At 44.3% G+C, this 56904-nt stretch overlaps 7 protein-coding genes across 13 annotated transcripts; 3 read left to right on the top strand and 4 right to left on the bottom strand.

The window, feature by feature from the left end:
- The first annotated feature begins 3735 nt into the window (after positions 1–3735).
- On the top strand, positions 3736–9827 carry LOC9266309 (dihydrofolate synthetase). Of its 3 annotated transcripts, none has more exons than XR_001541761.3 (11): positions 3736–4115; positions 4340–4437; positions 4704–4854; positions 5514–5576; positions 6266–6427; positions 6890–7081; positions 7183–7282; positions 7616–7750; positions 7829–7960; positions 8197–8614; positions 9368–9827. XR_001541761.3 is itself a non-coding variant. In XM_015762891.3 (10 exons), the coding sequence occupies exons 1-10, from the start codon at positions 3834–3836 to the stop codon at positions 8562–8564; spliced, it is 1683 nt and encodes a 560-aa protein (XP_015618377.1). In that variant the 5' UTR covers positions 3736–3833; the 3' UTR covers positions 8565–8802. The 3 variants fall into 3 exon arrangements, 1 of the variants encoding a protein (XP_015618377.1); XR_001541760.3 differs by lacking the exon at positions 9368–9827 and adding an exon at positions 8720–8802; XM_015762891.3 differs by lacking the exon at positions 9368–9827 and having other exon boundaries at positions 8197–8802.
- A 2123-nt stretch (positions 9828–11950) lies between these two features.
- Positions 11951–14422, top strand: LOC4352829 (plant cysteine oxidase 2). The gene is made up of 5 exons (XM_015764397.3): positions 11951–12349; positions 12734–12855; positions 12975–13137; positions 13235–13438; positions 13947–14422. The coding sequence occupies exons 1-5, from the start codon at positions 12082–12084 to the stop codon at positions 14084–14086; spliced, it is 897 nt and encodes a 298-aa protein (XP_015619883.1). The 5' UTR covers positions 11951–12081; the 3' UTR covers positions 14087–14422.
- A 3985-nt stretch (positions 14423–18407) lies between these two features.
- On the top strand, positions 18408–23288 carry LOC4352828 (cationic amino acid transporter 2, vacuolar). The gene is made up of 14 exons (XM_015764395.3): positions 18408–18777; positions 19563–19764; positions 19867–19951; positions 20051–20191; positions 20283–20401; positions 20483–20579; positions 20674–20846; positions 20934–21000; positions 21478–21636; positions 21816–22050; positions 22138–22243; positions 22336–22448; positions 22547–22622; positions 22719–23288. Exons 1-14 carry the CDS (start codon positions 18648–18650, stop codon positions 22879–22881), a joined length of 1866 nt encoding a protein of 621 aa, XP_015619881.1. The 5' UTR covers positions 18408–18647; the 3' UTR covers positions 22882–23288.
- A 106-nt stretch (positions 23289–23394) lies between these two features.
- On the bottom strand, positions 23395–26288 carry LOC9266574 (uncharacterized). Its single transcript, XM_015764398.3, has 9 exons — positions 26077–26288; positions 25761–25964; positions 25524–25659; positions 24789–24859; positions 24652–24700; positions 24453–24523; positions 24288–24373; positions 23973–24075; positions 23395–23751 (listed from the first exon to the last, which is right to left on the bottom strand). Exons 1-9 carry the CDS (start codon positions 26186–26188, stop codon positions 23645–23647), a joined length of 939 nt encoding a protein of 312 aa, XP_015619884.1. The 5' UTR covers positions 26189–26288; the 3' UTR covers positions 23395–23644.
- Positions 26289–26866: 578 nt separating this feature from the next.
- LOC107277282 (protein AMEIOTIC 1 homolog) lies at positions 26867–33546 on the bottom strand. The gene is made up of 6 exons (XM_026022068.2): positions 29695–33546; positions 29474–29558; positions 28860–28922; positions 28608–28670; positions 27981–28064; positions 26867–27822 (listed from the first exon to the last, which is right to left on the bottom strand). The coding sequence occupies exons 1-6, from the start codon at positions 30756–30758 to the stop codon at positions 27268–27270; spliced, it is 1914 nt and encodes a 637-aa protein (XP_025877853.1). The 5' UTR covers positions 30759–33546; the 3' UTR covers positions 26867–27267.
- Positions 31106–35247, bottom strand: LOC136354870 (protein AMEIOTIC 1 homolog). 3 transcript variants are annotated; one of them, XM_066306700.1, is made up of 4 exons: positions 33973–35247; positions 33729–33813; positions 31333–31392; positions 31112–31251 (listed from the first exon to the last, which is right to left on the bottom strand). In XM_066306700.1, exons 1-3 carry the CDS (start codon positions 35004–35006, stop codon positions 31348–31350), a joined length of 1164 nt encoding a protein of 387 aa, XP_066162797.1. In that variant the 5' UTR covers positions 35007–35247; the 3' UTR covers positions 31112–31251; positions 31333–31347. The 3 variants fall into 3 exon arrangements, with proteins under 3 accessions (XP_066162796.1, XP_066162797.1, XP_066162795.1); XM_066306699.1 differs by lacking the exon at positions 31333–31392 and having other exon boundaries at positions 31106–31251; XM_066306698.1 differs by lacking the exons at positions 31112–31251; positions 31333–31392 and having other exon boundaries at positions 33579–33813.
- A 4504-nt stretch (positions 35248–39751) lies between these two features.
- On the bottom strand, positions 39752–44807 carry LOC4352827 (uncharacterized). 3 transcript variants are annotated; one of them, XM_015763326.3, is made up of 11 exons: positions 44413–44807; positions 44190–44308; positions 42775–42868; positions 42400–42461; positions 42229–42326; positions 41852–41939; positions 41710–41751; positions 41242–41403; positions 40957–41136; positions 40604–40771; positions 39752–40074 (listed from the first exon to the last, which is right to left on the bottom strand). In XM_015763326.3, the coding sequence occupies exons 1-11, from the start codon at positions 44678–44680 to the stop codon at positions 39856–39858; spliced, it is 1500 nt and encodes a 499-aa protein (XP_015618812.1). In that variant the 5' UTR covers positions 44681–44807; the 3' UTR covers positions 39752–39855. The 3 variants fall into 3 exon arrangements, with proteins under 3 accessions (XP_015618812.1, XP_015618814.1, XP_015618813.1); XM_015763328.3 differs by having other exon boundaries at positions 44408–44773; XM_015763327.3 differs by lacking the exon at positions 40604–40771.
- Between the last annotated feature and the right edge of the window lie 12097 nt (positions 44808–56904).

Raw genomic sequence — 56904 nt, 5'->3', positions numbered from 1 at the left:
CGAATTTTTATAGATTTAGATTTGTGATTACATTAATAAGATTTTGAATAACATTTAGAAACTTGAAAATAATATCGAGTTGTGCCAAACAGGGCATTAGACTATGGTGGGATTTTGATTTTTTTTCCCTTCGATGAAAAACACATTTACACATCAATTTTATGGGATTTTTACAGTTGCCCCTTTTCCCATAGTACTATAACATGCATATTTTAACTAAAGAAGTTTTACCATCTAATGTTTGGTACTTTGAGGTATCACAAATTTTTAGTATCTCGAGGTATTTTCTAGTGTAAAATTTGGTACCTCGAGGTATCTAGTATCCCAAGGTACCAAAATTTTGTGTGCAAAATGTGGTACTTCGAGGTATCAAATGTTGAATGGTAAAATTATCATTTTAACTATTATGATTATCATCTCAATTGCATCATTAGAACTACATTAGAAATTATTATGTAATTATCTCGGTGGCTAAAATATCCATTTGTAGTTTCAAGTATACATGGGTTGTGATTTGGTTTGTTTTCCCAAGAAAATGGAGAAACATTTTTCAGATTATTTGTTGTAAGTTTGATCTGTTTTCACTGCCCATCAACCACCATAATAGCAGTCTTGTCAGGAAACAATAACATATAGATTTTTTTTTCATACTGTTGTTTACAACATATTCTGACCAAACTAAAAAAACACGAATATTAGGGAAGAACTTAATATCAAATACCCAGGTTGTCTAGCCAACCACCTTGTGAAGCTAGCCGGAAGACCCCTGGTCTCGTTTCTCATATAAACAATTGTTTAATGTTAGATAAGGTTTACATATCGCATTATTTTAGAAAAAAAATATTTATATAGCTATGATTATGTACCCAACTCAAGCCAATTGTGTTTCCACCGAAACAAAGTCGCCTTTGGGAAAGCTTGTCTGCCTTTTTCCACGGTTATGCATGATGAGGCACGCCGATTAAATTATGGTTTACCACATCGTATTATCAGCTAATGCTAGCTAGCTATGCATGTATAATGTATTCATGTAACAAATGTGACATAGTTTTTTTTAGAGCCCAAAGGCACATAATTATTGAGAGAAATATAGCATGGTTATTAGCTATAGTGACCAATCAAGCATGGTCTTTTTCTCCATAAAGTAAACAAATGGAACAAGTAAACATGGAGGATCAGAGTAGGTGAGAGGCTGTGGTTGGTGAGATGGTGGCTGGAGGCTACTTGCAAGATTCTCACAGTTTATTAATTTTGTTTGATTTAGTTTGGTTCAGCATACACTTTTCCTTTGGAATGCTATAAAACATCATAAACAAATAAATATACAAAGAATTCAATCCTCTTGAATAATTTGTGAAGGAACTTGGGTGTATCCAACCATTTGCCCAAAGCTCTTTGAAATTTGGATGAATCCTGAGAAGAGCTTGGAGAGGAAAATTTCTTGAGACGAGGTGTGACTTAACCATTAAAGTTTCCTTTCTTTCTTTCTTGTTTGTTCCCTTGTTTTTCCTTTCAGCTAAAGTTTTAAAACTCCCCTTCTCTTAATCCTACAAAAGATACGCAAGGCTTTTACTTATTCTTTTAAAAAAAAGCTGAACCATTAGAGCAGGTACAATAGAAGGTTATAAGACAACTATAAACATATTTTAAAGAGATAGCCAGCTACAGCACGGACTCCAAAACATAATGTGTGTATAATAGGTGGGACCAGATATTAATAGTATAGTAAGCAACTATTGTATGAATTAGCTATTACATTGACTATAGATGATTTAGAGTAGTTGGCTATACTGTTAAACTTGCTCTTAAGCCACAGTTATTTCTTCACCTGGAATTGTGTGCAACTATGTCTGGATTCAATGAACCTTTTACTTTTACCAAATCCCACTTAGTCAGTACTACTATCATTCTTGACATGGAGTGTAACAATAGTTTAGCCAACCAATGCAAAAGGTTAAAGAAGATTTTGTATGCTGTAGTAGTATATAATATTATATGCAATGTTACTGAAATCAGAAATGCACCAACTCCTAATGCCAATGTCTCTGCATCATACAGAACATGGAACTGAGCACTGACTATCTTAGAACTCAATGCAAACCATGTGGAGGCTGGAGCAGTAGGAGTAGTGGAAATTTAAAGTGTTTCATTGGAATCTTGATTTGATCGTGCCAATCAAGTATGAACATGGAATATATTTGCAATTCTTCACTCCAAGCACATCTTAACTGGTGTTCCTCCTACCCTAACAACCATGATGTGGTCACCTTAGCTGCAAACATCTCCTCATTTTGAATCATGGAAAGTCCATTTTCTTGAGTAAGATTTAGCAGGAGTTTATGTGTTCATGTCATGGTAGAGGGGAGTTGATCAATGATGCTTACCCATTTGCTTGCATAATATGTGGGGCCCATGGCAAAAGAGAAAAAGGAAGATGTTAGGTGCTCCTAACTCCCATGAGGTTGGTGGATATCAAATGAAAATGACATTGTGTGTCCATGTATTTCTTCTTCCTCTTTAGAGCTAAATGTTAGGCATGCATTTCATTTTCAAGGTTGCAAATCATGGGAAGTTCACACTTACTTGGAAAACCAGGAGTGCAGGTCACAGAATTCAGAATTTGAAATAGAAGAAATTTGTGGCTGTGATTCACCAAGGATGGGGTAGTTGAGCCAAATCATCTCTGTGCAGGGGTCAAAACTCAAAAACTGGTCCATAATTTCCATAGCAGAACAGATTTCTACTTACACATCGCTTTCTGAGAAGTGAATCTTTGTCAAGACCACACAGGCTGCCAAGAAACATGTCATGATCCAAGAATCCCTGCAAGAAAAGTAACAACTCTTGAAAAAGAGATCCTGGAATATGCTTTGTGAGCTCAAGTCTTAAAAATTTATCTTCTGCAGGCAGGAGAGAAAAAAAGAGAGCATAATATATAAAAACTTGAGCTGTTGCTGAAGCAGTGAAGCTGTAGTCCAGGAGTTGACCAGCTAGCACGTCGTGCTATTCTGATCAACTGATGAGCTTCAGCTTCCAGTCTGGAAGAAACAAGTGGAGCTTTACCTTCCATGGGATAAATCTTGCAGTGTTGCTTTGCTTCAGGTAGCTTCAGATGCAGCATCCAGACAATTTCAGGCTTGCAGCAACAAGAGATCACTGTGTCGATATGCAAATGAAAGCTAGGCATTGCTACAAGCAAAACAAGTACTACCATGACGAGGGTCCAGTGATTTAGGGTCATCAAGCTGAATGGCTGACAGCAAACAATCACTTCCTGACATCCCTGACGAAATGTTGGGTGAAAAATAATTGGCTACACCACCATAAATGGTTATTATTACGTAATTCCTCCGTTTCATAATATAAATAATTCTAACATTTTCCATATTCATATTGATATTAATGAATCTAAACATATATATTCATTAACATCAATATAAATATGAGAAATGCTAGAATGACTTACATTGTGAAACGGAGGGAGTATTATATACTAGTAATGTATAAACGAGTTAAACAATCTTATTGTAAAGTTAAGGGATGACAGATGATCTTATTCTCGAGGCTTTCGGTCTACCTGCGGCCCATCTGTGTTGAGCCGGTAAAGTGTTGTAACTCGCCTGCGGCCCAAGAATGAGATTGAGAAATGGAGAAAACGTAGTGGGCCGTCCACAAGCTACGGCCCACTAAAAAGTAGTGGGCCAACAAAAAGACGGCGAGCGGCTCATCCCCGACAAGGCGACAACCTCTCCGACGACACGGCGGCGCCTCCACTCCTCCCTCCGGCGAACTCCGCCGCCGCCGCCGGCGCGACGGCAGTACGGCCTCACCGCATGCTCCCCCGCTTCCCCGTCTCGCTCCTCCGGTCTCGCAGCCTGCTGCGAGGCAGCGCCCGCCGCGGCCTCGTCACTGCGATGGCCGGAGCCCGCGGCGGCGGCGGCGGCGGCGGGGAGGATGGCCAGCTCGGGGAGTTCTATGAGTACATGGAGCGGCTGCGCAACTACGAGCGCTCCGGGGTGCCGCGCGGCGCCGGGACCGACTCCGACGACGGCTTCGACCTCGGCCGCATGCGCCGCCTCCTCCGCCGCCTCGGCGACCCCCACACCCACTTCCCGGTGAGACCCCCCACCACCCTCTCCTTACTACCACAGCCTCACAGCTTTGCCTTGAAACTTGCAAGAAACTAGTAAAAATATAAGAATGGGATAATGCGTGATTTTGCTGGGGCATTTGCTTGTTTCAAGCATTAGGCATCCACCTTGCATATGAATCATGATTTCACTTTGCATGGAAGCAATGCGATGGATATTTGGGTGAAACTGAACTGATGTGGTTATAGGCTGTTCATATTGCTGGCACCAAGGGGAAAGGTTCAACTGCTGCATTCCTGTCCAATATCATGAGGGAACAAGGCTACAATGTTGGATGCTATACTAGGTACTCCACGACATCACTGTGATTATTTAATCACTTATTTTTTTTCTAGTTGGAAAATGTATCTTGTTAATTGACTGTTCGATATACAATGAGGATGTGAAGGATCTATGATATATTTCTGTGTTGTTTCCTTTCATCTTGAGTTGTTTCAAACATTTACTCACCGTATCTAGATTGTAGAGTTATACTTAAGTGAGCCTTGTTGATTTCCTCGGAGTAGAATTACAATTAAGTGATAATTATAATGCATTAAACTATGGTTGCAGCCCACATCTTCTAACAATTCGTGAACGCATCTCTGTTGGACAAAGTGGAGGTCCTGTTTCAGCTGAATTGTTGAGGGATCTTTTTGGTCATGCTAAAGAAGCCATTGGTCAATCAATAGAATCAGAAGATGGAGCCCTGACTCACTTTGAGGTATTCTCTCTTTTTTCCTCAGAGAATTATTATATGCTGGTGGATTCTTCGATTGAAAAAAAAACAGCAATAATGCATGCAAGATGAAATAAACAAAGTCTATTTTGTAACTGCTTTCTTGAATCTATGGTTTTTCTTTTATTAGTTCAGATCATTTCATGAATCTATGGTGTTGCTGCTGTCCTTTTCTTTCATCTCTTCTGAGTAAGTAGTCTAATTTTCATGTATACAATGGCAAAACTATTTCATACCAAAATATATTTGCCAATATAACATGATTACATGAACTTGCTGGTTTAAGTCCATGTCCAACTGCTAGTATAGGAAAGCATGATGGTGCCTGTAGCAATAAGGAAAAAATGGGCACCACACTTTGTTGTTAATTGCATTTTACTCTGTGATCATTTAGCAAAGCTGTGTTCTGAGTCCTCATACTGCCCTACTGCATCAGTGTTACTTTTGTTTGTTAACATTTGCACTTTTCTTTGGTTGATAATGTATTGAGTTTGTACAGTTGCTATGTTCTCACTCAATTCAAGATTAACCAAAATGCACTCACTGAGCATATTTAGTCATGTTAGAAATATTGACAGGCATTAATTTCTCATATTTCACTTCTGATGACCATGAGCTTAGAAAGTACTGCTATGGTTCTGCAGGTTTTCACAGCTCTCTCATATCTCCTATTCTCACAAGAAAATGTTGACATTGCTATTGTCGAAGTAAGTTATTTAACTTTTTTGGTGGATAGTGATGCTACTATGTTTTATAATTCTTATGGTTTGTTTTCATATATATATATATATTGCTTCAAAATGTTAAAAGTGGAGTAGAAATCAATTTTGCTTTCACAAAAGTTGTCTAGCACCTATGCACTTATATTACAAAATGTGGAAATGAAATAACAGGAATGCACCTGCCCTACTGGGGAAAAAAAAACTTTCGTGGGGGCTGCTGTCTCAAATTCAAAATATCTTTAGGAATGATTCAAGTGTTCTCTCTTTAATATTCTTTTCTATATAATTGCTCCTTGCATCAGTTGTGCAATCTCATCATCTCCGATCTTCCAATGTAACAACAGAATTTGGATACAGCTGATATTGTGGCTAACAATATGATATTAGGTGTCTACTGCAAGGCATTACTCACAATTAAATAATAGGTTTGACATAAGGCAGTTCCCAGAAGAACAAGTTTCTAAGAGTTAGCAATATTTCTAGGCCTCATTTGGAGAGTAGGATGTCTGTATTTCCAAAGTCGGTTCTAACTATTGATTTTGTTCTCTTTTATTGAGATCTAGCACTAATCAAAAGTAGGCCTCTAGGGTTTAAAACTGATTATTGAATTCAACTTTATAGCATTTGCACCTACTGTGACAAATTATTGGCTCTTCTTTCTATTGGTTGCCTAGGCAGGCCTCGGTGGAGCTAGAGATGCCACAAACGTCATACAAAGTACTGAATTAGCTGCATCTGTCATAACAACAGTAGGGAAAGAACATTTGGCTGCTTTGGGTGGTTCTTTACAAAGTATAGCAGTGGCAAAGTCTGGAATCATCAAGCAGGAGCGACCAGTTATGTTGTTCTCTCATCTTTGGCCCTTTCCATGTTCATCATGATTAATTTGCTCTTGCTTGTAATTCCAGCTTATATTCTGATTGAGTGATTAATTTTGTATTGCTTTTCTCTTATCATATTTTGATTACTGTCTTCTATGTTAATTTTGTACTTGTTATCAAACTATTTTACCAGACAAATCCTGTTTTTCTTCTAAGTGTAAGTTCTATATGTGAAGCTTCATTCCTCCAGAGGCATGAGCATGACCAGCATGGCTAAAATATTCTCATTGCAAGCACTTCTCACATGTGCCACTTCTAGCAAGAGTTTATGTGATTAAATTTGTTGAGTTGTTTGCAATGTTATTTACATATCAAGTGATGCTGCTGCATTGTGTTCAGACCAATGTCACCACAGTTCCAGGTTACCTGTATGGTTCCTGACATGGAGTTTGCTGTCTGCATACCAAATATTTTCAGGTTATAATTGGTGGCCCATTTTCCCCAGATATCGAGCAAATTCTCCGGGATAGAGCATTCTTAACACAATCTCCCGTAATATCTGCATGCGATCCCGGCATCAGGAGCATCACAAGATGCATTGGTTGGGATTGTGGAAAACCTTATCAAAGCTGTGACATTGTCATCGAGATTTCAAATGATATTCCATTGGTATAGTTCCATTGCCAACCTTATCTATTTCTCCAGAAATAAGTAGGGGATTACTGATTTCTCTCTCTTTACTTATCAAGTCCAAACGATTATATTTGCAGTTTATTGAATTGCAAGATTTAAAACTCCAGTTGCTGGGAGATCATCAGCGCCAGAATGCTGTAACAGCTTGCTGCACAGCTTTATGTCTCCGTGAGCTAGGTAGTAAAACCATAAGAATGCCATCATGCCTATCAAAATTCTTCATGGATGATCTGGTCACTTCCATTGAAGTGTACTTATTGCAGTGTGTGGGTTTTCTTTTCTGAGATGGGTGTTCACTGTTCACTTGTTCTTTTACTGTGCGGTTGCTTTCATAGATTACCGTATTAGAAGATTGAATGCTTACTAGTGTGCTCTCTCTCTCTCTCTCTCTCTCTCTCTTGAAGATTTTTTCTTTGTGATTCTTCATTTGCATCTCCACCTTACAGTCGTTGAGTTATTGGCATAATTCTAATCTGTTTTCATCCTATCAAATGGCTTTGGGAAGTTAAGGATGGAATATTTCTGATACATCAATCCAAGCTGGTTTAGAGAAGACACAACTGCCCGGGAGAAGCCAATTTCTTACAAAAGAGGAGACTTCAGTACTTGGGCTTGATGGAACATCCAGTGTACTTGTCGATGGAGGTCTTTTACAATGAGCTATTCTTAAGTTTTTTTCCTCCTTAATGTCCCTTCATTCATCTAATGTTTTAAACTTTTCAGCCCATACCGAGGCATCAGCAAAGGCTTTATCAGATGTGATAAAAACTGTCCAACCAAGAGGGCCTTTGGCTCTTGTTGTTGGAATGGCCAATGACAAAGAACACTTGGCCTTTGCTGAACAGCTTCTGTCAGGCAAGATTTTTCCCACTCTAAACATTTCAAATCCACACGCATCGGATCAATTGGCTTATTATTTGATTTTAAGCACAAATTCATGAATGCCGTCTCATGAAGACCTTAGGGATACTATCATCCCATCAATCCATGTCATTCTTCGCCATACAAAAAACCATTTCCCTTCATTTGGGGCGAGAATTGCAATCAAATCTTTTTGTTTGCTTATAAGGCACGTTTTTTTTTTGTTACAGGCCCAAGACCAGATGTTGTATTGCTGACAGAGGCGAGCATTGCTGGAGGACGCTCCCGGTCTATGCCAGCTTCATCACTGAAGGAGATATGGATGGCTGCTGCACAAAGCCAGGGCATCAGCTGCTACTCGGACATAGGGACGATCACCGGCGTTGAAGCTCCGATCATCGCCAGCCGTCCCACGACATCCCGGTCCTTGAGCGGTGACAAACCCATGCTGATTGGATGTTGCACGCCATTTTCGTCCGACCTGATCAGGGTTGCCTCTCGGCTGCTTCAGACCCAAGAAGATGGCGACACTGGGCTGATCTGCGTGACCGGCTCCTTGCACATGGTTTCGTCAGTTCTTGGACAGCTTAGGCAGTAGCTGCCTCTGTTGATGAACATGACTGGAGGTAGCTAGCTTGCAACAGGCTGGTACACAATTACTCCCTCAGTTTCTAATCACTAATAAATACATTGTCATTTCACAAATGTCAATACATTTTCCCTAAACTTTCCTCATCTTACTTGTCTAACCAGGTTTGCCTACCATGTTTCCTGTGATTGAGATATTAATGAGGGTATTTTGATCTATATATTAAAACCAGCTATCTTACTATGTACTCCCTCTGTTATAAGGTGTTATATTTTTTTCTCAAGTCAAGCAAGTTTGTTGAATAATATAATAGTATTTCCAACAAAACAAATATACTATGAAATATATTTAATAGTGGATTTAATGAAACTAATTTGGTATTGCAAATGTTATTTTATTTTCTATAAATTTGGTTAAACTTAAAGAGTTTGAACATAATACAAACCCGAAAAGATCTTAATAGCATAATTATAATATAATATAGAATACATAACTCGGTCAAAACTGTGTCAATCATTGTAAAATATAGGGACATGGTCAACTCTCCCACAATGGTTGAGAGGGTGGTTTTCTTTTCTCTACTTTACTTTACTATCTTACTATCATCCAACTGTTGGAGCCGGGTCATTCATTCCTACTGTCGTAGTGTCATTAGCATTTGCATGTGATGGGTGCAAGAATTATAGCGTGAGTGAAACGCCGTGTTTGTATATGGCACGTTGTGTGGTTTGGAGAAATACTGCTCCTGATGCCCATTGTTTTGTGGTACAGCTGATGCTTTGTTGGTGCTGGAATCTTGTTTGCTTTGACAGGTTGCTGTCGGTGCCTTGCCCTGGAAAAAATCTCTCTTCCTTCTCTTCGTTTGGACCTGAAGCTGAGGACAGAACAGCAGCGTGTGAAATGTGTGAGGCTGGAGTTTTTTTTTATTTTTTTTTTGAATTTTTAATTTTAAAAATAAACTCATTCAAAACTTGATCTGAATCTTTTGGCTACGCCTCGTGGTAAAACAACACTGTTACGTCGGTCTGGCTAGTATGACACCGTTATTTGGTCAGGTCTTTTTTGCTGGTGTTAGTGTTGTTTCCAAAAGGTTCAAAATAAATTTTAAAATGGTTTATTTTTTAAATGAAAAAAAATCGACGCTGAATGGATAGAGAAGAGGTTGGTTGGCCTGTACAGGTAAGGTACTGTACCTTGTAGGAGTAGCTACTCCTAGTGGCGACTGCATTCATTCATCCGTTTATCCATTGATTGATGATCCATCCATTCGTACGTTCCTAGGTGGTTTTGTGGGCCCACCTTTGAGGAGCAGGGACACGTGGCAGTGCCACCTGTCGATCTGTGGTGGTTCACTCACGAGCAGTACTACTGCCACTTTGTCCTCACTGTCCTGTCTGTGTCCTCCTGCTAACCAAACTCGTACAGTAATTAATTGGTACTTTAATTGTCTGTTACTCTTCCGTCTCAAATTAGTTGTAGTTTTGATTTTTTTTTTCTTTGCAACCTTTATCATTCTTCTTATTTAAAAAATTAATGTAAATATAAAGTCATACTTAAATTACTTTTGATAATAAAGCAAATCACAAACAAAATAAATAATAATTTCATAATTTTTCGGATAAGACGAACGATCAAATATTATAAACAAAAACTCAAAGCGATAAGTATTTTAGGAGTGAGGTGGTAGTAAATGGTACTCCTACTACAACAATTAAACTTATCATTGGAATTACCTCCAAATTTATCACAAAAGCTTATATCAGTGACAGGTTTTGGAGTTGGTTTTGCATTTGTTAGAACAAACACGTTGATAATTCACTGTCCATTGTTTCGCTTATACTTATACTCATAAGTCAAAAATCTAAATTTGAAAAATAAGTTTTAAATTTGATTTTGTGGTTTTTCTATTGTAGTTTATTTTACAGTATATAAAGTTTTATCCATAAGTTATGTTTTTTTTCTAGTAAGTCGTAGGGATAAGTATAAGGATAAACATAAATGAAACGATGGTGCCGTCAGACAGTGCCCATATATGAGATAATTCAGTGTCCACTTTCATCTTCTGTTTATGAAAGTGGCAACAAAGCTAAAGAAAGCCCATGAACCAAAGAACTGGTAAAAGAATTCCTTATATGCCACATGCAAGAACTTTACTGAGATCACATTTACTCTTCCAAGCAAAAAAGGCACATAACCAACTGATCTAATTTAGGGAAAAAAAAACAGAAACGGGACATTATCATGAGATGCGTTGCAATTTGCAATTTCATCAGCTGCAAGATTCACTTTACTAACTTTTGCAAGAAAATTAAGCAATGCAATTGAACTGCAACTCCAGATGAGATCCACCTGGTCTGTCAGTATCTCTCACTAGTCTCACCCCACTGGTCGTCGGCGATGGCGACTCTTCCATTGCTGAAGAGTCATCCGTGTCCAGCTTATTACTATAGCTTGATTAGATATTTGGATTTGGATTAGCAAATTGGGCAGCCCCATTCTTTTCTCATTACTATACTACTCCCTCCATCACAGTTTAAATGCAGCGTTGGTTTTCAGCGTCCAACTTTTTTAACCGTCTGTCCGTCTTATTTAAAATCTTTTTAAAAAAACTTAAAACATAAGTCACAAGTAAAGTACTATTTATATTTTATCATCTCATAACAATAAAAATACTAATTATTAAAAAAATTTTAAATAAGAGGAGGATCAAAGTTGGACAAGGAAACTCATGGTCCCATTTAAAATGGGACGGAAGGAGTAAAATCCTTATATTTAGGAAGGGTGGAGTACTGTTTATTGTTTATTACGTTCCATGCGAAAACTTTCTATACAGAAATTACTTTCAAAAATCAAATATATATATTCGTCAAGTTTGTAATAATTAAAACTTAATTACTCATACACTAATAAATCTCTCATTTTAGTGCGCCTACTCAACCTTCAGTTTCAACTTAATTTGATACTCCCTCCGTCTCATAATATAAAAAATTTTGGATAGATATGACACATCTTATTACGATAAATCTGAACATATATTCGCCTAAAATCAATTATATAATGGGACGAAGAGAGTACTACAGTAGTACTAAGCAGGATGAAATGCTCCCCAGATTTGATACGGAGAATAGAGAAGAAAATCTGTGTTCCGTGGAATACCGGATTTGGGTAGGAAGACGGCGGTTTTGCTTTCCGCCTTCCACAAATGGCGGGCGCGCCAAAACCACCGCCACGTTTCTCTCTCTCTCTCGCGCCAAAAAAAAAAAAGAAGAAATAAATAAAATCCGGTTTCTCTCTCCCGTCGCGGAGGGTTTGCATCCCCAACCCAACCCAACCCAGCGGCGGTATTCACGTCGCTGTCCATGGATTTGATGCTGCCCCTAGTTTCTCCCCTCCCTGTTTCTAGCGCCAGTATATCTCTCCCTCCCTCGCTGCTTCTTGCACCTCTCCTCCTCCACGCATTGCTTCTTGATTCTTGATTCTTGCTGCTTCTTGCTTCTTGTTGCTGTTGTTCTTGGTTGGATCTTTGATGAAGGTGGGGAGGGGATCGAGGGGGGGAGGTGGCCGCGATGGCGGCGGCGTGGTGGAGGAGGAGAGGAGTGGCGGGGTGGAGGCGGCGCCGCCGGTGAAGAGGAGGCGGGTGGCGGTGGCGCCGTCGGCTGGGGCCGGGGGGAGCAGGCGGGTGCAGGCGGAGGCGTCGCCGCTGCAGCGGCTGTTCCGGGCTTGCCGCGCCGTCTTCAGGGGCACCGGCACCGTCCCGGCCCCCGGCGAGGTCGACCTGCTCTGCTCCATGCTCGGTGAGTCCCCTCTCTCTTTCTTTCATGCAGTTCATGTTCCAGTTTATCATGCAGATTTAGCTGGATTTTTTTTATTTGTTCGTGCATGCAACAATCTAGTAGTAAGATTACTGGTTTCGACATGTTTTGTTGAATTGTAGTTGATGATGTGTACAGTTTTTTTTTTTGGTTGGGTATGGATTTGCCTGCAGAAATTGTTCAGATGAAATGTTCTGAACTTTCTTCCTTTAGCACATGTTAATTATCACCTGGTAGCAACGGATAGCCTTTTGTCCTAACAAAATAAATATTATGGCCCATGCCTATACAGTATATGTGGGTAGTTTGTGTCTGTTTGATGAGCTGAATTAACTGAATTTGAATCGCTTGTGATGCTATTTGCAGATAAAATGAAACCCGAAGATGTTGGCCTTAGGGCAGACCAAGAATTCTTCACGGCTAGAGATGATGACGAAGGAATCCCGCTCATTAAAAACACTACATTATATGAATGCGACAACTTTACGGTAAGTAGCAGGCAGTGCACGAAACTAACTGAATTCAAGATTTACCACGATATGTTTTTCTGGTATCAAAATGGCTCATGTCTAAAACAAATTTTCTAACATTCTTCTTACCGTGCCAGATGATTATCTTCTTCTTACCACGAAATGCGATCATCCCACTGCATGATCACCCTGGAATGACGGTGTTCAGTAAACTACTTATCGGATCGCTGCACATAAGGTCGTATGATTGGGTTGATCCTGAGCCTGCCTTAAGTTGTAGTTCATCGTCGGGTGATCAATGTAAGCTTTTGAACAATTCGACACTTTTTAACGGTCGTCTGTCTTCACCATCATGCATCCTCCGCCATACTGATATTGGTAGAGTTCATTGTTGCAGTGAGGTTGGCAAAGAGAGTGGTGAATGGCGTTTTTACAGCACCATGTGATACATCAGTCCTGTATCCTACAACAGGAGGGAACATGCACCGGTTTCGAGCTATTGCGCCGTGTGCAATTCTCGACATTCTTGGCCCCCCTTATTCCACGGAAGATGGCCGAGACTGCACATATTACCGCGCTATTCCCTACTCACGTCATTCGGGTAAGTAGCAAATTCTGCAGTATTTATTTTGCAGAACATTGGTACATACTATTTTTATAGTTTGGAAATTTGAGTAATAGTTATTTTGACTTGTTGCTGCTTTAACATGATCTAAGAGGCTAAATGTACGGTTTAGGCATTGATTACTTGCAAGTGTGCAATGTATGCCTAATTGTTAGCCTATCAAATCAGTAGTTTGGCATAGGAGACGCCCACTGAATAAGGAAAGAGGTTTTGTTTGTTAAATTAACAACCAACAGATAGCTTTTTGTGTATATGAATATATGATATTGCCGTACTCCACTTGCAACATGTCCTCTTGATTGGTGTTGCGAGCACACGGTTTTGAGCTTACCTGCATGATAGGTTCCTTGACCTGTTGACCATTGGTCCATAATTGCACCAAAATTTCCTAAATCCACTTACCCTCATCATTTTCACATCTATTACCTGCATATGTTACTGCACTCGAGACTTACCGAAGCTGAATTTGCTTTTGTGTCGACAGTGAAAAATGGCGCGGCCGATCAGCTCACCGGAGTCGACGAAGAAGGCCATCGCCTCTCATGGCTAACGGAGACCATTCCGCGGATGCTGAGGATGCGCCAGATCCGGTACGGCGGCCCGCCGATCTCCGATGACGAATGACCGCCGGCTTGTCCTGATCTGAAAGAGTGATATTCCGACATGGACGGCCAGCCCAGCTGTGAATCCGTCGACGTCTAACCATGTAGTAGACAGCAGATAGCCATAGATGCAAATGCGAATCAATCATGCAGAGTTGAGCTTTCAGTTCTTGCATGCCTGATGCTGTCTTTCAGTCTCAGTGATGCCCTTTTCTTAATCTTTGGTCAGTAGTTCGTTCAGTACTTCAGTACATGTATGCGTAGACTCCAATATTTCAGTTATGTTGGATGCCCTTTTTGTATTGAAAAGTAAGAATCGATCTATTGGGGTTAAAATGTAAGGGAGTAAATTTAGACATTCTCTCTCTTCTTTTAATTTTTCAGAATTGTAAAGTATATGGTTGGGATACGACTGATAAACCGTATAACTTTTCTAAGAAGGCAACTACTCCCTCATTTCCAAATTGATCATGTATCAAGACCAAGAAAAATTTAAATCACATCAATTAAGATATCATGTACATATTCTCTCACAATGCATGCATCGATTAAAACCTCATACCAATTACACTCTAGCATTCACGCATTCGTATTCCGATGAAATTCATGTTCATGCAGTTATATGATGATGAGAAATTTTCTAGCATGCACGCATTCTCCTGTACTGCATTAATTGTATTCCGATGAAATTTATGTCTATGCAGTTATATAATGATGAGAAATTTTAGATTCTATTACATGATGATTAATTTAGGAATGAGGGAGTATTATTTTATAGGATATATTTCTACTATTATAAAAATTAAAAATGTTTTTGTCGGTATTTTGGTACGTCATCCATGTATGAGTCGGTTTTTAAGTTCATTTGTTTTTAGAAATACATATCCGTATTTGAGTTGTTTTTTAAGAGCGTTCACATTTGGTAATACAGAAGAAATCATATAATAAATTTGTTTTAAAAAACTAGCATGCTTTCTTGAGACGATCAGACTCCTAACTGCAGCTCATGATTTTCTAAAAATATATATATCCAAGCGAACTCTCACAGTAAATTTCATCTTAACTAAACCATATAACAATCGATTTTGCTATATATTTGTCGATAAATTTTTCCCCCAAAATTTGACAGATGTAATTACAGTACAATCGTAGTGTAATTACACTGTAACTTGCATGTAATTACACTGTAACTATAGTGTAACTTGTATGTAACTTTCAAAAATCTCTCCGTTACATGTTATTTCGGTAAAATGGAGGTCGTGGGAACAAATTCTTTCACATATGTGTGTGCTATGATTTGTTTTCTTCCTCACCAAAACAAATCTTGTAATAGATCCAACGATTCAAAATTATGTGAAACTTACATATAAGTTACACTGTAGTTACATGCAAGTTGCAGTGTAATTACATATAAGTTACAGTGTAATTACACTACGATTGTACTATAATTACATCTGTCAAATTTTTAGGGAAAAATTTATCGACAAATGTATAGGTAGTCCCTATAACAATAATAAGATTATAATAGATTTCACCCGTTGCAATGCATGGGTATTTTTTCTAGTGACTAGAAAAATAGGAAATGATGAAAAAACACTTAGGCTAATTTAAAATTTGGCTGCTAATTGAATGATTATTTGGATCCATGACAATACTTTCAGCATCTATCAATCTAAATTGTTGCAAATTCCTATCAGGCCCAAGCCACACCTGCTCGTTTGCATCTCGGCCCAAATTAATCTCACCGTACGTGGGCTAAGCATGCATCATCAAAGAGGCCCGCAACCATCTGCAGAGAAATTAATAGCAGTGAAAATATCTTATTGTTGAAGTTTTCTCTTCTGAACTCGGGTCGCTACCTTCATGTCGTCCACATCTAACTGTTTTTTTCCTTCTCTTTATTGGCTACACCTGATGTTCTTTTCTTTGACCATGTCCTTTTCACTACAAGACTGCAAAAAGAAAAAAAATCTTTTATTCCTTTCTTGCATAATTGCACTTCCTTTTGCTTCTGGAATGGAGATAATTGAGGCCAATTTTGACAAGGCTCTCATCCTGAAGAACATAGTATGATACTCCTATATAGTAGTACTAGTATAAAATGTTGCTTCTCATGCAGACAAACCTTTTCAGAAGTAACCAATGACTAGTAGTTTACAATAGAAGAATCTTACAGGTTCTTAGACCAGATAATTAGTTTTGCAGAGCTCTGATCTTCTGTTTTTAATCTAATATGATCTTCTGTTCTGTGATCTCTGTACTTGGATAGAACAAGTGCAGACAAGCAGTAGATGAAAAATAACCACCCAGTGGCAGTAGTATTGCCCTGCCAATTAAACCCCCAATGATTAGCTAGCAAGTGTTGAGTAAATAAAAGTTTAATTAATAATTAATTAAGTACTAAAGGCAGTAAAGTGTCCTTAGTGGCAAGACATGCTTGCATGTGATTTTACTGTGTATATAGAGAGCTGCATATATATACTCGCATGACGCGTTAAGATCAAGTTGGCGTACGTGTTGGCATCCTGGCCACTTAATTAGTTATTCATATTGTCAAAGTTCATATTAGCCCGAGCTTTGGCTAATCACCAACTGCCTGATTAATTTAGACCACAAGCTAGCAAAACGCAAGCCTATTGGATAAGAACGAAACAGCTTGGACACGTGGAATTGGTCGGCGACATACTCTCCCGAATATATATAATATTTATTTATAATTTACATTACTAATTACAACCACCCTATATTTACTGAGTCTGTCGCCAGCGGTGATGGGAGCAAAATTCAATCGATAAAAAGATCAATAATTGATTTCAAAAAATCTGCTTTGTTAGTTTGAGGAAGACATGTAATTAATACATGCAATACTCTTATAAGTTCTAAAATAAACAATATTTTTATAACCTATTAGGAGAAACAACGGTTATACATACTCCGATCAATCATAGACGAACATATCTCTTCTTACATTGGTGTCAAGGTAGTTTTCACTTTTCTTTTCAAGCTATAATTTTATAACTCAAACAGTCATTTGTCCTGGAACCTTTCTAACAACTGGTTGTAATTTTTTAAGTAAAGTCCACAATAAGTTCCATTATTAAAAAAGTAACCAGCCTATATTTGCTGAGTCAGCATCTTGCAGCTGTTATTGTCAAAGAAAAACCTGTAGCTTCATGCTAGTAGGCCAATTGTAAGACAGTGACATCTCAATTATATGATGTAGATCTCAAGAGCATCGCATTTCTTCCATGCATTTCTCTCGTGGTGATGCATACATCAAGATAAGTACTATATTATATATTCATAAAATCCAGCAAGATACAGTATTAAATTATTAGCCGTGTTCCGAAATCTAAATAAAAGAGAAATTGTCTTGTCTTGCCGTATTTGGGAACAGGTAGATTGGAACTTTATATAAAAAACCTAGATGATGCCAACAAGGGATTGCTAATTAGCCCATTTGGACACGTAAAGAGAAAATGAAATCAAACTTAATTTTGGGGGACAGCGACCTCTGGCTCTAGAAATAATAGCCTTTTGCTTTTCAATCTCTACATCATATGTCCTGTTCATCACAACAACACCAACAAAAATTAATAATCATAGCCAAACCAACATTTGCCGAGTCAACAAAATTTGCAAACTAATGGCGAGGCAACATTATTGCGTGTTGGTAATTAAGTCTAGCTTATAAGTAGCCCCAAAGGTTGCACATGGATTATGAATTTCTTAAGCTCAACTACTATTCTTAGCACACGTTTTGGTCCTGCGTTAAGCCCGCCAAATTCCTGGTAGATTCTTCTCAGACACAATGTCACTGAGATGTGGGGTCTCCAAGCTCAACTTTGAGTTGGACCCACCTGTCAGTCAGAGTTAGCCGGTTGTTTCGGTGCACTGTTCCAGTGAGGAAAGCAAAATCGATTGGCATAATTAAGTCCTTTGATAACAAAGAACTTAATTGGGTCAGACTGTCTAGCCAAAACAGTATTTAATTTCACCTACTACTACTACTATTCTTCTTATTAAAAATGTGTCAAAATACTGTCTATGTCCCATAATAATTATATTTATAGAATTTTAGAATACTGATGATTTCATTGATCATTTTTTATTCGAATTTCTTCTTATTTTACACACAAATACACATCCTCTCAAACCTTAATATATATTACTAAACAATCTAGAATTATAATTATTTTAGGACAGATGTAGTAAGTATCAAAACAACTAATTGGGCACAAATTATTAATTTCACTACTAATAAGTACTATATTACATTTTTTAAAATAAAAATGCTGCCTTGAAATGAAATAAAGAGGAGAGAGAGGAGGCTTCTACTCCTTCCTCTCCTCTTCCTCCCAAGAATCCCCATAGCTCAAGCAAAGGGAGAGAGCAGCAGCAGCAAGAGGAGCACGCGGGGAGCTAGCTAGCTCCGCCGCCGCCGACGAGCTCCGGCGGCTCGCCGTTATCCGCTCGCTGATCGAGCCGTGTGCGGGTGAGAAAGAAAAAGAAAAAAAAAAGATCGCGCCTTTTTGGCGGCTTCTTGGGGTGTGAATCCACGGTTTCCCCGGGGTAGGATCTTGATGGGGCTCGAGGAAGGCGGCGCGATGAGGGCGCTGATGCGGCGGAAGCAGGTGGACTCCGACCGGGTCCGCGCCGCCGGCGGCCACCAGCTCGCCAAGGAGCTCTCCGTTACGCAGCTCGTCGCGATTGGTCCGAACCTTTTCTCCTGCTTCCTTTGCTTTCTCTCTCTCTTCCTTTCCTGTGTGCTGATTGGTTAAATTTGAGGGATTATTGCTTGGGAAAGGTGTGATCTCTATGCTTGAATTATTGTGGTGTTTGTTTTTTGTTTTTTTTGGTGCAGGATTCTCGGTAGAGTCTGTTTGGATTTTCGTTAATTGGTTGTCATGTTTGCTGAGTATTACAAGTTATATAAAGTTGTATTGTTTTGATTTGGTTTGTAAAGTTTGTGAGTCTTTGATTGGCCGGGTGTCACATATATTAGTCCTTATTAAACGGCTCAACTTGTGGATTATGAACTTTTTAGATAGAGTTTTCTGGTAGTCTGCGTTTCAGACAGACAGTTTTGATTCAAACACGGAATTCAGATGCCCGGCATGATCTGTTACGATCCGAAAATGTACCTGTCCAGGTTCATAGCTAGAAATAGCTTCCATTTTGGGACAGAGGTAGTACTTGGTAAATCTCCTTAATTATGGGAATGATGGTTTTATCTCGATATGGATTCTTGCAATGTTTTGGAGAATTATTGCTTTGCTTCTACCTTAATCTTGTTGGGTAAGTGCTGGGTAGGTGGGCCGTGGGTAGATGCCTAAATATTACTTTACTACCTTATTGAAGCAAATAACATGCTTGATGTCTGCTAAATTTGAAGTAAAGTAGTTGAAAACGAATTACCACAAGTCTAATTATGTCTTTCCACATTTTATACAGCTTCTATGAATTTATTGTTCATGAAACCTTTCATGATCTATCAGGTGTTGGTTCAACAATTGGAGCTGGAGTATATGTTCTTGTGGGAACAGTTGCTCGGGAGCATGCTGGGCCGGCATTGACACTTTCATTTCTGATAGCTGGAGTGGCAGCTGCACTCTCAGCTTTCTGTTATGCAGAGCTTGCTAGTCGCTGCCCTTCTGCAGGAAGTGCCTACCATTATTCGTACATCTGCGTTGGCGAAGGGTAATTTACCTACACAATAGAGTAAACATTGTTCATGAATAGCCCTCTCTTGCTCCATTGATTGGGCGTTCTTAACATTGTCCAATGTTATATTTTTTTTAGAGTTGCATGGCTGATTGGTTGGGCATTGATACTGGAATACACCATCGGCGGATCAGCTGTTGCCCGTGGCATTTCTCCCAATCTGGTAAGTAGGATTTCCCTTGTACCACTCTTGTTCCTGCAGCATGTTGATTAATGGTTGAATATTTGCGTCCCACCTAACAGTATATATTTGTCTTTTCAGGCTTTATTTTTTGGAGGACAGGATAGTCTACCATGGTTTTTAGCACGCCATGAGCTTCCATGGTTTGATGTTGTTGTCGATCCTTGTGCGGCTTTCCTGGTTCTCGTTGTCACCGCCTTGCTATGCAAGGGGATAAAAGAGGTCTCACTTGCTTCTCTAATTCAGAAGTATATTTCTCTCTTTTTCAAGAAGTACCACATGTGATATTTACTCTCTTTAATTTTTGTCGCAGAGCTCATTTGTACAAGGAGTTGTGACAGTCCTAAATTGCTTCGTGATGCTATTTGTTATTATAGCCGGCAGTTACATTGGCTTCCAAACAGGATGGGTCGGCTATAAGGTGGCTGGCGGGTAATGCGAAACGTTCTTGGTGCTTTGGATTTTCTCTAGCTGGTGAGTGGTGCACTTAACCTTTTTTTTTTTTTGCCTCAGGTTTTTCCCTTATGGGGCGAACGGAATGCTTGCTGGGTCAGCAACTGTTTTCTTTGCCTACATAGGCTTTGATTCAGTTGCTAGCACTGCCGAGGAGGTATGGACTGATCATATTTCCCCAATTAATATCCATCTGTTTGCTAGATCAGTGCCAGTATTGATAAATGGGAATTCTTTCATCCTAACAACAGGTGAAAAATCCCCAACGAGATCTGCCACTGGGAATAGGAACAGCATTGTCAGTTTGCTGTTCCTTATACATGTTGGTTTCAGTTGTTATCGTTGGTCTGGTACCATATTTCGCTATGGACCCAGATACCCCTATATCATCAGCCTTTGCAAGACATGGGATGCACTGGGCCATGTATGGACTTTTTTTGTCTCTTTTTTTTCTACTATAATTGATCTACTGTGCTTCCAACTGAGGCAGTTAAGGGGCTATCTTGTTTAGGTACCTTGTTACAACTGGTGCTGTTCTTGCTCTTTGCTCAACCTTGATGGGATCGATTCTGCCACAGGTATACAACAATCTCCATTAATATGTGATGGAACTTATATGATTGCAAATTTGCAATTCATAAATGATCATAGTCAATACCCCCTATAAATGCAACCATTTCCCCATATGTAACTGATATAGGCTGATGTTTTCTGTTTAGTAAATTTCATCACAGTAGAATTTTTTTTATATGAGCAAGTATTAATTTTGTGATGTAGTATAACTGTGTGCTCATCAGTTAAGTTGAACCAATGTTCAACAGCCCCACAGATTTCGTTGTTTCTTAGTGCTACATGACTGTTAGTCGTTAAATCTGGAATCTTGATAACATTGTCTGCTCTCATAAGTATCTTTCTACAGATAACATGTCATGATTAGAGGATCGGAAATTGATATGTGTATTCTCTCATCCAACATGTACATAGTATAACCATAATCTTAGGCTGAGACAGATATTTGAATTTAGAGAATTTATGGTTTGCTACTTATCTCACAGCCAAGAATATTGATGGCCATGGCACGCGATGGGCTTTTGCCATCCTTCTTCTCTGATGTCAACCAGCGGACACAAGTTCCTGTCAAGAGCACAATTGTTACTGGCATATGTGCAGCTTGTCTGGCCTTCTTCATGGATGTGTCACAACTGGCAGGAATGGTGAGGATCTAGAAACTACTGCAAAGTAGTTTTCGTTTGAGAATTTTGATGTACTTTGGTACATGTGATTGATGACCAGACCTCCCTTCAGAGAATATTTTAGCATACTCTGCAATTTTATGTATCTAAACAATACCAGAAATTTTAGCCTGAGCAAAAAGAGTTAATTTTGGTTGCAGGTCAGTGTGGGCACACTCCTTGCATTCACTATAGTTGCTGTGTCCATCTTGATCCTCAGATATGCTCCTCCAGATGAGGTACCCCTGCCATCTTCTCTGGAAGCGTCATTCCGTTTGAGCCAAGAATATGATGAGGAAAAGGTTAGGGGTCCTCCTGTAGATGCGAATCATGAACAGTTGTCATCTGTGGTAGAATCAATAAATGACACCCTTATCGAGAAGAAGCAAGACACAAGTATGTACATTTCTTAGTCTATTTGACATTCCTAAGTAGATGTACATTTCTTGAGTTTAGTAATCAGGTTTTCTGTAAATCCTTCAGGTGTGGAGGAGTCAAAGCGTCGGAAAGCAGCTGTTTGCAGCATATCATCTGTATGTGTAGGGGTTGTGGTCCTCACAACTTCAGCTTCTTTCACATTCTTGCCATTGTAAGTACAAATTGTACACATTTCATCCCCCTACCATGTGCAACCAAGATACTCATCACTCTGATATATGCATCACTTCCATGCCATGTCAGCCTTTTGCGATGCTTCTTCTGTGTTTTTGGTGGCCTACTCCTCCTAGCCGGTCTCGGTGTCCTCTGCTATATCGACCAAGATGACGGGAGGCACTCATTTGGTCACTCTGGAGGTACTTACATAACAACACATCTCTGCACCTTGTCTACACTAGATTCTATTGACGAAATTACCTAATATCACGACATCTTGGTGCTGCTCCTGCTGCAGGATTCATCTGCCCCTTCGTTCCGTTGTTGCCGGTGATGTGCATCCTCGTGAACACATACTTGTTAGTAAACTTGGGGTAAGTCATGGTCCATTGCTCACATGTACTTATCTTCAGAACTGTCATATGCTTCAAGCTTGTACTCAATTCTGAATCTTGTTACCTTGCCTCCAGTGGAGGGACATGGATGAGAGTTGGGGTATGGCTGGTAATGGGAGTATTCGTGTACATTTTCTATGGCCGGACCCACAGCTCATTGACCGACGTGGTGTATGTTCCGGTGGCGCAAGCGGAAGAGATATACGGTTCATCATCTTCATCAGGATTTGTGGCCTAGGTAAGGAGCAGAGTACCAAAGCCTTGAGTGATGAAATGCTCCAAAATCAATTTTACCACACTTTGAACAAACCTGGCTGAAAGGGACTCCTGCTGCTGCGTTCTGTATTGCATGCCAGGCATATGGGTTTGAAGAATTCAATTCATATATTGATTTTTAAATTGTATAAATTATAGTGTAAGGTCATATTTCGTATAAGCACCTAGTTGAATGAATGTGAATATTAAATAGATATATAATGAAGATAAGGTCTGTAATATGTGTAAATTCACTAGAGTATATCCCAGCTTCTGCTGGGAAAATTCATATTTCCATGTACCTTTTGCACTCGAGGTCTTCTTGAGTGGGAAATGCTGAAGACCTTGGTCAGATCCTGCAACATGAATAAAGTCAACACATTCCCATTCTTTTGCTTGGCATGCATGATATATTGATATGATATTGAAGATGTGCATACATCAAGATTGAGAACTTGGCACACAACAAAAAAAACACAAACAATGACACAAAAAATGGACAAACCAAAATAATATACATCATGAGTTCTCACAATAACACAATAACACAAACCAGGGTCCCAAAAACGTTCTCACAGGAGCAGGGCGAAGCTAAAAAAACACTTCCCAGCTCTGAATTGAAGTATCCTTCCAGCAATCCGAGTTTTCAACATATTACATTGTAGGGCATGTTCTTTTCTTAAAAAATGGAAAACAAACTTCACACAGTCATTCCAGGTCCCAGCGGTCGGGACCCCCTTGCCTAGCTAGGAGTCGCTCTTGCGTATATTGTAGAAGATCGAGCCATCAATATTCTCCATAGCCAACTGATTCATCCGCAGAAGGATCAACAAGTAGGATCTTCCTTTGCGCCCTAGAAAGAACAACAGAGTAAAACATTTAGTTGTGTCATTGAAGACAAGATCATAACAGGTAATTATACGGGATATCAAGTTTCATAGTTATAGACTTCTGAAGCAGTGAAACAATAATGTATGACCATGCATCAATCGAACAAAAAATAGTAACCCAATGAGAAGCTCTTTATGGGAGCTCGACATTCTTGACATTTAAACCTTAAGGGAACTCACATACCCAATCCAATCTCTCCAACATCATCTTGATTCAATGCAACATTGCCCTGAGTTTTGTCACTGCTGAAGTATGAGTTTAATTTCGATATTGCCTCCTGCAATTCCTGATGCAATAAGGTAGCAGAAAGGTAAGCAATATGGTAAATTTCTCTGAGGTAGTCTCACTAAGACAAAACAGGAAACTCTTGACATTGCAGAATATTCTCCTTTTAGTATTTTCATTTTAAGTAATCTGTACCATGATCTTTTACCATCACCAATAGCTAATATGCAAAAAATAATATGAGAATTCCCACTTAATTGAGGAAAAACAGACCTCCCATGTTGCAAGAGTCTTCATGTACGGAGGTAATTTCTCATACTCCTCCTTGGATGCCTTTATGGCTCCTTGTGCATCATTACCTTAACAAATTCAACAGTGAAAAAAATCAGAATGATCAAAAACCATCTCTTTAGTCAGGAAGACATCGCTGCTGCCCACCTTGACCATTTGTTTCTTTCGGGGGAATCATGGATTCGGCATCATTTACTTTGTTTTCAACATCAGCAACACTGAGAAGCATCACAAGTCATTTTTAGAAACAAAGAAGTAATGAACCTGATAGGTACAAAAGAACACTGAGGAAAAGCAATTGTAGGCTAGTAGCAATACAAAAATAATCTACAATTCCTTTAGATACCTTTCAGGTTTCCTGTAAAGTATCTCTGTGCTTCCAGATAAACCACTGTCTGCAAAATTTAAGCAAATTATCGATGCCAACAAAGAGGTGTACCATGCAAACAGTTGTAACGACGATATTGTTCTAGTGTGACATACCTTGAGAGGACAAGGTAGCTAGACAAGCATCTGAGAAGCCAAGATTCTTTAGTGACATGGAGTTCTCAAATCTTACTGGCGGTCAAGAAAGAACTCAACGCTTCTCATTTTCGTCATATAAAACCACCGAACAAATATATGCAAGCACAAATTTTTAATGCTGAACGGTTGTGGTGAAGAACAGCAGATTGCGGACAAAGACAGCTTACACTATATAAACTACTAGAATTATAGTTATTGCACCCTTTTGCCAAGAATAAATAAAAGCCCCTCAGACATCAGAATTGTTGGTAATACGGTACTATATTTTTCATATAATCGCGAACAGTGAGCCCCTGGCTCCCTGACCAATCTAATTTATGATGTACTGCGTGTCTCAAATAATGTATGGAAAAATGAAAAAAAGAAGGAAGATTTAATAGAACAGGAGGAACAAATCAACAAATACTCATAGAGTCATAGGCTCATAGCTAATAATGGTGTTGTACACCTGCTACATGAATAAACAGGGGCTAAATGACCAAACCTCCAAATTCAGAATTAGAATTGCAGGTGCACGAACCTACTAAAACTAGCCACAGAATATAAGCTGAATGAACAAGTCCCTATACATTTCGACGTCCTGTATCTAACCATTCCATCAGATCAAGCATACGCAGAAGCGAAAGCAACCAAATCAGAGACTATCCTGAACAGAAAAAGGAAGAAAAACAATCAAACCAAACATAAGGATACAATGCATCGTCATCATCCACCATCTCTCTACTGGACCTCAGCACTGAACTCGTTCCACCAAAGCACCCATTCCCAGCGACCCCGGGAAGCTTCTCGACATCCCAATCTTCCTCCACATCCTCGCTCGCCTCCTCGTCTACAAGAAGCACAGCAAACTTGCAATTCTCAACCAAGAGCTTAAAAAAATTGACACGATCGGGTTCAGAATCTCCCATGGGGGGAGTGAGTTGGTGCTACCGGGTGGCACGTAGCCGAAGGCGACGAGGCGGGACTCGATGGCGTCGGCGTGGCGGGAGAACATGGCGAGCGCCTCGCCGCAGTGGCCGAGGAGCTCCTCGAAGGAGACGGTGCCGAACGCCATCGACTCGAGCCGCGACAGGTCGGCGCCCGCCGCCTCCGACCGCCGTTCCAGCCCCTGCAGGAACCCCCTCGCCGCCGACTCTGCATCACAGGCAGGCGCAGTATCCGATACCCCCACCGCGTGAGCATAGGATCCCCAAACCCTAACGGCGTCGAGAGAAACGCCGGGACGAGAGGTGGTGGTGGTACCAACCGAGATGGATGGGGCGGCGGGAGAGCGCGTCGGAGAGCGCGCGGGAGGAGTCGTCGGCGTGGTTGAGCACGGACGAGAGGGCGGTGCACAGCGACGAGATCTTCGCCTCCATCTCGCGGCGGCGGCGGCGGCGGTGGAGGGCTCGCCGGAGACGGTGGAGAGGGTTTCGGAATGAATCGGTGGGGGATCTTTTTCTTTTTTCAATTTTTTTCGGCTTCGTTCGAATTTCGAGGCGGGCAGTTTCGTGGTTTCCGGCAGGTGGGCCCCGGTCAAAAGTGGGCCGCCTACAGAGAACGCTATAGGCCTCCAGTATTCTTTTGGGCCGAACGTTCTAGCCCAATAAGAAACATTGTGAAAATGAATAAGTCATTTTACATCCCTCATGTCCCCCTCTCGTTTTCCGCGTGCACACTTTTCAAACTGCTAAACGGTGCGTTGCGTTTTTTACAAAAAGTTTCTATACGAAAGTTGTTTAAAAAAAATCATATTGATCACTTTTGAAAAAAAAATTAACTAATACTTAATCAATCACATCCTCCCCGGCGAACACAGCATGTTAATTTGGGGCATATGTGGTAGCCCAGACTGCCCAGTTATCAACAACCTTTTTTTTAAAAAAAAAATTTGCAAAAAGGGCAAAACAACCTTTTTCATTCCATGATTCCATCACTTTTTCACATGAAACAGACGAATTCGAAGAGAAATTCCAGATGAAATTTGCGAGGAACTGAAAATTTGAACCACAACATGCACAGTTCACCATCTGAACATTACAAATAGCCCAATCACGAATCACAGAAGCGGTCAATGCATTTCATCACAAACATCAGACAAAGTTTCATACTGCGAGAGTGTTTAGCTGTGAAATTAGGATTAGAGAGATCGCTGGAAATGAATGTCTCCCAGAAATCCAAAAAACGCAGACGCAAAGCTGCAAAATCGACCTAAGATCATCAAGCCTGAATTAACCTAACGAAAGAGATCGAACCAAGAAAGCTGTCTAAATTGTAGTTTTAACCCAAGAAAGTATCATCAGTAGTAAATCTAATCTTCTTCTTCTTCTTCTTCTTCTTCTTCTTCTTCTTCTTGCTATCTTCATCTTCTTGCTAAGATCAGTGACTGGTTGGTATAATGGTGAGCCAAAACTTGAGCTGCCGATCGATGAGAGAGAGATCGCCAGCGATGGGGGTGTCAGTAGGCGGGAGTGGCCAGTGCCAGCTCGGTGCCCACGTCGCCGGCGGCGTCCGCCGTCTTCACCGGCGGCGTCGTGGCGCAGGCCGTGGCGGCGGGCAGCGAGGGGAGCTTCCCGGCGTTGCTGGTGGTGGACGGTGGCGTGGGGAGGCCGCCGGCCATCATGTACTCGTAGAGCTCGTCCATGGTGGCGAAGTTGGCGGCGCCGGCGACGACGGGCGCCGTCGGGGTCAGCGGCGGCGACGGCGGCGCGGCGAGCTCCGGCGAGAACGGCAGGCTCGGCGTCGGCCACTGGAACGCGCCCTGCGGCTTGGAGATGCGCACGCTGCACTTCCTCGATGTTCTCTTCCCGCTGCCACCATTGCTGCTGGTGGTGGTGGTGGTGGTGGTGCCATCGCCGTCGACGTCCGGCTGGTCGTTGGCTGCACTGACGCCGGCGACATCGTCGTCCTTCGCCTCTTTCCCGGCATCGTGTTCTTGCTTTTCATCGTCGTCTTCCCATGGTTCCTTGACATACAGATCAGCTTCTTCTTTTTCCAGCCAGAGCAGTTCCTCCTATGTAAATGATGATATTTTCATGAGTTAATCATCACTGGTTTAATACCACTGCTAATAGGTAATCAAGAAAAATTGTCCAGGGTAAACCATGGAAACTACTGAACCATTCATGGCCTGGTGAATTTACAGAGATAAAATAGTAGTAATTATTGTACCTTTAGAGACAGGAAAGAAGTGGATAAAGCAGTCAGCTGGTGCTCCAGTCTGGTGTTGTTCTCGACCACACTCACAAACTTCTCCTGCAAAACAGACTCAGTATCTATCAAAGCTTCATTGTAAATGCAGATACATAAATACATTCAGTCCCAAAATGTAGGTTGTATTTCCTTGCAAAAAAATGTAGGTTGTATTTTAGTTCTGAATGTCTCAAATAAATGCTTCATATTACAACACATGACTGTGACTATGACTTTGTATGAATGCTTTGCAAAACAGACACATAATCTTGTATGAAAGCTTCATTGTAAATGCAGATACAAAATGCTTTCTATGTCCCAAAATATAGGTTGTATTTTGCTTTTGAAGGTCCCAAATCAATGCTTCATATTACATTACAGGACTTTGACAATAATTTTGTATCAGGACATGAATCAAAACAATGAAACTATATAATTCATGAAAGTGTTTTGCAAGACAAATCCCATTAATACTGTTTGCATATATTCAAGCCATATGCTTTACATGCATAAGTGATCACATTATCAATATATCATCGATTATGTTGATGATTTGAGATGTAAGTAAACATGGTTAGTACAGGTTGAGAAGATTGTTTCAAATACCTTGAGAAACAACAACTCCTCCTTCAGCTCGCCATTTGCGTGTGTTGCATTCTCATACTTCTCCTGAAAATAAACCACAACATTGTTTCAACATGATCAAGTTAATGTAGAGATTGAATATGATTAGAAAAAACTTGGACCAAATCAGATTCAACTTGATAAGCATGACAGCTGTAGTTTAGTATGTTGAAATAGAGCAAAGAGCTACTGAAACTGAAAGCTGATAAATAGTTGTGATTAGTTTCGGTGTACCTCCAAGGACAGAAGCTGCTTTTCCAGATTGCCATTGGCTTTCTCCATACAGGCATACTTCTCCTGCAAATAAGATCATCACATTCATTTATTACCACCCTACTAAAATACTCGTGTAACAAAAGAAGATGCAGTTAGTAAAAAAAAACAAAAGAAGATGCAAACTAGTCATGGAAAGACAAATGCATGAAGAGCAATACTATCACTGTGCTAGTGTTCTTCCAGAGTGCAAATTTAAACTGAAGATAAACAGTGAAAGTAATTTCCTTTTCTCCAGTGTATCAGAAGATTATAACTTGAAATAGAACTAGATTCTCTACCTAAACTGAAAGATGTAACAATGTGACAAGTAAACTCTAAAAGATTGCTGAACTGCAAGTGTGCATTGACATAGGTGACAGACCCACAAATGGGCCATTGCATAGCAAAACCTTGTTATGCAGTTTCCCATCACAACACAAAGATCAAAATTTGGCTTCAGAGTAACTCAAAACACACAAACCAGGGCTAGACATGTGCACACAAATGACTAGTTTAATGAGCGTACTGCATATAAAACCATTTAGTGTGAATCGAGAAAACAAAATGCACATCAAAGTGTGTAGTATGATCACCTGGCATGTATTGTAGGATTTCTCAGCCTCAGATTTGATTTCCTTGCCCACTTGACTCACATTGGAAGAGAGGTGATCCATGTGCCTTTCATGCGAAATTCATAGCAACACGAGTCAATTTTACCACAAAAATTAAACAAAGTAGCATATGAATGAATCAGCAATGCAAGAATCAGAAGCAGCAATAGAAGAGAAGGGAAAAAGAGATCAAAAGAGGAGACCTTCTGACGCCGGCGAGCTCCACGGCGAGCTTCTCCACCTGCTTCCTCACCTCCAGCAAGTAGCCCTCCGGCGAGACGGGGTCCCCTGGCTTCCATCCGGGAGGAGGCACCCAGTACGGGTCGGCCACGCCGGCGTTCCGCCGCACGGCGGCGAGCTCGGCGGGCTCGAGCCAGTACTCCAGCCCGCCGCCGGCGTTGTGCCGCCGCCGGAACCGCTCGGCGCCGCCGGGCGCCACCTTGTCGGCGATGTGCCTGAGGAGGTGGTCGAGGAGGCCCGTGTCGCCAATGTGGGCGCGCGCCTCCTCCCGCAGCGCCCCGCGCGGGACGGGCTTCCCGGCGCGCGCGCCGCGGGCGCGCATGATGGCGAGCAGCGACGCCTCCGCGGTGGCGTACCGGGTCGCCTTCCACCGGTCGATCATGCCGCTCGGCGCCGCCACCGCGGCGCCCTCCTCCTCCTCGAGCTGCTCGGCCTTGGGAGCCGAGAGCTTCGTCTCCTCCTCCTCCTCCTCCTTCTTGGGACGCTTGGCGACGCCATGGCCACCGACACGGCCACGGCCACGCTTCCTCCTCCTCCTCCTCTTCTTCTCCTCCGACGTGGTGGGCACCGCCACCTTGTGTTCGACGTTGTCGTCGTCTTCTTCTGCCGCCGCTGCCTCCTCCTTCGGGCTCTCGTTCTTGGCCTTGGCGGAGCTCGCCTCGTCGTCGTCCCGCGCGGCGTCCACGGCGCGCTCGGGAGCGTGGTGGCGCGCGAGGTGGTGGTGCCTCCCGACGTACCGGACCCGCTTCCTGACACCCCACCCGACGCCGCTGCACTGCAGCGTGAGGAGGCACGGCGCCACCGACTCCGCCGCGGGGGACGGCGGCGACGCCGGGACGGGCGCGGGCGACGGCGGCGCGGGCGCGGGCGCGGGCAAGAACGGCTTCTGCTCCTGCTGGGAGAAGTCGTAGAGGCGGGGGGCGCCACCGGCCCAGAAGTCGCCGTCGCCATCGCCGCCGTCGCCCAGGTCCTCGCCTGCGGCGCGGCGGCGCATGACGCGCGAGGCGTTGACGGCGGCGGCGGTCATGGCTCACAGGCGACGGCGGCGAGAGAGAGAAACAGAGAGAGCTGAGAGGAGGAGGAGAGGTGGGTTGGTGATGGCAGCTTTGCTGCTGCAGTGCAGGAGACAGCAATGCAAAGGGAAGAAGAAGAAGAAGAGGAGCAGAGATGAGACAAAAGAGAGCTGCAAAAAAGAAGGATTTTGATTTTGAAGAATCAGGAAAAGAAGAATCTTTTGTGTGTGTGAGAGAGTTGTTGTTTTGTAGGAGGAGTACTCCACTATCTTCTTTGACTGCAAGGAATTAATAGCTTGGTTAATACTATGATCTCAAGCTAATCCTTGAACTGTTAAACAAAGACCATTTGCATGCAGATGCTTTCTACTACTCCAGTGGTTGATCACCATCAGGGATTGATGATATGTTTATCCAGAGGTTGATCACCATCAGGGGCTCTGTGACACAGGTAATGCCAATAAAGCAGTCTTCTGACCACATCATTTTACAAGTTTCCTTCAGCACCTGCAATAGTCCAAGAATATTAATGATGGTCTAATTGGAGTACGCCAACACCTGTGTGAGAATGGGATATGCAATGTTTACTTGACGAGGAAGATTTCATGAAAAGCAAATCTGTCTCCCAACCTCCCTCTGGTCTCCAGTCTGCACAAACGACAGACAAACAGGAGCAGCACCTTGACCTACTGCATCTTAAATTTTTATTATTTTCTAAATTTAAAAAATAAATCATCTCAATACTTTCTATGATGACCAAATGACTTGGGCCCTGTTTAGTTCCAAAGTTTTTTTTTCCAAAATTTTAAATTTCCATCACATCAAACCTTTCATACACAACTTTTCAAACACATCGTACCAATTTCAACCAAACTTCTAAACTTCAGCGTGAACTTAAACACCGATAGCCTGGCCCATGGCACAGGGTTTCGACCTAACTGGTGTCCAGCCCGTGCCAGCCCCGCCTGACCATTGGGCCGTGCCTATGTCCCTGCCTCAGTACGGTAGGCTAGCCGACACGTCACGACGACACAATCTAGTGATAAAAGAAATTTAGGGAGGCAAAATAGATGAACCATCTGAAAATAAACCATCTCAATACTTGTTCTTAAATCTGAAACGTTTTAGCCATGCCACCCCACATTACATTGTCATGCTAGTAGTAGCTAGTACGATAATTTTATCTTACCACGTCAATACGGTTAGCGTGGCAAAATAGTTTATTCTGACACATTGTTGGTTTTTTCTAAAGAAAATAATTTACCAAAAAAAAATCTTTCAAATATCCGTGGAGGCGGGTTCTACACGACTAGTTGGCGACGTCTAGCGATGTGGTACATTAGTTCATTTATTTTTGCGGAACTATATGGAGGTGTAAGGGGTTTGCTAGCTCCAAGTGACTATAAGTTGTTGTATTGAAATGCACCCACATACTACTCACAGAGTAATTACTCTTTTGCTACTTACTTTGTGACACTTCCAACAAATATCTTACATGTTTCTTTAAAACTATTTAACTAGATACTCCATCCATCCCGTTAGGACTAAATGTGCCACATTCTAGTACAATAAATCTGGACATAGATATATCTAGATTCGTAGTACTAGGATGTGTTACATCCAATACTATATTAGTTTTATGGGGCGGAGAGAGTATGTCTGTCGGAGATATGGGCCTAGGGGTATGCGGAGTGAGGGGAATTTACCTTCCCATCCTGCCGCGTGGCCCTACAGCCTGGCCCTACCCCCGCACCTCGCGAATCGCAGAAGCGGCCAGGGGGCCTCGAGGTGCCACGTCATGCCCCTCGGGCCCTCGCGCCGCTTTGCCCCGACGCCCCTGCCCAACTGCCACGTGGCGGGGGGAGCGAGCGGGAGGGGACCCAGGCTGTATCGCTATCAATGCGCGCAGCGCCCCAACTGCCCCTCGCCGCATTAAATGCGGTAGGGGCAGACGTGCGGTGCCGCCCAACTGACGCACGTCAGTCAGGAATGACCGGTCTGTGACCGGCCTGTCGCCGGTCACGTCTGACTGGACGGGCGGCTGTGCCCCCACGTCGCCTCTGTCCCCGGCGGAGTGGAGGTAGGTATGACCCGTCCTATCGGAGCATGATTCGGAGCTCCCTCCACAAGAAAGATGGTCACCACAAGTCTTCACCTATTTATGAGGGAATGACAGGGCTGTCCCCCGTGTCAGGCGGGGGACGGCGCTGGGTCCCGCTCAAGGACGAGCTGCGGCTTAGCTTCCGGGCGAAGGCACGGATCGAGATCCGGTCAAGGTAGGGTGGGTCCCCACCCTACAGAATAGTAGGTAGAGACGGTGCATGTGGTATCCCCTTGAGCTATAAAAGGAGGACCTTACCCACCGAGAAAGGGGACGACTCTCAGCAGACCTGAGCTCTAGGAGAAGAGAAGCAGGAACGCTCTCCGGAGTTTAGGAACCCTTGTAACTCTCAACCTTAATCCCACACACAGGAGTAGGGTATTACGCTCCATAGCGGCCCGAACCTGTATAATCCTCTCGCCCACACGCGATTAGCAACACTCAGGGCGGATACGCGATCTCTAGAGGCGAGCCCTTTCCCCCGGCCGAACTCACAAAAGGGGGGATCTCACGATCTCCCGCTAGAGAGGATCACTCCTCGACAATGTCCATCGTAAGACTTGTAAGCTTGGCTGAGTTCTAACCTTCCACTCCAAACCACAACTTTCTTATTTTCCGTTAGCACACTTTTCAAACTGTTAAACATTATGTTTTGTGCAAAAACTTTCTAGGTAGAAGTTTCTTTTCAAAAATCAAAAACCTTGTTATGCAGTTTCCCATCACAACACAAAGATCAAAATTTGGCTTCAGAGTAACTCAAAACACACAAACCAGGGCTAGACATGTGCACACAAATGACTAGTTTAATGAGCGTACTGCATATAAAACCATTTAGTGTGAATCGAGAAAACAAAATGCACATCAGAGTGTGTAGTATGATCACCTGACATGTATTGTAGGACTTCTCAGCCTCAGATTTGATTTCCTTGCCCACTTGACTCACATTGGAAGTGAGGTGATCCATGTGCCTTTCATGCAAAATTTATAGCAACACAAGCCAATTTTACCACAAAAATTAAGCAAAGTAGCATATGAATCAGCAATGCAGAATTCACTACCAGCTAGAGCAATGCAAGAATCAGAAGCAGCAATAGAAGAGAAGGGAAAAAGAGATCAAAAGAGGAGACCTTCTGACGCCGGCGAGCTCAACGGCGAGCTGCTCCACCTGCTTCCTCACCTCCAGCAAGTAGCCCTCCGGCGACACGGGGTCCCCTGGCTTCCATCCGGGAGGAGGCACCCAGTACGGGTCGGCCACGCCGGCCTTCCGCCGCACGGCGGCGAGCTCGGCGGGCTCCAGCCAGTACTCCAGCCCGCCGCCGGCGTTGTGCCGCCGCCGGAACCGCTCGGCGCCGCCGGGCGCCACCTTGTCGGCGATGTGCCTGAGGAGGTGGTCGAGGAGGCCCGTGTCGCCGATGTGGGCGCGCGCCTCCTCCCGCAGCGCCGCGCGCGGGACGGGCTTCCCGGCGCGCGCGCCGTGGGCGCGCATGATGGCGAGCAGCGACGCCTCCGCGGTGGCGTACCGGGTCGCCTTCCACCGGTCGATCATGCCGCTCGGCGCCGCCACCGCGGCGCCCTCCTCCTCCTCCTCGAGCTGCTCGGCCTTGGGAGCCGAGAGCTTCGTCCCCTCCTCATCCTCCTTCTTGGGACGCTTGGCGACGCCATGGCCACGGACACGGCCACGGCCGCGCTTCCTCCTCCTCTTCTTCTTCTTCTCCTCCGACGTGGTGCGCACCGCCACCTTGTGTTCGACGTCGTCGTCTTCTTCTGCCGCCGCCGCCTCCTCCTTCGGGCTCTCGTTCTTGGCCTTGGCGGAGCTCGCCTCGTCGTCGTCCCGCGCGGCGTCCACGGCGCGTTCGGGAGCGTGGTGGCGCGCGAGGTGGTGGTGCCTCCCGACGTACCTGACCCGCTTCCTGACCCCCCACCCGACGCCGCTGCACTGCAGCGTGAGGAGGCACGGCGCCACCGACTCCGCCGCGGGGGACGGCGGCGACGCCGGGACGGGCGCGGGCGACGGCGGCGCCGGCAAGAACGGCTTCTGCTCCTGCTGGGAGAAGTCGTAGAGGCGCGGGGCGCCACCGGCCCAGAAGTCGCCGTCGCCCAGGTCCTCGCCGGCGGCGCGGCGGCGCATGACGCGCGAGGCGTTGACGGCGGCGGCGGTCATGGCTCACAGGCGACGGCGAGAGAGAGAGAGAGAGAGAGAGAGAGCTGAGAGGAGGAGGAGAGGTGGTTGGTGGTGGCAGCTTTGCTGCTGCTGCAGTGCAGGAGACAGCAATGCAAAGGGAAGAAGAAGAGGAAGAAGAAGACGAGAGATGAGACAAAACAGAGCTGGATTTTTTTATTTTGAATCAAGAAAAAGAAGAATCTTTGGTGAGAGAGTGAGTTGTTGTTTTGTAGTACTACTGGAGGAGTACTCCACTAGTATCTTCTTTGACTGCAAGGAATGGCTTGGTTAATTAGGATCAAGCTAATCCTTAACTGTTAAACAAAGACCATTTTGCATGCAGATGCTTTCTGTACTTTGGGCTCTGGCATTGATAATCTGTTTATCCAGAAGGTTGATCACCATCATTACTTCTGACCACAATCAACTTCATTAGTACCCCTCCGTCCCAAAATAAGTGCAGCCATGATTTTCCGCGTCCAACTTTGATCATTCGTCTTATTTGAAAAAAAAATAAAAACATAAGTCACAAGTAAAGTACTATTCATATTTTATCATCTTATAACAACAAAAATGCTAATTATAAAAAAATTTCAAATAAGACGGACGATTAAAGTTGGGTGCAGAAACTCATGGCTGCACTTATTTTGGGACGGAGGTAATACTACTTCCGTCTTATTTTAAGCGCAGTTGTAGATTTCTGTATCCAATGTTTGACCATCCGTCTTATTTAAAAAAATTATGAAAAAAATTAGTCATATTTTATTATCCGATAACAATAAAAATACTAGTAATAAAATATTTTTAAATAAAACGGACGGTTGATATAAATAGATTGATATAAATAGAGGACGGAGGTAGTACAAGTTTCTTCATCACCTGCAATTGTCCAAGAAAATTAATTATGGACTAATTACACCAACACCTGTGAGGGAAATGGGAATGGGATGCAATGTTTTCAAGTCCCAACCTCCCTCGTCTCTCCAGTCCGCAAAAAGGACAGACAAACAGGAGCAGCACCCTGACCTACCGTATCTTGATTATCGTTTTACGTTTTTAGTAAATTTTAAAAACAGATCATCTCAATACCTATTTCTAAATCTGAGCTTTTTTAGCCATGCCACCCCTATATGGCGTGGAGAAAAAAAGTTACTCCGTATCTCGCTACCAGTGGTTAGCTTGTGCTACAGTTATGTCTAACCGCTCCAGTGTAATTGGAGTGGCGACAACACTCCCACGGTAGTTAAAGTGGTGTGTGGTACGCTAGCCTTTGTGACATACCCAGAAGATTTAGATTTAAAAATAAATTTAGAAGGGTTTATTTTAAAATTAAAAATTATTTTTTTAAAAAATAATTTCTTCATCTTCCAAACACCATGAGCAGACAAGAGACCCAACCAAAACAAAACCCTTTGTGCCACAAGAGATGAACTGATTTCATAGACCATTCATTAATACTAACTAGAAAAATATGCCCATATGTTGCAACAGTGAAGGCTATTTGATCATACATACATATCCTGTATAGGGCTATCAACGAGCCGAGCTCGAGCGAGCTCGCCTGCCTAGGCTCGAGCTCGATACAAGCTCGAGCCGAGTCTATAAAATGTTCAAGCTTTCAAACAAGGCTCGGTCGGAGCTCGATCAAGCTCGAGCTCGACTACCGAGCTCGATTTTTAATTAAAACAATGTATACTTCAAAGGATAATTTTTAAAAAAATAATTAATTTATGGTTAATCATATTAGTAGAAGAGGAAAAAGTATAAAATAAATATATGATGCCAATACAAGACATGCAAATAACATATTTTGATCTACCAATTTATTAAATAGCAATAAAAAATCATATATTACTAGGCTCGTTAGAAGCTCGAGCTCGGCTCGACAAAGCTCGCGAGCTTTGGGAGACAGGCTCGGGCTCGGCTCGTTTGGAGCTCGAGCCGAGTTCGAATCGAGCCTGGGACGAGTCGAGCTCGAGCAGCTTGTGAGCTTCGAGCTTTTTTGACAGCCCTAATCCTGTACATGCATGAAGTTATTGTTTTACTGTTTAGGGTCAAATTCACTGTATTTAATTGGTTTTTTTTAGAAAATGATAAGCTGTAAAATTTGGAAACACAGTGGGATGCAATTTGTTTGCTAAATTGCTTTTGTGTGGAAATCATGATTTAAATCGGACACAACCCTGTTATTGTCTCGTTGAGATACATATGTTACTTCGGTTTTCGTCAGCACGTTTTTAAACTACTAAACGGTGTATTATGTGCAAAAACTTTCTATATATCAGATAAATCTATTTTTTAAGTTCGAAATAATCAAAAGTCAATTAATCATACATTAATGACTTTCTTGTTAAGCCATACTCCCTCTGTCAAAAAAAATGGAATCTAGTATTAAATGTGACATATTCTAGTACTACGAATCTGAATATACTAAAATATATCACATCTAGTACTATATTCGTTTTTATGTATGGGAAGTACTGATTTTAATGTATGACGTCGTTGACTATTTGACCAACGTTTGACCATTCATCTTATTCCAAATTTTTGTGTAAATATAAAAAATATTTATATCATGTTTAAAGAACATTTGATAATAAATCAAGTCACAATAAAATAAATGATAATTACATAACATTTTTAAATAAGACGAATTGCCAAATGTTGAAAAGAGGAATGGTCATATTTTGGAATGGAGGGAGTAAGGGCATCAATAATCAGAGATACTATATGAGTACCCTCACTACCTGAGGGTACTATTTGGAGAACTCCCCTTACAATGGAGGGGACACCTAGTGGGCTTTTCAAAATCTCAAGTAACCCATAGAGATACTCAGCCCACAATGGGTGTCCAAACCCACACATATGTATTCTTTTTCTACCCCTACCCACCGAGTCGGCTTCTCTCCCCTTCTCATTTTCTTCGTCGCGTTGTCTCTCTCCCACGAGCGTCGTTCTCTCCCGCGAGCGCCGCCGCCGCCACCTCCCTCCTCGCCCTCCCCAACCGCCGCCGCCGCTTTCTCCTATCTCTCTCTCTCTCTCTTTCTCTCGCCGCCGCTGCTTGCCTCACTCTCCTGCTGCCGCTCGCCTATTTCTCACCGCCGCCCGCCTCTTTCTCGCCACCGCCGCCGCCCGTCGCCGGCTAGAGGGGGCAGATCCGGCACCGGCGTGTGCGGATCTGGTCCCCCCGCGGCCAGATCGGGGAGGAGATGGTGGCGGCGCCGGCGGTGGCTGGCGCGGTGGCGGCGGGCACGGTGCCGGCGGAGAAGGCTAGGGAGGACGGTGGCGGCGCGACGCTGTTGTCCCACGGTCGGCCTCTTTTCTCTCTCTCTCTTGTCTCCGCTTCTCTCTTCCTCCGGCGGCCGTCGAGGGTAGAAAGGGAAAAACAGGAGGACGGAGTGGTGTCTTGGGCTACTCCCCTAGCCACGCCCCGCCCAGCACGCCTCCTTGCTCGCTCCCTCAGCCGAGGCGCTCGTAGAGCCGCGTCCCTCTACTGGGGACGGCAAAGCGACGGAGCGGCGACGGCCGTGAGCAGGGACACGCTCCGAGGTACGTATTGGTGATGGCCTAAGGCTGTGTTCATGTATAGAGGTTAGGAACACATGCCCTGTACACGGAAAACAGAGCAGTCCATTAGCGTGTGATTAATTAAGTATTAGCTATTTTTTTAAAAAAAAATGGATCAATATGATTTTTTTAAGCAACTTTCGTATAGAAACTTTTTTGCAAAAAACACACTGTTTAGCAGTTTGAAAAGGAGAAAATTGACATTGTGCCATCCTCAAAAGTGGGTTTCGCTCAAATGCCACGCTGGGAGTGGGCTTCGTTAAAATGCCACTTTCAATCGAAGACTACACGCTATAATGCCCGAACGGATAAAAATACCCCTGTTACTACCTTCTTCCACCTCTGACAAGGGATGCCTCGCCGGCTCGCCTCTGCCGCGCCCACCTCATCCGCCTCCACCTCCGCTCCCCTTCCTCCCCGCCTCGACCGTCCCCAACTGACGACCCCGTGGTCACGCTCCACGCCATCCGCGCCGCCGACGCCGACGTTGGCGGTCTCCATCTTTCGTGCCAACCCGTCGTCCCAGCCACTCCCGTTCTTCCAAGCGGCGGAGGCGCGCCCGCACGGCGGAGTCGTTGGTGGGCATGGCCATGGCGAAGGCACGGCGCGGTGGTCATCAGAGGTGGAGGCGACGACGGCGGCGGCCGGGACGGGTGCGGGGGCTCGCGGAGGGCGGGGCTGGGATGGGGGCGATGGGAGGGGACACGGGGAGGGGAGCCATGGGAGGGGTCCCCGCAGGGGCCTGTGGCCTGTGGTTCTCCATGGAGGAGAGCTCGCGCGAAGGCGGATGGTGGCCGCCGGCGAGAGCTGATGATGGAGGGAGGAAGAAGATGAGAGGAGGGTAATTTGGTCCAAGATAGTATTTTAGCATGTAATCATGTGTTGAAAGTGGCATTTTAACGAAGCCCACTCCCAGCATGGCATTTGGGCGAAACCCACTTTTGAGGATGGCACAATGTCAATTTTCTCTGAACCGATGATTAACACACCCTAAGAATACTTGTTTACTGGTCCCTTGCTGGCCGAACAAATCAAAACACCATCGATCTCCGTAACGCCCACGCGTCCGACCTTCTTGTCTTTTCAATGGTATAATAGGCTAATCTTTTTTCTAGAATTATTATTTTTCTTCACACGGATACTTTGAGATTTATTTAAGAAATTACTGTGCCACGTGATAGGATGAACTGGCGGTTGTTTACTGGTCACTTTAGATCACAAAAGTTGTTTGTCACCGTACATACGGATCCTAATTTAGTCTCATTGGTCCTATTACCCAGTTCTAATTTGCTCGCTTCATCGCAATGCACAATCCTGCCATAACCCCGAAGCCCACCGCAACAGCAGCAGCGCAAACCCAAGGATGCCCAAGCCCTGTACCCCTATCCTCTGCCTCCATACGCTTAAGACGAGATATCGTGTTACACTTCTTCTTAGGAACCGCCAAAAGAAATTCAGCATTGCTCAATGCCTCTCGTCTGCCTGGTGTAGATGCCACTTCCTACATAAAACAAAGAAAATAAATTGTTGAGTAAATTTCACAAAACTACAGGTATTTTGACCAAATTATCACAAAACTACAGATTTAAGGAGTTGTATCACAAAACTACACATTTAGCATCAAATTTATCACAAAACTACAGATTTTAGGTTAAGTATCACAAAAATGCATATTTAATATTGAACTTATCACAAAACTATAACTTTTAGAGTTTAAATCCCTAGCACTATTGTTATGGTGGAGCTATAAACATTATTACTTTGTGATTAAATTGGTTCTAAACCTGTAGTTTTATTATAATTTAGTTACTAAACATGTAGTTTCATGACACTTCATCTTAAATATGTAGTTTTGTGATAAATTTGGTGCTAAATGTATAGTTTTGTGATACAACTCCTTAAATCTGTAGTTTTGTGATAGTTTGGTCATAGTATCTGTAGTTTTGTGAAATTTACTCTAAATTGTTTATCAGTAGCCACTAGCCACCACTTAATTATTAGTACTATTTGCTTTTAGCAAATTTACTGACCTCCATGGAATGGAGACGGTGTGCAACTCCTCTTACAAACTCTCCCTCAGACATCTCAAGTCCACAAAAGAAACGATCAAATTTCTGGTGTAAATCTCCGGAAATGCAATTTGAAGTACGTTCCAGATAATTTAAGTAACCAAAACTGGTTATAAACTCTCTGTTAATCTAAAATGAGAAGGATAAAATAATAAGGCAACACAACAATAGTAAGCAATATAATAGCAAGGGATTAAACAAAAGGGTAAGGTAACACAACAGACAGTACAGTAGAAAATATTTTAAGGGATTAAACAATAAAAGGATAAGGTCAGCAGACAATAATAACAATTTTAGCAAAGGAGAAAACATACCAATTGTGGTGAGATACTAAATCCATATGCTTTTAACTGCTCATGCAGTTGCTTGCTCAGTGGAAAATGGCGTTCATTTGATAGGTTGCCCTTCTCTCGAGGCACAAATTCATCCAGGGCATAATTTAGTCCCCAAATCAACTCAGGAACAATACGCCCATTAAACCAACAGCTAATGTTCTGGAAAAAGAAATATATAACAGGGAAACATTAATAATTCCACACTAATACAACAAATTAAATAAATATCAACATTAAAATACATTAGGGTAGATGTAAACTTACAAGGTTTTTCTCAATAATAAATTTAAGCTGTGCATCTGGAACAACCAATGATTTAATTGGAAATTTTAGGATAAAGTGCTCTATATCCTCGCCAGGACCAATATCATTATCCCATACAACAGATTTGTCACCAACCTCAATAAAACCAATGGTACGAACGACCTACAAATAGAATGGTACGGAACACATTTAAAGGCTTATGATCTTAATAAAACCAAGGGTACAAATACAAATAGAATTGTATAAAACACATTTAAAGGCTTAGGATTTACATGTACAGTTAAGATGCAAAAAAATAATAAACTAAAATAATTAGTTGGCTTTGGATGTACTTTTACAGTAAAGATGAAAAAAAAGAACAGTAATGCGTATGATGTGCATAGACAATAAAGGTGCAAAAAACAATAAAGCGATAAATAGACATAAACAAACAAAAAGCATGAAAGGAAATTTAGGAGTTAAATATACCTGGTGTGCAGTATGTGGATCAGTAAAACTCGACCATATGTCCTACAAAAGGAAAGGAAAATCAGATAAGATGTAGGGCCTAAATGTAATAGAAGAAAATGAATTATGCATCACATTAGGGTGAATGAAAAGCTATATATACCTCCGGATATCTAAATAAAACATCCGAAACACGGAACATTGCAAATCCCGAAGGGGTTTCAAACAACATCGTCCTAAATGCATTTTTTCTGCAGGTATAAGACCAAAGTAATTTAATAATTTAGCCTGTTTTGCGATTATATATATTAGAATCAAGGCATATGTGACAAAAAGGAAAAAAAATCTGTAATTACATAGCTTAAAGAGGCTGTAGCCAACACAAAGTAGTTGCCAGCAACAGATTTTGTTCAAAACACTGCTTAACCTACCAAACAGCCTTACAGTATTAAACTTGTTTTGTTTGTGAAGTTTTATATCCCACATTTAATTGTAAAGTGAAGTCATATCTCATAGGAAGGAAAGAAAATTTGTACTTACTTTTCTCCAAGAGGTGGTGCAAGAACATCGAAGACTACGCATGGACTTGGATAGAGAAAATCAGCATGGTCTAAAGATATCCTCTCTGCTCCTACAATCTTCAATAAAACATGCTTGTAGCGTTTTTAACTAGTATTTATAACTAAACAAACACATGGGGAGAATACAAACCTCAACTGTATAGTTTCCTTGGACAAAGCTGACCGGGGGACTCCCATCGGAATTGCACAACACTTGAAATTGTAGAAGCAAAAGAAAGTTAATCTTCAGCTCGCTAAATAACTATCATTTGCTGCTCTAAACAATAAAGTTAATCAACATGCAATTCAATGAGATATTGAGTGCTAGACTTGGTAGTTTACACACAAGGAAAGAATCACAAAAGTCACGCGAATTTGATACATACGCAAAATCAAACCTTGACAGTCAATGCAGCACATATAAACCCCTCAAGTAACATAACAGATTCAGGTTGTAACCAAGGATCAAGAGAAATCAATACATTCTTTTTTGCAGGGAGATTGCAATACATTCAATGATTCTTACCTCTTTCATAAATAGTCACAGGAATATCCTTATGGGAAAAGTTGATTGCAGGATTTAATAGAAGATAAAAGGCTGTTCCATTAGCATCCATCAACTGCATAAAATAGTACAAGGGAAAGGTTATGCAGGGAGTAAAATTAGATCAAACAAACATCCATTTTGACAAGTATTCTCTCAATCATATATTCTCAGCCAAAATCAATTTTCCACCATTCCATCCATCCATAAAAACAAGCTAGAGCTCTACATAAAGTTTAAGAACAGTGTACATCCCAGCATAACTACTATTCTTGACTATTTCATCAGCTGTAATCATTTCGCATACTAGTTAAACTCAGACTCTCCAAGAACTTAAAATAATGCTAAAACTATATCCCAATGTCATGTTACCTCATCAAAAATTTCAGTTTTCATTCTCAGGAGTGAACATTGTATCCTCAAATGTTAAACTTTGAATACAACCTTATTAGAAGCAAAATGTGTTTACAATGATTAGGTTATGGCAAGAGGTTAACGACCATCAATACTATAATGAGGGAGTCCCCAACCTTCCGCAAGCACTAAAAGCTACTTTATCAACTTATGTTGTAAGTATAAACATGCGAAAATAATTACATGAATAAAAATATGGCACGTGGATGTGAGTGTTTGCATGAGCGAGGAACTCTTATCATTTTCCTCTTGTTGCAAGCTAAGTCCATGATACACCTTTTTTGGTTTGCATTCAAACCAGTAGCCACTGGGATTTTTTTAATACACAGATTCACTGCTTGGCTTGCATGGAAAATAATTTATTTTGCTTTTGCTTAGGGTTCTGAAAAGAGTAGAAGCAGATTTCCAACAAAGTTAAAAATGTACTTTATATGGAGAAGGAAATTTTCTGTTAGGAGACTTTCAACAGTGAAACATTCTATTAGGAGACTTCCAACGGTAAAACTTTCTACTAGGAGACATTCAACGGTGAAACTTTCCATTAGGTGATTTCCAGCAGGATGAAAAGAAACTTTCAGCATGTAGCCAGTTAGCTTTGGGTGATGCATGCCTTAAAGGACTTCCAATATGAATTGTGTTCAGCAATCAAAACAATCATATCAAGAACTTTTACACAATGACTTTCTATATCAGACTACATATTCATAAGGTAGAAAAAAAATGCATGAAAACTCATCTTCACCTTCATGCATACAAAGCTGTGCTAAAGCTATGCATGGTCATGCTAGACAACAGAATAGCTGCTTTCTCTACGGGTGTAGATATAAGCACGTGTCTAACAAAGGGTGTTCTCGCAACAGGGATTTCCAGCAGACATTCCAATCATTAATTGTTGTCCACACTGAACATCCCAACTAGTACCATGCCAAGCACTAAAAGCACTCGAACAAATAGAGTTGATTTAAATGGTTATAAATACTGACGGTCTGGTGGATTTGCATGTCGGTGTAGTCCCCATGGTGGATTCCCGTGTCGGTGGCGTGCACATTGGTCCCAATGGAGTACCACCCGAGAACGGACAAGTCAGGGAAGGCCTTCTTGTCTGCACAAAAACAACCGCAAGAAACAAATTAAAATCGATCGATGGATAGATGGATAATCAAACCTTAGCTAAAAATGACGGGGAGAGGACTTGGGGTACGTTACAGATCTCCTGATCCTTCTCCAGTAAGGCGCGGTCGAAGGTTCCGGGGTCGGGGTCGTGCAAGATGTCGAAGGTATCGGAGATATCCACCGTCCCACCACGCCGAACCCCAATAACGCACCCAGACATCCTCGCTTGCTGGTATTGGTCATCGTGGAGATGGACGAACTCGCGGATGCGGTGGGATAATTTCAAGACAGCGAGGGGGTGGAGCCTGAAGGTGAGCACGTCAACGGCGCCGGCATCGAGGGCGTCCTCATGCGGCGGCATCACCGCACCGGAGGCCACGCGCCGAGGGATCCCTAAAATGGCGGCGGAGCGGATGGGGGAGAGAGGAGAAGAGGAATCGCGTGACCTAGACCCAAGGGGATGTGGGGTTGAGCTTCTTTTTTACCACGAATCTAGCGATAGTTCCCCAACGGGACCAGTCAAGAGTACTACTCCAGTGTACTACTACTGCTACTACAAGGGAAGGCCGGTCCAGCTGCGCTCAAGGATGCAGGATGCACGTACACGTTCTGTCATCCAAGTTGTAGAAAACCACACACACTTTAACACTGGGCGCTTAAGAACATATATTTTCGTAATGTAGTTTCACAAAACCACATTATCAATGAATGGATTCACCCGTGATATGACGTGGTTGTTCCACTTAGGATAAGGATGTGACATTATTATCAGCCATCGCACGAAATTAATAGGATGCCACGTTCTTATTCTAGGTGAAACAACCACGTCATCTCACAGTTGAATCCATTCATTGATACCATGGTTTTCTGAAACTACACTACCAAAAAATATGTACTTAAGCGCCAGTGTCAAAAGTTTGTGTGGTTTTCTGCAACTTGGATCACAAAACGTGTAGTTTTGTGAAATTTACTCTTTATTTTATTTGTCTCAGAATATAAGAAAATTTTGTCCTTACTAATTATGAAGGATTTTGATACACTACTCCTCCCATCCCAAAATAAATACAGTTTTGTATTGTTCATATCTAATGTTTAACCGTTTATCTTATTTAAAAAAAATATGATTAGCATTGTCGAGGAGTGGTCCTCTCTAGCAGGTGATCGAGAGATCCCCTTTTGTGAGTTCGGCCGGGGGAAAGGGTACATTGATCGAGATCGTGTATCCGCCTCGAGTTCTTCGAGATCGTGCACAGGTGCCAAGATTATACAGGTTCGGGCCGCTATGTAGCGTAATACCCTACTCCTGTGCATGGGATTTATGGTTGAGTGTCACAAAGGTTCCTAAACACTAGGGAGCACTCTCGCTCTTCTTCCCCTGAGGTTTAGGCTAACTGAGAGCCGTCCTTTTCCTCGGTGGGCAAGGTTCTTCTTTTATAGTTCAAGGGGATACCACATGCACCACCTCTACCTACTCCTTCACGGGAAGGGGACCCACTCCGCTTAGACCGGACCACAATTCGTGCCTTCGCCCGAAAGCTAAGCAGCCGTCCGTCCTCGAGTGGGGCCCAGCGCCGCCCCCCGCCTGACACGGGGGACACCCTTGTCATTCCCTCTTAAATGAATGGAGACTTGTGGCGGTCCATCTCGCGTGGAGGGGGCTCTAGATGATGCTTCGATGGGACGGGGCATACCTGCCCCCACTCCGCCGGGTACAGGGTGGAGCGTGGGGGCACTGCCGCCCGTCCGATCGGACGTGACCGGCGACAGGCCGGTCACAGTCTGGTCACGCCCGATTGACGTGGGTCAATCGGGCAGCGCCGCACGTCCGCCCTTACCGCATTAAATGCGGTGAGGGACGGTTGGGGCGCCGTGCATTGATGGCGATTCGGCCTGAGTCTCCGCCCCACTCGCTCCTCTCGCCACGTGGCGGTTGGGCGAGGGCCTCGGGACGAGGCAGCGCGAGGGCCCGAGAGGCGTGACGTGGCACCCCGAGGTCCCCTGGCTGCCTCCGCGTCGTTCGAGGTGTGGGGGGAAGGCCAGGCTGTAGGGCCGCGTAGCTGGATGGGGAGGTGACTCCCCCATACTTCGCATACCCCGGACCTGTATCACCGACAAGCATATTTTATTATTAGATGATAAAACATAAATAATATTTCTTTATGTATGACTATTATTTTATTTTTTTTCATATTTTTTTTTAAAATAGACAAACGGTCAAACGTTGGATATCCATTTTGGTACGGAGGTAGTAGTACTTATCATATCCATCAACTTCAGTTTAAATTTATACCTATTTTAATTTAGCCCTCAACTACCCACTCACTTACAACCAAATCTCATTTAATAGGGGTATTCTAGCTAGTTTTTCCTTACTATCCTTAATTTTACTCTTTTTTTTAAAAAAAAAGTGGATAAACTCTTTTGGTACGGGAAGCAGGGGTGTTTGGGTGAGAGCTCTCACCAAAATATGAGGGACTTTTTATATTTTAGTGAGATTCCCTCTCACTCAAACACCCCCTTAATTGCTTGCGTAGTTGCAGGGGCGGATTCACAATGGGGGCGGAGGGGTCTCGAGACCCACTACCGCCCCCGGGACAGTGGAGACCCCCCTAAGCCCCCACTAAATTTTTTTCCATAGATCCATAGGATGTGGGGACTGGAGGTTCGATTTATGCTGATGTAGTTTATTCAGCCCCCACTACTATTTTTTTTCTAGATCCGCCACTGCGTAGTTGCATTGTTTCAGCTGTTTTGATTGGCGCGTACGTGCGAATGCGGCCGGTCTCCAGGTATACGTAGCATGCAAGCGGTGGTGGATCTAGAATTAATTTTTCTTGAGAGCCTGGTCAAAGCCTAAGCGAATGGGCTAGATAAATATTATCTTTATCAAGAATAGATAATGGGTGTTGGAGAGCTGTGTGTAGCTTTGGCCTTATGCTCATGACAGCAAAAACGTTGGTGTGAAAGAAACAGATTAAGCAGCGGTATTAAGTGGTAATTCACTGACTAGCTAATATGGCGATGGCGGAGCCCAGGCACCTGCCCTAGCTCCGCCACTGAATGCATGTGTTGTCCTCTGGTGGTCCATCAGTCCATGTGGGTCCATCCAAGCTACAACTACTTTGTAAAGTGAAAATATAAAATGCAAATCACGTATATAATGGAAACTTGAAAACTACCGTTGGATCGAGAAATGGACGTCCGAGATTCGTCTACGTCACCATGAGTTAAAATTTAACTCGCAAATTCACTCATGAGTTAAAATTTTACTGGGAGTTAAATTTTAACTCACGGTGACATGGACAAATCCCGGATATCCATTTCTCGATCCAACGGTAGTTTCCAAGTTTCCACTACATATATAGTTTGCACTACATATTTTCCCACGTTGTAAATGCTCAATGGGAGCTTCATTGTAAATGCTCTAACTATACTCATTATCTACATATTCCGTATGTTTGATAATGCATGTCTAGGAATTTTAGTTACCAGATTAGGACGACCTTAACTCAACATTTTTCTGTTTAAAACGGAAATCTCAGAGAGGTAATTAATTAAGTGTAAAATATCAATCGAGCATTAAAATCCATTCGATTAGTTTGCTTTGTTTAATTTTACAGCACATTCAACTACAGTTCATATATGGTCGGGCCCTAGCTCCGCCACTGCCTGCAAGTGTTGTCCTCCGTTCCATATATGTGGGTCCATCCAAGCTACAATTACAGTACATTCTAAATGCTCAATGGAAGCTCTAGAGTCTGGTTAGGGAAGCTTAAGATTATAAGAAGCGGCTGGTTAGTAACCAGCTTGACGGAGCGTGGGGCTCCTCACCGGGAGACCGCGCAGGCCCCCCTTTGCCGGTTCGGCCGGGGACTCAGGGTGAGATTCTAAGCTCTCTGTATGTGGAAGGCTCGCGAGACAGGAAACACACAAGACACGGGTGATGTATACAGGTTCGGGCCGCTGAGAAGCGTAATACCCTACTCCTGTGTTTTGGGAGATCTGTGTATGAAGGAGCTACAAAGTATGAGCCAGCCTCTCCCTTGTTCTGGGTTCCCCATCTGGAAAAGTCCAGTCCCCCCTCTCAGTGGGCAAGGTCCTCCTTTTATATCTTAAGGGGATACCACATGCACCCTTTCTCTCTTTTTTGTGGGGACTTACCCCACCTTTTCATAAATGGACGGAGATTTGTATAGTTGCCGTCCGAGTCACCTTCTGATGAGACGGCCCACAACTACCTCCACTTTCGCCGGGAGCAGATGCGACGTGGAATCGTGGCTGTCTGCTGACGACATGACCGGTGTCAGGCCAGTCACGTCGGTCATTCTTGTCCACCACATGTCAGCTTAGCAATCTACATGTTCGCCCTTCTTCACACAACATCTTGCCTGTAATGGTTAGGATGAAGCCTGGCATATATCTGACTAGGACTAACGTGCCATCTCTGGGAGATAACACGCTAGCTCCAGCTGGGGACGAGCGCCTAGAAGCCCTCGTCCTGACGGGATGGGGCGAGGCGTGCGTCAGATCGCCTGTCGCCACCTAACCCGCGATCTGACCGGTCTGTGACTGGTCACAGACCGGATAAACGAGTGCACTGCACTGCGTTACATGCGGCGTGACACGCTCAGCCAAACCGCAATAAATGTGGTTAGGTGAGCCCCACTGTGCTCACCTAACCCATACACGCGGAGCAAAAACCCACAAGGGGTCGGGGCGCCTCGGCCCTCGGGGCGAGGAGGGCGAACACATCACCCTCGGGCCCGACGCCCCCCGAGGGTGCCAGGCCACGTGGACGATTGTGTCTGCCTCAAGCCTCTAGTCATGATACTCCCGGTCCCATGTCACCGACAGTAGCCCCCGGCGTTATGCCAGGGCGATCGCCCTCCCCGAGGGAAGCGGTCGGGCGTGACGCCACTTCTAAGGCCTGGTGACAGGTGGGGCCGGTTCCTACAGGTGACGTCGAACTACATCACCCAGAGGGCGGTGTGAGGCAGCTGCGATGGGCTCGAGCTGGTCTCGGGGGCGGAGACGAGCTCGGGAGCTGGGGTCCACTCCACCACAAAGTCGGCGAGGGCCTGGCTCTTGATCGCGTGGCTTGGTTCAAAGCGCAAATCGAATTCAGAGAGTTCGATTGCCCATTTCACCACCCGTCCAGTACCCTCTCGGTTATACAAGATTTGGCCGAGGGGATAAGACGTAACCACCGTGACCCGATGCGCCTGGAAATAATGGCGCAACTTCCTCGAAGTTATCAGGATAGCGTAAAGCATCTTCTGGGCCTGAAGGTATCGGGTCTCAGCGTCCCGGAGGGCCTCGCTAACGAAGTAGACGGGCCGCTGCACCTTTCGGCGGGGCCGATCTTCTTCGTTAGGGGCCACATCTCCAGGGCGCTCTCCATCCGAGAGGCCACGCGGGGCGCACTCGGCTTTTGTGCCGACGACCTCGGGGTCAGAGGGCGACAGGCGCGGCCTTCCCGCAGTGGCCTCGGGGCCATCCTGGGGGTCGGGGGCGCCTGGCACCGTCGGACAAGCGGGCGGAGGGCCAGCTCCGGCCGTCGGGGGCCTTGGGCCGCCGTTCGGCTCGGGGGCCTCTCCTCCCTGCTCTCTCTCTCTTCGGGCAGAATCCCGGCGGTCGCAAATCGCGCGCATCAGCAAGGGAAAACCGACCGACAATTATGAGCGGCCCCTCGGCTCACGTTTGCCTTCAACTCCGACGAGGAGTGCGGTGACGACGGTGCGGACGACAGCGACGGCGAGGCCGGCTACCCGGGCGCGTCAGAGTGAGCCCCCAGGCCTCCGCCAATCTTAATAGCTTTTCCTTCTTCTTCCGAGGCCTTCGGGCCCCCTTCTTGTTATAGGCTGATTTAATCTGCAATCAAATAAAGAGGAAATTTTTGTGTCAATTTCATTTGTTCTGTGTATGAGACGAGGATGGTCTGTGCCACGATCCTTCTGTGTCTTGGCTTGAACAAGGGCTCGTGCCCAGGTCCCAGCTTCAAACGGCGCGGGTCAAGGCTAGTGCCTGGGGAGATCCACATGTCGAGACTGGCCAGGCCGGGAGCGTGGTGACCGAGGGTTATGGGTGACCCGATTGTGGGTTTTTGCCGATTCCCCCCCCCCCCGGAGTTCACCACGCCCCGGGGCACGGCTCGGTTCTGGGCCCCGTTTGGCGATTTTAGCCGACCCGAGCCCCCGAGGGCAGGATTGAACACGAGTGACCTATTTCAAGTCAAGATCCTTCAAAAGGAAACAACGGCACAGATACAGCCTTTAGGAAATCGAAAATGCTTTTATTGAAATACGGAAGAGAAAAAAGATAAGCCCCCGGCCAACCCTGCACGCCCGGGGGGGTGCGGGGTTGGCCCGAGCCCAAGACCTGACACCCGACCCCCACTAGGGGTAGAAGCGACGAAGGTGTTCGATGTTCCACGGGTTAGGCAGCTCTGTGCCGTCGCCCGTGGCCAGCCGAACGGAGCCCGGCCAGGGGACGCCGATCACTCGATACGGACCCTCCCACATTGGTGAGAGTTTGCTCAGTCCAGCACGCGTTTGGACACGGCGTAGGACGAGGTCGTCGACGCAGAGTGATCGGGCCCGGACGTGGCGCTGATGGTAGCGCCGCAGGCTCTGCTGGTAGCGCGCGGCTCGAAGGGCCGCGCGCCACCTTCGCTCTTCCAAGTAGCCGAGGTCAGGGAGCGTCGGCTTCCTTCTTTTTGTCGCTCGCAGGCCTCCCCTTTCGGGTGGCCAGCGAAACGCCTTCGACGGCGAGGACATGACCCTCGTCGTCGGAATGGGCCGACCTCTTCTTCCTCCTCCTGTCCCGCCGCCCTGACTGAGCGGCGGACCCGGGGGCGGCCGAAGCTGCCACACCGGAACCGGAGGGGTTCCAAGTCCAGGCCTCCTCCTTGCGAGCCACTCGGTCCGCGAGCTGAAAAAGCTCCGCGGTAGTCTGGGGCTCTTTGGAGGCGATCTTTTCGAGCATGCGGTTGTGCCGCACACCCCCCCTGAACGCGTAGATCACCGCGTGTGCAGGGATGCATGGTATGTTGTTGCGGACTTGACAGAACCGCTGAATGTACGAGCGAAGTGACTCATCATCCCTTCGCTGTACTGCGTGCAGGTCCGCTTCTTCACCTGGGCGCGCCAATGTGCCTTGAAAGTTCATGGTGAACTGTTGGCACAAATCCTCCCAAGAGTGGACGGACGCGGGTGGCAAGTTCATTAGCCAACCCCGTGCCTGTCCCTTCAGGGCCATGGGAAAGAAATTCGCCATGACCCTGTCGTCACCCCCGGCGGCCTCGATCCCGGTCGTGTAGACCTGGAGAAACTCGGCGGGGTTGACGCTCCCGTCATATTTTTCGGCGATGGTGGGCCGGAACCTTGGGGGCCAACGGACATTCCGAAGGCTCGCCACAAAGGCTCTACAGCCGACACCACCAACCGGGGGCACGGAGGGCTGATCCCCGCGTCCGTGGTGAGGTGACACTCCGGACGAGGAGGCGCCCTCCGTTGCGTGGGGAGCACGTCGGCCATTACGCCGGCGCTCGATACTGATGCGGGCATCCGGTTCCCCACGCAGATCTTCCCGGGTCGGAGGCGTTGACGAAGGAGTGGCGGCCGAATGGCGAACAGCGGCTGCCGCTCGCCGCGCCCTCCGTCTTGACGACGCGGAGCCGGTGGTAGCAGCACCAGAGGCCTTGGTGGCGGAGGACCGCCCACCAGCATCTAGGCGCTGCCGTGCAGTCATGACCAATTTGGCCACATCGTCCAGCCAACGTTGGGCTGGAGACTCCGGGTCATGGGCGATGGGCGGGTGACGTAGGAGCGCGCCCGCAGCTTGGAGCGCGCCCTGGGGCGTGCTGCCGTCGCCGTAGACGAGGAGGCGACGCTCCCCATCTCGCCGCCCTTCTCCACCTCCTGTGGGTGTCGAAGTCGCGGATCCTTCGGCCCTCTCGAGCGCCTTCTCCCGCCTAGGACTTTGGCGTGGAGGGGGCGGTGGAGTACGAGCTCGACGGCGTGGGTTTGGCTCCCCGTCGTCACCGCTCATACTCGGGGAGAGGTCGTGCGCCTTTGCTGGCTCGGCCATTGGGCTGAACTGGAAAAGCTTGGCGCACACGAAAGAGTGCGAGAGCTCAGAAAATCCCTCGCAGAGTCCCCTACCTGGCGCGCCAGATGACGGAGCATGGGGCTCCTCACCGGGAGACCGCGCAAGCCTCCCTTTGCCGGTTCGGCCGGGGACTCAGGGTGAGATTCTAAGCTCTCTGTATGTGGAAGGCTCGCGAGACAGGAAACACACAAGACACGGGCGATGTATACAGGTTCGGGCCGCTGAGAAGCGTAATACCCTACTCCTGTGTTTTGGGAGATCTGTGTATGAAGGAGCTACAAAGTATGAGCCAGCCTCTCCCTTGTTCTGGGTTCCCCATCTGGAAAAGTCCAGTCCCCCCTCTCAGTGGGCAAGGTCCTCCTTTTATATCTTAAGGGGATAACACATGCACCCTTTCTCTCTTTTTTGTGGGGACTTACCCCACCTTTTCATAAATGGACGGAGATTTGTATAGTTGCCGTCCGAGTCACCTTCTGATGAGACGGCCCACAACTACCTCCACTTTCGCCGGGAGCAGATGCGACGTGGAATCGTGGCTGTCTGCTGACGACATGACCGGTGTCAGACCAGTCACGTCGGTCATTCTTGTCCACCACATGTCAGCTTAGCAATCTACATGTTCGCCCTTCTTCACACAACATCTTGCCTGTAATGGTTAGGATGAAGCCTGGCATATATCTGACCAGGACTAACGTGCCATCTCTGGGAGGTAACACGCTAGCTCCAGCTGGGGACGAGCGCCTAGAAGCCCTCGTCCTGACGGGATGGGGCGAGGCGTGCGTCAGATCGCCTGTCGCCACCTAACCCGCGATCTGACCGGTCTGTGACTGGTCACAGACCGGATAAACGAGTGCACTGCACTGCGTTACATGCGGTGTGACACGCTCAGCCAAACCGCAATAAATGTGGTTAGGTGAGCCCCACTGTGCTCACCTAACCCATACACGCGGAGCAAAAACCCACAAGGGGTCGGGGCGCCTCGGCCCTCTGGGCCGAGGCGGGAGCGGTCCGACCCCCTCGGGGAGACAAAGAGGAGGGCGAACACATCACCCTCGGGCCCGACGCCCCCCGAGGGTGCCAGGCCACGTGGGCGATTGTGTCTGCCTCAAGCCTCTAGTCATGATACTCCCGGTCCCATGTCACCGACACAGCTTCTAATCTCTAATTCACTTTTTGGATTCTACAAATAAATATAGCTTCTCAGAATCTAGACTAAAAGGTAAACTGTTTGGGGGAGTTTCTAATTATGGGAGAAGCTGCAACAGCAAGAAACTTCCCCCAAACAAACCCTTATTCTACGTGGCATATTTTTTGAACGACTCGCACCAGACAACGCGAAGTTCATATTAATAGAGTAGAGAAAAAAATTGAGAAAATCTATGAAATGCCATTGACAAGCAACCTAATCTCAGAAATGACATCGACAAAGACAACTTCCCAAAAATACCATTGTACAAGCCTCTTTCTCTCAGAAATGCAATCACACCATAAGTGCTGTTAACTCCTCTTCATTAAGTTGTATGAAAAGACAATCTTACCCCTAGACATCTATTTGCTCACACATCATCATTCTGTATTGTTTGCTCACACAATATTATTTTGCATTCATGCATACTAGCCAATTAAGTCGCCCGTTTGTGCGACCATGAGTAATTCACCTATATCACATTTTCCCTATCTCATATTGTAATATTATTACCTTTTTTGTACAACAAACCGTAGCCCTTTGATTATAACACTGAATCTAGCTTGCCCAAAATTGTACTCTCTGGCTTCCAAGTTACCGAAAATGGAACTGAAAATTATACTCTCCGGCTTCCAAATGGATATAAGTGAAAACGACTGAAAATTTGTTCGCATACAGAGCTGACTTTAAATTCATATCATAAGAGGAATTGGAATAATAGGCAATGGAAAAGTATTTTGGTGCCAAACAGATTAAATTCTGTGTTTTGGACTTGTAATTAGTAAAGGAAGGCAACAGCCATGATTAGAAGGGAATTGTGGAAATAGTATTTACAGGCCAAATACTCCTCTATCTAAATGCAACTCAATCTGGAATTAGAAAAAAAATATGTTGGCAAGCTAGGCTCATATTAGAACTTTCATGAGCTGACGTGCTTGTCCAGGAAAGTGTTTTCAAGATTACTAGGGCACTTTGATTCGCAGGATTGAGAAAACGTAGGAATAGGAAAAACGTAGGATTTTGATAGGAATGTAAGTGTAAAACAGAGGATTGCGAAACGCAGGAAAAACACAGGAATGACCGTTTGATTGAACCACAGGAAAAACACAGGAATTGGGTGAGAGAGATAGACTCAAAGGAAAGTTAGCAAGAGGTTGAAGCTCTTGCTAAATTTCCTCCAAAATCTCTATAGAATTGTCCATTCCATAGGAATTTCAAATGATTGGATAGGATTCAATTATTTGTTTCAAAGGGCTTCATAGGAAATTTTCCATTAGGATTGAAATCCTCTAAAAATTCCTATGTTTTTCCTCCAAATCAAAGGGGCCCTAAAGCTGGTATTAGCATATCCAACCGCAGCATACTGTTTTACTGCCCTAAGTACATCTTGTTTCAGTGTCTTTCTTTGTTGAAGGTTTCCAGAAATCATACAAAGCCACATGTGCATATAGTTCTGCATATAGTTCTCCTGTCGTGTACTAATTGAAAATGAGTTACTTTCATAGGAAAAAAAACTGGGGAATCGATAATAAAGAACTAAAACTCCTTTCAGCAAATATATGCAAAATTGAATTCCACCAAACCAAGTATTAACTGAAGCATTTGCTGGATCTGCATATATGCAAACAAAACATTAAGGCTTAAATAGGAACTTTGTTTGCTGGAAACAGAAAGAGATGCTTCCTATCTAAGCCCCCATGGACTCAACCTTAATTTATAAACTTGTATAATTCAGTCATAGTTTTGCAGTAAATTCAGTCATCTTGCTGTACTTCTTTCCAATTCATCCCTATAGGTCAACATCTCAATTGACAGTTGCATATTCATTCCAAATTGTTCAGTCACAGTGAGTCACCATATCCCTATAGGTCAACATCTTACTTGGACAGTTGCATGTTCATTCCAAATTGTTCAGTCACCGTGAGTCACTTGAGCAACTTTTTACTGTAACACATTGAAGGAGGCAGCACTAACCTTGCAATGAAGTCATGTGCTTATGACCTCTTATCTCTTTTTGCTATTTGCTCATTTCAATCTAAACTGGAAAGAAGCACTTTTTTTTTATTGGCATCCACGATTCCAGGGGTGTCTCCCTGCCGCTGCCGCCTTCTCCACTCCCATACCTGATGCGTGGGAGCAGGCAAAAGTGCAGGGATAGGGAGGAAGAAGTGGAAGATGGCGGCGTCGCATCATCCCACTCTGTTGCTCCCAGAGGAAAATTGTTGAGCTGCTCAGCCCAGCGAAAGAGGATGCGTGTGGTACCTCAGCCTCGCCGCCACCCATCTTCATCGTCGGTATGGTTTGGATCCCAGCGATTCCTGAGCTTGCGGTGGCTTGCCCCCGATCGAGCTCAGTGCGGGGTGCTTGAATCTGACGAGGAACGCGGTGCGGCCTGGATGGAGCGGCGGCCTCGATTTGGCCACGGCGGGGACGAGGAGCCGACTTCGGAGGCGGTGGGGGGATAGGAGGAAGACGCGGCAGCTGGGATGACGATGACTTGGAGTGGAGGCGGTGGTGTGGCGCAGCGCGCAAAGGAGAGGAGAGGAGGGGTAAATACAGTATAAAAAGAATCGATTCTAAGGGTATGGAAGGATCTAGTTTTGGTATAAGTTTCATCAAGGATGTTTATCTTCTTAATTTATCCATTTGGGGAATCTGATGGTTCTTATTGGCTCACGAAAATATCGAAGTTTTGTTGATGACGTGGATGCGTTAACTTTGCAAGAAAGGATTCATCTTTCATTTAAATTTATATTTCTGTCCACAACTAAATTCACGTACATCATTATTTTGTTATCAATCAAATTATTTCAGAATTAAATTCACAAACTAATTTCACACATTTTGCCATCGCAATTCTTTCAGAAAGAAATTTTGCTATCAATAATCAGGATTGTTTTGCTGAGCAAAAATAGGGCCATACACACAGCAACAGAAGGACAACTGAATCAATCTACTATCCACACACAAAATTCATCTCTTGCATATTTCAAATTCATCAAAAGAAGCAAAACAAATTTACCCTCCTCGTTGGCGCCTGTGGGGCTCTGCTCACCGGCACCTACGGCCCCCACGCCGCACCTCCATGAACCGCGTCAACGTGCCCTGCAACGCCGCCGCCACGAGGCCTCCTCGCCGCTCCCTACCGCGCCGGCGCCGCGGGCCTCCTCGCCGCTCCCTGGACCTCCTCGCCGCGCCGCCGCCCTTGGCCTCCTCGCCGGATCGGGATTTCCCCTCCTCGCCGGCAAAGTCTTCAAAAGAAATCAAACAAAAAGGGAAAAAGTTCAAAT

The sequence above is a fragment of the Oryza sativa genome, chromosome 12 (genome assembly GCF_034140825.1).
Source record: "Oryza sativa Japonica Group chromosome 12, ASM3414082v1".
In the NCBI taxonomy this organism is placed as follows: Eukaryota; Viridiplantae; Streptophyta; class Magnoliopsida; order Poales; family Poaceae; genus Oryza; species Oryza sativa.
Note: the sequence above shows the minus strand (reverse complement) of the source record. Positions and strands in the feature narration are given on the sequence as shown.

Bases quoted from the DNA above. Each gene is read 5' to 3' on its own strand.
- LOC9266309 (XM_015762891.3), top strand. From the start codon at position 3,834: ATGCTCCCCCGCTTCCCCGTCTCGCTCCTCCGGTCTCGCAGCCTGCTG. The intron at 7,082-7,182 runs GTATAGTTCCAT...TTATATTTGCAG, and splicing joins TTTCAAATGATATTCCATTG to TTTATTGAATTGCAAGATTT. The intron at 7,751-7,828 runs GTCTTTTACAAT...TAAACTTTTCAG, and splicing joins CAGTGTACTTGTCGATGGAG to CCCATACCGAGGCATCAGCA.
- LOC4352829 (XM_015764397.3), top strand. From the start codon at position 12,082: ATGAAGGTGGGGAGGGGATCGAGGGGGGGAGGTGGCCGCGATGGCGGC. The intron at 12,350-12,733 runs GTGAGTCCCCTC...TGCTATTTGCAG, and splicing joins CCTGCTCTGCTCCATGCTCG to ATAAAATGAAACCCGAAGAT. The intron at 13,138-13,234 runs GTAAGCTTTTGA...TCATTGTTGCAG, and splicing joins TTCATCGTCGGGTGATCAAT to TGAGGTTGGCAAAGAGAGTG.
- LOC4352828 (XM_015764395.3), top strand. From the start codon at position 18,648: ATGGGGCTCGAGGAAGGCGGCGCGATGAGGGCGCTGATGCGGCGGAAG. The intron at 18,778-19,562 runs GTCCGAACCTTT...ATGATCTATCAG, and splicing joins TACGCAGCTCGTCGCGATTG to GTGTTGGTTCAACAATTGGA. The intron at 20,192-20,282 runs GTCTCACTTGCT...TTTTTGTCGCAG, and splicing joins TATGCAAGGGGATAAAAGAG to AGCTCATTTGTACAAGGAGT.
- LOC9266574 (XM_015764398.3), bottom strand. From the start codon at position 26,188: ATGGAGGCGAAGATCTCGTCGCTGTGCACCGCCCTCTCGTCCGTGCTC. The intron at 24,701-24,788 runs GTATGTCACACT...TAAATTTTGCAG, and splicing joins AGCTACCTTGTCCTCTCAAG to ACAGTGGTTTATCTGGAAGC. The intron at 24,374-24,452 runs GTGGGCAGCAGC...GAATTTGTTAAG, and splicing joins GAAAGAAACAAATGGTCAAG to GTAATGATGCACAAGGAGCC.
- LOC107277282 (XM_026022068.2), bottom strand. From the start codon at position 30,758: ATGACCGCCGCCGCCGTCAACGCCTCGCGCGTCATGCGCCGCCGCGCC. The intron at 28,671-28,859 runs GTACACCGAAAC...GTTTATTTTCAG, and splicing joins AGCAGCTTCTGTCCTTGGAG to GAGAAGTATGAGAATGCAAC. The intron at 28,065-28,607 runs GTATTTGAAACA...TCTGTTTTGCAG, and splicing joins AGGAGTTGTTGTTTCTCAAG to GAGAAGTTTGTGAGTGTGGT.
- LOC136354870 (XM_066306698.1), bottom strand. From the start codon at position 35,006: ATGACCGCCGCCGCCGTCAACGCCTCGCGCGTCATGCGCCGCCGCGCC. The intron at 33,814-33,972 runs GTCTCCTCTTTT...TTTGCATGAAAG, and splicing joins GAGCTCGCCGGCGTCAGAAG to GCACATGGATCACCTCACTT.
- LOC4352827 (XM_015763326.3), bottom strand. From the start codon at position 44,680: ATGCCGCCGCATGAGGACGCCCTCGATGCCGGCGCCGTTGACGTGCTC. The intron at 42,327-42,399 runs GTTTGTATTCTC...GTTTTATTGAAG, and splicing joins AAGGAAACTATACAGTTGAG to ATTGTAGGAGCAGAGAGGAT. The intron at 41,940-42,228 runs GTAAGTACAAAT...TTATACCTGCAG, and splicing joins GCACCACCTCTTGGAGAAAA to AAAAAATGCATTTAGGACGA.